Raw genomic sequence first — 72,089 nt, 5'->3', positions numbered from 1 at the left:
ATAAAATGCTGTATAGTAGACAATCAAAACCATATGGTGCACCGGCAACATATGGTTTTGTTTAAGTGAACGTGTTAAAACTAAGAAATATATAGTGAATGTGTTTCAGATATTATATAAGGAATTCGGTTGAAGAGAATTAACATTTCAACTGAACTGTCGGCTTGCCTTTGTCAATTAGTAGTGCGATCTTTTGTTAATACCGCACCAATCATATAGACGTCTTCATAGCTGCTTTATCTCTACTGGCCTACCATTGCTGTCTGTTTCGAGTTCTGCTTTCACTAGCCATTGGTTGAAGGACTGTTCGTTAAATACGGTAATTTTTTTTAGCTTTCAAATTCTTAAGTATGGATCACTGGTTAAAGACTGGATTTTTAAAATGCACAAAAGAGAGGAACATAGTAGATACAAGTAGCTGTCAGCAACAAATGTTGATATTGTATCTGGATCAAGTGAAATTGATAAGTGTGTGTCGTCTGACATCTCTAAAGAACCAACTAGGAAGAAGATGAGAAAACTTCGTAAGTACGATATAAATTACTTGAAATGTGGATTTTCATGGACGGGAAATGAAGAGGAACCTATTCCATTATGTGTAATTTGCGATGAAACTTTAAAAAATGAAACCATGTAATTTAAATCGCCATTTTGAATCGAAACATAATGAATGCAAGGACAAACCTGTCGATTTTTTTTCAAAATAAACTTAAAAAATTAAAAGAATCCCAAAAAGTGATGTCGATCGTGTCAGGAGGTGAAAACATGAAGGCTTTAGAAGCTTCATATCGTGTGTCGCTATTAATAGCAAAAAGTGGTGCAGCGGAAACAATTGGTGAAACTTTGGTCAAGCCTGCAGCAAAAATAATAGCGGAAATTATGATCGGAGATACTGCAAAAAGATCTTTTGATCGGATTTGCCTTTCAAATAGTATACCGTTCATCGAAGAATCACTGAAATGGCCGAAAATATAAAACATTATTATCCGATGTACGTAAGAGTCGTTATTATGCGTTGCAGGTAGATGAATCCACCGACATTACAAATTTTGCAAATCTTCTAGTGTTCGTTAGGTACGAAAAAAAATCAAAAAATTCATGACGACCTTTTATATTTCTAACCCTTGCCAGAACATACAACAGGAGAAGACATATTCAACAGTATAAATACTTTTATGCATCAAAACAAGCTTGATTGGAAAAGTTGTTGGAATAAGCACGGACGGAGCGAAATCCATGGTCGGATCTAAAAAAGGGCTTGTTTCAAGGATTCAAGCTGTTGCACCAAATGCAAAGTCGACACACTGCTGCATACACAGGGAGGCTTTGGCTACACATATGATGTCTAGACCTAAGAAAAATTCTTGATGAAGCTGTAAAAATCATAAATTATATTAAAGGCCGTCCTCTAAACTCTAGACTTTTCTCTCAACTTTGCAAAGAAATGGGAAGCCTCTCAACTTTGCAAAGAAATGGGAAGCAACTATACACAACTTCTTTCCATACCGATGTTCGTTGGCTTTCTCGTGGAAAAGTTCTTACTCGTTTATTTGAACTTCGGAATGAACTAAAAGTTTTTCTTGATGAAAAGTTTGAATTGAAAAAGCATTTACATAATTGGAAATGGCTCAGTCAATCAGCATACCTGGCTGATATATTTAGTGTATTAAATAGTCTTAATTTACCTTTACAAGGTAAGGAAATTTCTGTATTTCATGTCCAAGATAAAGTGAACGCCACGTTGGCAAAAATGAAGTTATGGCAAAAGCGGGTTGGTAATGGAGCATTTGACACGTTTCCATCGCTTCATGAATTGCTCGCAAGTTCAAATGAACAAATTGATGATGTGAAAATTACTATCATGCAGCATTTAAAAAGCTTACAAATGAATCTAGAAAAGTATTTCCCTGAATTGGACATTAATATTGAGTGGATAAGATACCCTTTCAATAAAAACAAATTTATGCCAAAGGGTCTATCGTCAATAGAAGAACAACTTTTAGAACTAGCTTCTGATGGTTTCCTAAAAAATGAATACAGCGAGAATACGTTATCATCATTTTGGCTACAAATACAGAATGAATTTCCTGAATTAACAGATAAAGCTCTAAGGTTCATTTTTCTATTTCCAAGTTCATATCTGTGCGAAGTTGGATTTTCGGCCCTTGTAGATATTAAGACGAAGAAGAGGAATCGCATTATAGATGTCGAACCGCATCTGAGATTGAAATTAACAACTATAGAGCCAAATTTTGCTGAAATTTTATCTCACCATAAGCAATTTCACTCCTCTCATTGATGATAAATTAATTCAAGTACGTAAAACTTTATAGTATCTTTATAAAGTTTGTTCTATTAAAAATAAATCGTAGTTTTTGTTTACATGAACATAAAAATTCAAATAAAATAGATATTTAATATTTTAAATTAATTTATTCGTTTTAATTAAATAATTTATTTTTTAATTAATTAGGAGGTACTTGGTAATAATGAAAATTTAAGAAGGGGTCCACGGATATCTGAAGTTTCAGAAACACTGGTTTAGACAGTGGGTGAACCCCTGATCACAGACTTCTGGAGCTTCGAATGGCACAGTAATCTTCAATTTACTTCTTGGCCTATTCGTTGTTTTTGTTGACTTTAAAATATTCAAAGAACTTGCTTGAGCCCAGTGACAAATTTTCTGAATGGTATCTCACAAGAGAATCTCCCTATTTACTGGTTCCTACTAATATTTTTAGTTTTTCTCATTTACATTCTTTTTTTTTTTGTATACCGTCAGGCATACATTGCATCTCTTTTGGACGTTGTAACTGGATTCCTTAATACACTATTGAATTTTTAAGCATGATAGATTTGTGAATGACTATACCAGCATTGCAACAGTACTTCATAAGAGTTTTCTTAAAGTGTTTCAATTTTGAAAGAATTCAACATTGAATTAAGTCCTTCAAGCTTCCATTAAGAAGACTGACAGTTTCGTGCCAGGAGTGATGAGCGTTGGTTGGAGAATAATGACGCGTCCCTTCAGCCAACTAGGTTGGCAGGGCGTCCTTATGTCCAAATCTGTAACTTGTAACGTGTCTTTGCCCATTTTACTGTCAAAATAACAGCAGCGGTCTCTGAAAGAAGACAAGTTGGGACTAATTCATTTTATACATTCGAAGACTGCAAGAATTTATGAAAACAGTAGCTTAAGCAGAATCAATCACAAAACTTCGGATTAAGTCTCAACATTAAAAGCAAATTCTTACACTGTATAGAGCTTGAGAAGAAAATGTAATGCACTGCATTACAAACACAGAGATAATTCGTAAATAATAAAAACATTTATGGGAATGGTTTGGTTATTTAATTGCTACATATTTCAAGTTTGTTCAATGAGTTCGCTAAAAGTTCTGAGGCATCTGCGCAGCCTCGAAGTATCAGCAGCAAACATGAACAGATGTTGGCACCATCAGCTCAAAGTTATCACGAATTCTTGTAATTGGTAATCGCTCAATTACATCACTTGTCGGTGGGCGTTTGCTCTTAACACATTCTCAGATTTCCAATACTTTTTTCTACAAATCTAAACATTAAAATTTTCGAAGCCTTGATTACTATGGTATCTAATTCCTTTTCGTATCTACAAGATACAAAAGAAATTACTGTGCTAAATGTTTCCCAATAGGGTCGGTTCAAATTCTCAGTGTAATACATCGTTCTAGAGAATTCAAATCTGCGTCTGGATAATTTTTTTGAGTAATATCTTAACACATAAATACTTAGTGCTTATTGGTGTGTCTCTGCACTTATCAGCCTGCAACACACCGGTAAATTGTTTGCGTATTTAAATTCCATATCAGCTAATTACCTCAAGGAAGGAAGAGAGTAAAGGTAGGATTTCGGACCTCAATTTCACGCTCTTCTAAGACATCTCTTCCTCGCAGTTATCCCGTGGCATCAACCCCTAGCGATGCTGGAGATCTACAACAACAGCGGGCAAGGTCTCCATTCCTTAGCTGTTATTCTTTTCCTAATCGCGACAACGTTAATTGAGGTCACGTGTCTCGGATATTTCTTTCCTTCGTTTGCTGTAATTGTGCCGGCATAACGCATGCGTGAAGTTATCATGAAAGCCTTACTTGGCTAACTAGAAAACCATTAGCTTCCCACAGATGCCTAAAATGAGATACACGGTTTCAACATTTGCGGATTCGTAACAAAAATCGCACACCGGGATTTAGCAGAACGTAGTTTCATAGAGAAATGTGTGCACCTGAGGTGCCCTCCGCTAAGGAATTAAATAGATGCCTTTGTAGGTCGCATTGTTTAAGCAGGTTGAATACAACAAGTTGGGGGTTCTAATATTTCTTGAAGCTTGTTCTAGTAGAAATGGAATCAACTGTTAACGTTATATCTGTATTTAGTTCTAGTAGGTTGTACGTTGGTGATAATATACAAGTGCTTGCTACTGATTTTTTCCTACTAGCACTGAGTTAGTAAGTCAAGCTGGTTTTAATTTGAACGCTCCGGTTTTTTTCCTTCAAAAATACACCAGCATACAATACTTTAGTAGCTTTACGTCAGTAGTATCATGCTCTATACTATTACTGCTGCTAATTTTCATGTGAATTCCACTCACAACGAGTTACAAACCTATTGTTTGCAATGTCTCCCCGCTTTAGAGACCCAACATGGGACTTTTTCTAGCTGCAGTTAACCGTTGTGGCCTCGGTGGACAATGAAGTTCGTCTATCGTAGTCACTCAGCATCCGTACCAACAGCGAGAATGTAATCAACTTACTACTAGATGGAGGGTGGATTGTTGATGTGGTTAATGTCTACATTTCTAACAAGAACACGACTTGAAAAATCTTGTTTTAATCCACAAAAACAGCTACATGGTAGGAGAACACTCGCTTAACTAGTATTAATATTAGCCTCAGAGGTTAGTTGTTTTCGTGTTATCTTTTTAGTTGATCTAAGTTCATACAGCTTCCCTTCAAGCTTCCGAGGTTGCGTTTCTGTACACGAAGTTGCACTTTGCGACCTCACTTATAAATTCGTCAATTAGCAGTGTCAAACCACGAGGGGGAAAAAAAAGTAAGTATAATCTCTATACATCTGCACTTTACATATCTTAGGGGGACAGTGAGAATTTATTAAAAGAAATCCACGGCTTATGATTGACGGCTGAAGGGCTATTTTCTGAAGTATTTAAAAAAAAAGTGTATTCATATAATCTCCTCGCGATTTGTTAATTTATTCGGGATCACTTTTAATCTACTGGAATTCAACGTTCATTAGCCTGAAATTACTTTTAATCTGATCGTTAGCGCTTTTCCAAAAATTAAATTTCTAATCTCATTAATTACGAGATGAGTTGACATCGCCAGGAATTGACGACACGGAACGATAGTGTCCGCACTCTCTTTCAAAGACGCTAATTACCTTCCACGCACCAAAATGAAGAGTCCAAGAAGACAATTTCGTCGTGTCCAAAACACACACACACACGCGCGAAGGTTTACGAACAAGTATCGTCTTTTCCGAGCGACCGTACCGTAGAAGTTGCGCGATGACAACTTTATCTCTCCTAACCCTGGCCTCTGCCAGTCACTTTTGTCGTGTACTGGGGAAAAGCTACGGAAACCACTTTTCTCAGCAGCACTGTGACCTCCGGGACGTCCGCGACACGCTGCCGATTTGTGACACCGTCAAGCACACAAAAGCTGACAAGTGAGTACGTCGGTTGTCGGACAAAGAGAAACGAGCCTCTCGACAGCACCACTGTCTGCATTTCGGAAGATAATCTCGCTGCGGGCAAACTTTCGGGCGGCAAGTGGTGCATGATCGCCCGACATGCGAATGTGCTACGTTTTTATCTGATATGATTCAGTTGTTATGCACGCGTGAATAGCGAGTGAGTTGGCCGAATGAACGTAAAGTCTAAGGGTGGTCATTGGCAAATGTAGCACCGTTGCGAGCAATCCTGTGGAGTGTAACATCCCTCTTTACCATTCCCCCCCCCTTCCGCTAACTCGATCAACTTTCTTGTTTTTTTCCCCTTTTATTTAATCCATATTTTAACAATTGTGGTTTTCTTTAATAGAATGATTAGTGAATTTTATTTTTGAGTTTGTGATTGTTCGTTCCTTTTTTTACTTTCAAAAATCGAAAATTATTTTCAACCCACTCTTTTCAGGTGTACAAGATTTACTTCCCATTATAGACCTGTTTTTGGTATTGGCTATCGATGAAAGAAAAGCCGGAAATGACGTCATTGAAAGGAAATGAAGTCAAGCAGATAATTGTAATAAATTTGTTTGTTTTACTGAAAAGAACGCTCAGCGTGACAGTGATCACACCGGGCGATAAAATTCATCATTTAAAGACGATCACAAAGAGGCTTCGAATTCATATGCGAGTACAGTCTTACGTTAAGAATTTAGACGTCATAGAGAAAAATCCTTTCCATTTTTTTTGCTCAACATATTCGAACCTTTTCGTTTAGGTCAGCATTGTGTATATTCACTTGAAGAAACTGCATCCCACAAATCCACGATGTTTAACATTCCCTTTCGATATGGCTCAATTGGTAACGGCAATATCGTTTAGTTTGGAGAGACGAAGCTTCGAACTGAAGGCGAATTAGTCGATCTCATACGGAGGTGAAAGGACTTTCCTCTGCCCAAATAGGTAGATTTGAGCAGAGGTAAATCGGCCAGAACAAACCACCCAATTTGTAGACACCGCACTCATAATTCGCTTCTGCTGTAATTCAACCATCCCAGGCGGTTGTGTAATATTCAAGATGTTCGCAACATCTGCATTTACTATTCTCTTATCAAATATACAATAAGCAAAATCTTACATCCATCATCTCCCCCCCCCGCTTAATAAAGAAAAAATCCTGAAAATGTTCTTTTGATTCCAGAAGCTTTTACCAGTCATTTTCTTGAGTTAGAGAAATAAATAGTTTTTCAGGAAATATTTCAATACAGAAACTAGTAGACTTGCGATACATCGGTTAGAGAATTTTTTTTTGGTTAGTTATTATTATCATCATTACTATTATTACATCGCACCTCCAGGGAATCCAAAGACTCATCGAAGGAGGGCATCCACTCTACAACTCTTCGTCTCGCTACTCCACCAACCTTGATCATAGAACACCAACGCCATCTACCGTTGACTACCACCACTAGTACTTTCATAGGCAATCGCCAACATCCATGTCCACGGTGGGATTCGAACCCGCAGCCTTTTGGCTAGAGAGCGGATACGCTAACCACTCGGCCAACCAAGCCGGCTTTTAATTTTTTAGTTTTACTAAAAAATTAGAAGCGAAATAAAAATAATGATAAAAGCAATCTTAAAACGGAATCAAAACAAACCGAATTACTTCCTAAATTAAATTTAGCTGTTGAGAATCCTGCATGGACTATTTCATGACCGTGTAGGAATCCCACACGATAGTCGACGCGGATGAGTACAATTGTTAAATTACTACCGCCTGACTTATACAAACGTAGCCTTCTCCTTTGCAATTTTAAGGACAGTTTGTGACTCGCACCCGCGGAATGTTGTTAACCTATAATAACTGGTACTGCGAGTGGATGAAAGCCTTTCCCCTTTTAATAATTTTAACATAATCGGTAAACCGTGCTGTAGAAGCCAAACGAACTTTTTCGAGCACTTCCGGTAAGCTGAAGATGAAATTTGTATATCTTCCACAGTGGGATTCAACCCGCAGCCTGTTGATTGGAGAGCAAATAGGCTATCCACTCGGCCAATCAGACTGGTGATATGAATAATGCTTAAATATAACAATCTTATATTATTAATCCTTCGAATTGAGATACTTCATCCAGAAATGAGTTTTCCTAAACTGTCATTAAGTACGTTATGTTGAGAGGAGGATTTTTGGTTTGCTTCGTATTTCTGTCACATAAAAACAACTACCCAATCAATCGATCTAAATATCGAGATATAAGCGGACGGCATAAGGATGCAACTATTCCCATGTGTCATTTCCGTTTATATCTCGTGAACATTGGCTCTTTATATTTTAAGTAACTTAATGGGTGCACCTGTTTGTCAACTCGTATAGCAGAGTATATAAGTTCTCTTCGCTATACCCTTTGATATTAATTTGGTCCAGCTACTCACTGATGAAGCCTCAAAAAAAGGCTGAAACCGGTCTGGGTAGTGACCTCCTGCCATAACGTAATAACAGCATACATTTCCTAGGAAATGTGTTTTTGCATTATGGAAAATACCAAGAATAGCGATCAGAACTTTACCACCTTTGCTGCGAGCTGCCCGGTACTGTACTAGGATCACATACAGTCAGGAATACTTAAGACAATCCCTCCAGCCAAAGGTCTGAACCGTCAGTTATGCCGGTCCCGAGCCCGGCTAAAAATAGGGGGGGGGGATTTAGGTGGTGCCGTACCTCCCCGTACGAAATGAATGAAATAATGATAATAAATACATTCATGTTTTTATCGGACTGCCTCAACAAAAAATTAAGGCCAGTACAATGTCAGTTTTCAAGCTTGTAATTCCTATGGATGTTTTGCAAAGTTTGAATGCTGAAAAAAAAAAACAGTTTTCGCAAAGGGCAAACCTTCCACTTCAGTAAACGGCTTCCGGTGGAAAAGCCCATATAAAATTCCTCACGTCCTTTACGAGTTCAAACCCAAATATTTCCAAACGGTAGCAAAAAATATTTTATGTTTGCGACCATACGGGGCTCTTTTTGTAAGGTAAAAACAAGTTACTAATAAGATTTCTGCTTTGGGACAATAGTCTTTTAAAAATAAGGGATTAAGTAAAAATATCGCTCGAGTATTTACTAAAATAAAGAGCCAAAAGGCTTCATTTCGGCGATGCAAAATTATACAAATGAAGTGGATATTAAATCCAGCATTATTTCAAAGCTGAATGCAGAAACTATGAAAGTTTCGTACGAAATTTGACCAGACAATTTACAGGAATACGCTCGCTGGCACTTACGAGTTGTCCTAACGCTGACCTTATAGAGAACACGATCGCTTGCCCAAGCGTCCATATATTCGCCTTCTATCGGTCCATTTTGATAAGGGTTCACCGGCCTGACGACACTTCGAGTTCTTTAGTACTGAACGAGAGTTTTTGCTCTTTAAGGTTTCTGCCTGGCCTCCGAGGAGAACCAACCAGTTCGAAACAGCTGTCAGGACAGTGAAACCTTATCAAATTGGACTAAAAGGAGAATATATGGAGAATTTATATAATATCGCTAGGAATAGAGTTTTTGTGAGAGTAAACCTGATCTTATTATGATAGGACACTTTGTGAAAGAAGGGAAAAATGTCAGAAACCCCAGAACGAAGTGGGTGGGATGCGAAGGAGCAAACCTTTATGGGCGCATACCTGACAATGGCTGCTTACGAAATTCATTGAATCTTCTGCATTCACAAGAGCAAAAGATTAGGAAAGTGGAAGTTGCAAACTGGGAAAGTTCTGACATTCCAGCCTTCTGATGGTTATTGGAGCGAAGGTTAAAGCAGGGTTAGAGGCTAAAGAGCAACCGAACAACATCGCCTAGTAGCACTTGGTAGAAACGATATTTACAAGTTGTACGCAGCAAGCGTCCCCACCTGCCCCAACGGTGGAAATGGCATATTTATTATATCCACCTCGTTCTCTTAGGAGCAACTAGGTGCGCGTGCCGGGGACGTGATTAGCCACGCTTCTTCCTTAATAACTGCACACCGGGAGGCCTGCTCGTGTCAGGTGCTCAATAAAGACATTAGAGACGATCGGCTAACCCCGCCTGTCTGCGGCGTCTGTCCTGTACTCGCACACACACATACACTACAGCCGTCGACTGATTCTTCTATTTCATTTGCTGCGGTCTGTCGCAGCGAGAGGCCGACATTTCGCTCATCGTCCCGGAAAATGCTCACTACGTCAACTAGCACAGAAGACGGCTAATTAGAACGGCAGGGAAGCATGTCCGATTTCTGGCGAACACGCAATCGGACCTCTCTTATTCCTCCCCCTTCTGAAAGGGTCAATTTTAAGGGAACGACCAAAAGTTTTTTTTTTTTTTTTTTAGAGATTTCTCAAAATATAAGTCAGTTTTTGTGTGTCCGTACGCACTATCCTCAATTCTAGCTAATGTATCTTATTGGTATTTGAAATTCGTACCTAACGAATCATATTGAGTTCAAGAGTTCAAATCCGTGTACAAACTTGTTGAGCCAACTTTTGGTTTGTTTTATTCGGACTATTTGCTCGTACAAAATATTTCGAAATTATGCGAAGAAATAATTCCATTTAGCTGGATGGAATTTCTAATCTAGTTTGGTATTTAATCTCATTTCGATCCATTTCAATTCGAACCGTTTTTTCCTAGTACTAAAGTTAGTTCAAACAAAAATCATTTCGTAGATGTTTGTTCTCGAAAATATCAATACGAAATCTTAATATTGAGATCGTTTCTGGATGAGCACAAATAAAATAGCGTGGATAAATAAAACAGGATACGAAGTACACAATAGTAGCAACTTCTACCGATTGCGATGTTGAATTGAATTTTATTGTTTAGAATGAATAAAGTCAATCGGTTAATTTAGCCTGAATAAAAAATGCCTTGAACTTAGTCGCTGTTGAAAGCCGCTCAGAAGCGTGGTCTGACAGACTGACTGAATTTTCTCTTTCAGTCGTTTCCGATCGTAGGTGACTTTGTAACCATTGCCCCCAAAGTATTCCTGGTGAGGTTTTTACAGGGTAGTTCACTTGCTTTCCCTAATCACCCTCCCTAATTTTATCCGGGCTCGGGACCGGCGTATGGCTGGGACGTATTCATGACTGTAATCCATGTGTGTTCACGGAGCCGGCTTTAGTCGAAAGAGACCAGGTAAAGGGTCCTCACGTCATCGACGGGAATCGAATCCAGGTCTTTCCGACCAAAGAGCTTCGTCTATACCGACTGAGCTACGCAGGCTCGTAGCTCAGTCAGTACAGACGTGGTCAAGAAAGTAGAATTAATTTCAAGACAGTGTGATTTTATTAATTTCGTAAATACTAAGTTATGATTTCTTTGTTTCTATTTAATTGACGATCATATTTAAACAGACCGAAACAACGACATTGTATTCTAATTAAATAGTTTAAAATCGTGGATAAAAAAAAGCAGGATACGAAGCAGACATCAGTGTCATCTTCTACCGTTTTCGATACTCAGAATTAAATTTCATTGCTTAGCAGTAAGAAGGGTTCCTCACTACATTTAAGTGACCTTTGACGATTCATTAAAACTGGATTCATTCGAAGATGTATTTTCTTCCTCTTCGAAATCCAGCACTCCGTACACATTTCGTGCAAACCCACTTTGATGGTCTTGTGCCTCTCTCTTTATTACCCTTTTAATTCTTACTCGAGCAAAAACCATCAAATGCCGTTGGTGGAGTTGGGAGATTTATTAAATAATTATCTTTCTGGTCTAAAAATGTATCCTTTTAACAGCTCCGATCCATTCTACTCTTCAACCCCCCCCCCGTATTCTTCAGTGCTTCCGACGAAAAATTGCACTAGTTTTTACGACACATCTAGGCGACAATTACACACCCTCCGCTCTTTCTCCGGTTCAGGCCTTGTAAGGTCGACGTAATGACGGGGGTCGTTTAAAAATTTCTCATTAATAACTTGAAGGCAGCGTTGTTTCTGAAGACAGGTCGTCAAGGCAAGAAAAAAAAAATTCTCTTTCTTCCAAATTGAAGTTAACAATAGTAATTATCTCTATGACAACCAGCAATTCCAGATTTACAGAAAGCTTAAGGTCTTCGTCATCGTTTCTTTTGAGGGGTCGTTAAATAGGATATACGGGGGGAGATCGATGCTACTTTACCAACTCCAAAGAACGCGGTGTGTTCTGAAAACTTCAATTTTTCGTTTGAAGATTGCAATTTAATTCGAGAAAACGACGCCCATCTGAACGCTACAGTCGTTCTTCAACCCCCCCCCATCCCAATTCCTCCCCTCCTTTTGTTCTCATTCCTCCCCCACAGTCGCTCGCTGAAGTGCATTTGAGCGGAATAAAGTACGAAATAACAGGATTCCTAACAGGATCTTCCCTACACTAGCACTGCCATATATCGACACTGCAGTTACAAGATAAATATTTAGTTTTTTTCTTTCTTTTTTTTTTTTTTTTTTTACTTTCCCTTTTTTTTTGCGTGCGTGCCTTGTGATGCTTACGTACTCTGCTACAAATACCATTGGCTTGATGCATGCGAAAAAAAAAAAAAAAGCAACAGTATTGGAAAGATCAACCCCAATGAAACACCAAATAGAGTTGGCATTTGTTAGATGGTAGCGTGTTGATTTTAAACAATGGAGTGTACCGGACATTAACAGGTCTCTGCAAAGTTTTAGCTTCGAAGTATCAGATAGGATCGAGATTTCCACAAGACAACGATTTCAAGGGGATCAAAATGATTTGGAATCTACCCATAGACTGTAGAATAAAAGAACGTATAAGTTTAAGGAAGTTGCAAACATTTCCATAGAAAAGTCTTCGAAATAGCCTTAATGTAATCCTTTATTTACATAAACTGTACTGTTTGTGTATCTCACGAAAATAAATTTTTTTCTCGCGAAGCTTGCTAATTCAGAACTGAGCAAAAAGGGCCCTTGACAAGCAAAAGATACCATAAACCCAAGTTGGAAGATATTCTCGGGACTTATCCATTTTCTTAAGAAAATGGATTTATTTGAATTCAATGATTATCGTGGTCAAATTAGTTTCATATTGTTTGTAAGCTTGCCGTCGCTTAATTGTCTTCGTGTGTTCTATGGCCGGTTTGTCTTCTGGAAATTCGAACAATTCCCAATTTGTGGGAGAGAATGTCTTGCACATCCGTATGAGTCCGTCTTTGATATCCTTGTAAAGTTTTTTTGCGATTTCCAAAAGAAAGTAAGATCTTCTTCATAAATAGTTATTGATACAAGTTTAATATCGAGAACAGTTTATAAAAGTTAGGCAGAACAAGTTTCTTTAGATATTTAATTTGTGAAGTCTTAACGGTAGCTTCAGCTCTTGTGGTGGCCACACTGTCTTTGTAGACATCGCTGGAAATAGAAGCTTCGTCTCGCAGCATTTTCCGACACATAATTTTCATGCGGGTATTATAAGTAACTAATGGGGATGTTCTTTTTTCCCATGCTTCTGTTATAACAGTATTTTACTTGATCAATACTTTGCTTGTTATAGTTTCTATCGTTTTCTATCCCTATAATGCCGAAACGTAAGTACAGTATTAATGATAATATTAGAAGATAATTTCCTTTCATTAAAGGTGTACATGAAAATGTGGAATGTGCTTTATGGAACTGTAAATTTTGCATTTCGCATGGTGGTCGGTCAGACGAAGTCAACCCCGTGAAAACGAAAAAAGCTGCTGTTCGAAGTAAGGCTTCCAACTGCAGTAGAAGTAATTTTTTAATTGTGAAAACCAAGAGCGAAAGGGAAAAAGAGTTATCACTGGCAGCGCAGGAAGCAACGTGGATTTAATGTTAATCTATGTTTATAGCAATATTTAATTTAAAGTGCAGCATATATCATAGTTTTATTTTTGGTTTTCTTAATTTTTAACATGTCCCGTTTTTTTACAAAATGTCCTGGTTTTTAAGTAAAAATTTCAGAATGTCCCAGATTTTAGAAAAACATTACGGGAACCCTATTAACTAGCCTTAAGTTTGAAAAAAGCCTAAGTATAAGATGAAGTAGCAACTGAAGTATTTATTTAAAACTGTTTTACATGGAATATACGTGGTGTTTGTTTTATATAAATATTTACTAATTATATGGAAATCCACGTATGCTTACAAACTTGCATTACCTGCTTGATTTTTATTGGCGAAATAAATTGATAAACCAAGCCAGAAACGTAAAGGGTATTCGATCAACTATATGCGCATTTGAATGCTTTTCGGCCGTTTCGAACTAGTTGGCGCTCATCAGCGCCAACTAGTTGGAAACAATTTTTTTTTTTTTTAATTTAATTACGATTTCTATACTGATCGAGAGCTCATTTATGCAACTATATAACATTCAAGCATAAACAACATTGTATTCCACAGATTTTTTTGTCTGGGGTCCGATGAGGACCAGTGAATCGAAACCAGTGATAAAAAGCGAACCTAGTGGTTCGAAGTCCATAAGTAGTGCCATACCAGGCGACGTCATGCCGAAATTTGCGAAAGTGATCGCGTTCTTATTATCGTAAGGCCTCGATCGCTTTCGAAACTTAATATTTGTGTGTTCTGTGATAGACTGGATAATATAATAAGAATCCAAGTTCATCCAAACTGCAATCCATTGAGATAATTACAATGATAAGTTCATAGCAGAAATGTCGACGATATGTTGACGTCATTAAAGACTCGTACTATTCGGCTTCCAGAATTTAAATTTAAATACCCAGGAACTACTTTTTTGGCACTTTCTCTCAATGTTGCATGCATCACTTCCTAACAATCTCGAGGCTTCCACTGCGTGTTTAGTTTATGAAATTTACAAGCAAGAACAAGTGGAACTACTCAACTTGCCACCAGTCTTGAATATAATGTTGCTGGAGGCTGATGGCGACCTTTCCTTTATAGTGTAGCTTTATATCCAATATTGTTATGTTGCTATTCAAAATTTGATGGAGAGAAGAAAAAAAAATTGTCTTAAAACGTCATCACAGCATCCATTCTAAGGAGTTGAGCAAAGTCCTTGAGGAACTTTGCCCTTCCGCAAAGCGAAAGGCCATCGTATTAAAAATCACCTTTTCTTGTTCTCCCCAATGATGAAAGAACCCACCGTACGAAACTATCCTCCGTAATTATATGCGATGAAAACAGATCGGCTTCTTTTCATTTTTCAATTCTTCCTTCAATCCATTATTAGTCCAGCGAACGGCGATTTTATTAATTTTTTCCTCCACCCCCAAAACTCTTGTAGCATCTTCTTCGTTGCTCTTCACATAATTGCTCTTTTTGTTTCCTCGTCCATTTCACGCTCCACACACCACGTGCAGCTGTTACATTTTCTTTCTGCAGGTCACGTGTGTACTGACAGAAGCTGCTAAGAGAAAAATGGCGCTGGCATTGTCGACGTGGTGGGTGCCGGCTAAGACAGATGACTGTTATTTCTACGCTATTTTTCCGGCCCGACACGCTCCACTTTGTGTAGAATAGCACTTAGAAAGTTTTTTAAGCCGTAATTTGGCCCCAGTAAGAGAAGACGCCGTAGTGGGGGGGGGGAAGGTTTTTATATATTCGTGGCAAGAAATCAATCATGAAGATTTTCGTCCGGACTTTGCATTTGAATTACTGTCAAGAAAGAAAATTTCCGACCGGAATGATAAACCAGTGGGGTGAGGGATGCGGGGGGGGTGTAGGGGTAATAATAGATCTCAGTTTGCATAGTATACACGGGGATGTTTTCTCTATCCTCCACTTTTCGAATGTCAGTTTTGCCCAGCCAGTCTCATTTGCATCTACACTCCGTTTCTCTCTCTCTTGTCGGCATTTTTCTCTCCTCCGCTCAGCTCCTCCGTAAAGTACGATAATCCTTGCTGAAGCTGTCAGGAGGATCCGAATGATGAATTGCTCTGACAGGAGAAAAACTTCAAGAAAGTTGTAAATGTTAGAATTCTCTTTCTGCTTTATAAGGTGGCGGTGGGAGAACGTGTGATTCTTATTTTTTTCCTTAAAGATAAATAAAAAAGTTTGATTATTCTTAAGTATGTTGTTCTTTATGCATGAAGGTTATTCAACCCTCTGTGGTTTCGTAAAGCTGAATTTTTTTTTTTTTTTTTTTTAAGTCACAGGAATTCTGCCTATGAATAAACTTAACTGTTTCATCAAGCCCATCTAGTATTTTTTTTTAATATTAGAATGTGAATATAGAGTTGAGAGATGACTATTAGGTACGAAATCTATGCAGATGAATCTGAAATCATTACCACTCAATAGCAGACGAAACCAGCTATTACGCGTTACAACAATGAATGCCAAATATTGTCAATTGCATTCATACGCATTGTTGAGTGATGTCATATTTCGATTGTTGCTTCTTTCAGAAATAGTATAATGATCATTAGGAAGTAAGTATTGATTGCAAAAAAAAAAAAAAAAAAAAAAAAAAAAAAACAGCGAAATAAAAAGCATATCAGCTACAAAATCCTTGGAACTTCCATAACTATCACAACTTTGCAGGCTTTTCCTTTATTATAAAATAGAATTGCGAAATTAAGATGCTTCTTTCGCAAGCTCTTAATATGGGGCGTCTCCCGTATTGCAATCATAAAAACGATACCTTCCAATAGATGAGAAAGACCCACATTTCAATACCTGAGGTGAACTATTTTAGAGGACATTTTCTAATGGAAGCTCGTCTTATTCGGCTTTCCTCCCCGAAAACAGGCAAACCGGTCGAAGAACATACGCAGTTAAGTCATAAATCTTTCTCATTAAAAGAAAGACTGGTTAGTGTCTTCCTGATCCGCTTTAGCTCAATTGGTGGGCCCTTTTGGTTGGAAAGACCTGGACTTGAATCCAGTCCATGAATCTATAACCTTTTAGTTAACTCAACTTTCAATCAAAAGATGAGTTAGCTGGTCTCATGCGGGAGTGGAGGGTTATCGCTCTCGAAAATTCGCGTATTAAGACATAGAATACTGTTGAACGAGGAAGACAACAGGAACCCGCCTTGTTCTGTACTTCCCTAGGAATGTAGCATTGGTACTCCACCAACCATTGGGTTGAGAGAAAACACGATCTCTTTCTAGAATTTATTGTTTTGCAAGCTACAATCGAAAAATCAAATGATTGTTATTTTTTATGTGAATCAAATCAAGATTTTATGCGAATCCTATCACTGCACTAGATGTGTCGCAGGTTTACGACCATCTAACGGTTTCTGTAATCCTGTCGTAGTCTAATATGGTAGTTTTTCAAGCCACTTCAGATCTTTAATAAGCAGGTCAAATGTTTTCCATACCAAGCAACAAATATCGTCTCCCAAGTAAGCCATTAAAAAGGAAAAATCCGAAGAGGAACTTCAACCTCAGAACGTTTAGTTAGGACAAGCTTCCTCTCTGCCAACAGATCTGTTCGAGTGATTGACCATTCTCATTCCTTGACTCCTTTTCCCCCTTCGTTCTATCAAAATGGCCGACAACCTTTTTATACCTCGCGTCCCTTCTGAACCTAGAGAGAATGGAACAGACGTCATCCCAAATTCTATTCCAAGTGATTTTTTTTCGCAGTTGGTCTTAGAACTCTTCAGTAATCATTCCATACCATTTGGAGTAATTGCTATTAAAAGGATAATCATTACTCCGAACAATTTGACACAAATTTTGGCCCCCTTGGATAGAGAAGGGGTAGAATAACCCAAACAACTTTTTTCTGAAGAGCGGTGTACATATTTCAGGACCCCTCCCATTGGTATTGATTCCATTACCGACATTGTTCTACGAACGTAACTAGAGGGACGCACTTAAAGTGACTACGAGGGGTGGCGATGGAGAGAGAAGTAATGTGGGATGCTGCACACAAATCGGAGGCGACATGCTCACCGCACCATCGCCACTGATAACTACTCCAACTTTAATCTCGACTCCAAGGTCTCTTTTGTCGTACGTCCGTGACTACTTATCGCCGCCGAGGCCGTCTACGGAACGGCCGCTGTAATCTCCGTCCATTATTATTTTTAGCTCCTCTTTGTTCTACGCGTCGCCCTCCCCCCCCCCTCTTTTCCTATCCTGCCGCTGCCGCCGCGTTGCACCGATCTTTCCGCTACGACGACTTGCTATCGCTTTCTCTTGTGCTCCGTTGACGATGAAATCCGTGGCTAGGGACACGTCCTGTTAAGTTGGACATTCGAAATGGCCGCTGTGTCATGTGCAGATTTTGTTGGGCTGACCTTTTTGACCTATAGCCGTAACTGAGACACGAACTCTTGAATGGGTTGGGCATACATCGGATCTATACGCCAGTAGCGTTTGTCACCTGTAACAGTTTTAATAGATCATGCGCTAACGTTAATTGCACTCAAAGATTGCTATGGACAGCGTGTGACGTCATGGATTGGACGATCCATTAAGAATGCAAGATTCTTAGCACTGCGGTCGGTAGGAGAATGAAGAAGTCCGAACTCATTCACACTAAGAGAAAATATCTGAAAGATTGGAACAATTTCTATCAGTCCAGGTCAATAACAAACAGACATCGAACATATGGAAAATTTCGAGAATTAATTTTAATGAGATTCATATCGGATTGACCATTCCGAAATTTCAAAAAAAAAATAAAATTCCCAATCTAATGAAGGGTTCAAATCCCGTATTGGAAGGGAAGTACTTAAAAAAAAAATGAAATAAAATTTAGCTCCGCATAAGAGTAGCTAATTTGCTTTCAACTGAAGGCATATTAGCTAGTCTCATGCGGAGGTGTAGGGTTTTTCATCCCCCAAAACTAGCTAACCGGTCAGAACACACAATTAACATTCATAATTTACTGACCTCAGAGCCTTAGCTGCTTCAGCTATAATTGTAAATAACTCGATCCTCCTGCATTATAGGCGCACTTAGTAAAATTCACAATTTCAACTACCAACTTCCAAGAAGATTTTGAATTAAATTGATAACTCATCAAACAAAAAAAGCCATCAGAACTTCTGGTTAGTTTTTAAGTTAAGGACGATGAAACTGTAAGAACATTTGGATCTACGACAAGCTCAGATAAAAATATATGGGTATATATTAATCTCACCATTTTTATTCTTTCTTCTTACTTCGAGTAGCTGAAAAATTAGCGAAGAAAGTACGTAAGGATTGTTGTCAGTGTGCACAAACACAGCTGCCTGTCCCAGTGCTGATGGTGTGTGAGCATGCGCACAATTAATCGCGCCAAGAATTTGTTACTTAGCTGGAATTTCAGTCGGAATCTGTGAGAGGGTAAGGTAATGCGGGAAGTGCGTGCAAGACCAAAGTGACACAGAACTGCAGTAGTAATAGGGGTCATGGTGAAGCCAAGGTTTGGAGGAGATTTCACTGGAAATGGTAGCCAATCTAGCTAGACCAGTTAGTGGATCAACAGAATTCCTCACGCATATATTTATCGGAACTTAAGTTATTAGAGGGCGTATGTTTACGACAGAAAAGACAAATTTTTTTTGTCGGACAAAGTTGAAGAAACAAACGAATAATTTCTAATCCTATACCGTTCTCTCAATCCCATCAGAGGAGTAGAAAATTTCTGAAATATCGATCTCTAATATCATTAATTTTGGTTAATTCTCGCCAGATGTCATCAGCTGTCTCATCTCTTGTAACCCGTGAACTTCTTGTGACAAATTATTTTGTTAATTACGTCAACAGATGCCTTCTTATCAAGTGAATTTGTCGAATTTTGCAGCTGGTCATTAATCAAACTTGCTTATTGATTACTGGCTAATGTTTCTGCAACTCTGGATTTTTTTATTTTATTTTTTCCTTTTTACTGTACGCATCCATTAACACTACAACTCCAGTAGTCTTCCTCTTTTACAGAAGGATAGAGAATATGTGGGGTGGGTGGGGAGAAAACAGAACTAGTGAGAAAAGATAGTGGAAGCAAAGAAGAGAAAAATGGAGAACGAAAGAGTGATAAAATTATAAAGGAAAATGAAGGTTCGGTAGGGATAGCAAACGTAGAGTAAGGATGCTGTTGTTAGCATCTGATATTATGAGAAGGAAAACCCAGAACATAAAGTCAGTGTAAGGTCTGTAGATCGTGTGTTTTTCTGACAAGTGTGTAGAATGAAACGCCCATCACTTCCATATGACACAGGTGAATTTTAAACTTACCTTCAATTAAAAAAAAACTAAATTTCATCACTTCACAGATGGGATTTGAACCAGGTTTGTCCAATCGAAGAGCATCTCCGATATCAACTGAGATAGGAAGGCTCCAATGGGGGATACGTAATGAAGAGAAAAGACTCTGAAGATGAGTAATGAAGAGAAAAGACTGAAGATGAGTAATGAAGAGAAAAGACTGAAGATGAGTAATGAAGAGAAAAGACTCTGAAGATGAGTAATGAAGAGAAAAGACTCTGAAGATGAGTGATGAAGAGAAAAGACTCTGAAGATGAGTGATGAAGAGGGAGAAAAGACTCTGAAGATGAGTGATGAAGAGGGAGAAAAGACTCTGAAGATGAGTGATGAAGAGGGAGAAAAGACTCTGAAGATGAGTGATGAAGAGGGAGAAAAGACTCTGAAGATGGGTGATGAAGAGGGGGAAAAGACTGAAGATGGGTGATGAAGAGGGGGAAAAGACTGAAGATGGGTGATGAAGAGGGGGAAAAGACTCTGAAGATGGGTGATAATGAAGAATATGAAGATACATTAGCAAACTGTACTGTACTCTACTCTACATCTGTGCATTTATTATTAAAACACAATAAATTGCTACCTGAAAAAATTTCAGTCAATGTGAGGGTAAAAACTACAGAGGGATTCATAGAGCACGTATAAAACAGAATGCTACAATCTAACTGAGAAAGCATCTCTTAGAAAACAAGGTTAGAGTGCATGCGAATTCCCCCTAGTAGGTATTCGCATGAATTTTGTCTGTTTACTTAGGCTAGTAGCTAATTGCGCTTAGAACGGACGACGGTCGTGTAATTCCACTCTGAGAAGGCAATTACACAATAATGCAATATCCCGGTAACGCTGTTAAACACTAGATTAATAGAAATAGTCAACGTACCGCCACCATTTAATATTCTAAGATTCCAGATCATCTCTCCGCCGGTCCTTTTCCATAAATTGAAATACCTCCCACAGTAGGCGCAGTGGCCAGGGTAGTATTGAGTCTCGCGCGGTGTCACCTCTGCCCGCTAGTTCTGCTCTCTGCTGCATTTCTGCTTCACTAATTAGCAGAGAGGGTTTAATGCCGCGCCCTGCAGCCAACAACAAACTATGATAACTATGCTGTACATTACATCGCATGCACATGCCACTAGCAGAGCCGGTGGCTGGCGCTTTCCACGAAGCAACTTTAAATTGTTTAGGATGCCATATTGCCACCTGTGCAATGGGAAAAGCTAGTCTGTCCACTTCTGCATTTGTACCGATTGTAACAAGAGGCAATTTCAAGCCTCAACTCTTAGCAATAACTTCGGATTTTAAGGCGAATTCTCTCTGGAATCGTTCCGAATGGGGTTACTATGAAATATTCAAGGCTTTCAGTATCGGTTATTGTCACCTTCAGTTTCGTAGATGTATTGCTAATGGTGCTATGCACCGAAATTGAGATTCCTCTTTTCGGTGTCGCTAGTAACGGCTGGCCAGTCTGTCTCTGCACAGACAAACCAGCTCACCAGGTGGAGAGTAGCCGGAAGGAACAAATTAGCAGAGAAAGGCAAAGGTCTTTTCGTTCTCGGAGAGACAGAGAGAATAATTTCTTCGTGTTGAATGCATAGCGAAATTATTCAAATGTATGATCGGAGTGGTAATTTAATTAATGAACTATTTCTCGACCATAGAAGTTTCTGAAATGGACTGTTGGTTCATAGTCCTTCCAAACTTAGATTGAATCCCAAACAGAGCGCTCTTCAAAATTCTAAATATTTAATTAACTCTGATTCGGGATTAAAGGAAATTAGGTTCGCCATTCCAACTCCTAGTGTCCGCGCGGTTAGCCTAGTGGCTTTGCGCTTCGCAACCATATGCCTGGGGAAGGAGTGTCCTAGGTTCGATTCCCGTCGGAGACGTGAGGAGCTGAAGGATCTTCCTCAGTCATAGCCAAGTTAGCCGGTCTTGGGCGCGGGCAGTAGGGTTTTTTCCGCCAGTTTATCTGGTGTTTTTCATCCCGCAAGCAGGCAAACCGGCCCCTTGAACACACAGGGATACAGTCAAGAATACCTTGAGGCATAGGAGTGACCATTCTATCCTCGTATTTCGGTTACGAAATCCAAGCATGCTTGGAAGGTTGTGGGCCTTAAAGGCCTGTTAAAGCCATTGAGATAGATAGATAGATTCCAACTCCTCCTTCATCACGAGATAAACTGGAATCCATGTTTTGAAATCAAAAGTTTTACTTCTTCCGGAAACGCACCGATTCTGAAAAAAAAATGTGTCGGAAATAAAATCAAATGTGGATTCTTGTAAGATTATGAAGGTGCATGATGATCAAGGACACGAAGAAACATTAACAAATTGTACCCTACTTCGGTGCGTTTATTTTTAAAACACAATTTTGTGTTCAGCAGACTAGCTTCTGTAGTTTTCACTCTATTCCATGATCTCTGTTTGCTTAAATATTTAAAACAAATCTTAACTTAGGCGCTATTTCCAGAACGATGACGCTAGGATTAGGTAGAGATGCTTTAACGCAACAGACCACTGAAAACCAGGGGTGGCTCGTGCATAGGCACTGTGGAACTGCAGTACCTCCAATTTTTCTCGATATATAAATATATCTATTAATATTTGTTTGTAATATTTAATTTTATCATCAACCCTATACAATTATCTTACTTTGTATGAAAAATAATAAAAATCCATCCTAGCACTTAGGAGGGCGAAGGACGCTAGCAGCACCGTGTTTACCACAGTGTCATATTGCTACGCGTGCAAGCATATGCACGTCATAGTGAGATGCGAGCTATTAGCGTAATACGGCACTGTCCTTGAGTTGAAAATGATTTTAATTAGGACTTGACGGGACTTGAGTGCAGGTCTTTGTAATCAAAGGCCAGTTATTCTTCCAACTGAAGTTCTTTAATTAATACTTCTCTTAATAAATCCAAGATTTTTTCCTATTATTTTTTGGCTTCTTTACGAGACAGACTTTATATTCTTACTCTTTAACAATCGTTGTATAAGAACTTGCTAACGAAAGATGAACAATCTTATTCTACTTGAAACTTTTTACATGCAATCTACTAGCGCCATTCACGCTGGTATATCACATTGCCTCTCTTTATTCAAAAGACACGTGACCACAGTGAAATAATTGAAATGAACTATACCTATTTTGAGTATCTCAGACATCAATGCATAAAATATGAAAGAGAAATTAAATTTTAAATTCAATGCCTGTGTAGCTCAGTGGAAGTGACGCTTGCGTCCTCTGCGCTTGGTCGCTCGAAGTTTAACTTAAGTTCGAGTCTAGTCGCCGACTGGAGGAACTTTTTCTAAGCCTTTCTTCGATCGGTTCCCGAGTTAGTCGATCTCTGGCGCGGGCAAGCGGGTTTTTCGTCCCGTAAACTCAAGAAAATCGACCGTAGTACCCATATTATTTCAGACAGTAACATATCTTGTTAGGGTTAGGTACCAAGAGATGGCAGCACTTGTTTGCCAACCGCTTCATCGGTGGTTGCTATAATTAGTGATAGACATGGGCCAGCTATCTGATTTACTACCGGTGGAGATTGAACTGCCCACTCAGTCTCCAAAAAAGTTAGTCCCTACTCCTTATAAGGAAATAAAAGGCGTTAGCTGATTTATATATTTATTATTTTTAATTTTAAATTCTTTTCGAAATGATTCAGGTTAGCAAATATAGTGTAAACAGAGATGTGATTATTCCATATTTTGGTGAAGAGCCAGTGTCGAAAAAATGGGTTTGTGGTTGACTGATTTGGAGAGGAATTTTTCTTAGATATCTAGAAAGAATGATGCACCCTTTTTAATTTTCTTTTCAAGAGTAAATTTGATCCTACGATGCGGACGATCAACATCCTCATCCTAGGATCAAATTTTCCCGAATTTCTCATTTGTTCTCTTAGTTCATGCACTGACGATATTTGTTTAGATACTCCAAACGAAATACATTTAATTTTCAATTAATAAAATCTATTATTTTCACTATGGTCATGTTTCTTTTCATTATGGATGTCATACAGGGCTTTTTTTTGCAAAGAATCCCCCCCTCAAATGAATGTTCTGCTTCCGAATTGGCTTTTTCTACCGACTTTGCGCAATGGTAGTGTGCTACTGTTAGCTATCACTGTTAATAGGCTACTGTTTGCAAAATAAAAGTTTAATTGGGTATGTTTTGATTGTAAACTACTACTGCCTATAAAATTCTTATCTTCCTTTAATATTTGTACTCTTTCATTTCTCTGCTCATAACCTGTGTTCCTTAGCCTAAGATTGAACGACAAACCATCTTCCTCAGACGCTGATATTCTATTCGTTAATCGGATTTTTCTTGGCTATTGTCATATAAGTCAATATTTAAGTTATAAAAAGCACCGTCATGAAACTAAGTTTAGAATAAGTTTTTAAAATAATATCCAGATGAAATGCTGTTGTCTTCAGGATGGGTATAAACATTGTGTATAGTATGCGATTATATTCTAGTGTAATGAGGAATAATATAGTTTGCAACGAGAGATTCGTATTGCGCATGGTCATATTGGTTCATAGACCAGCCAGTGGCTGTTGTCTGTCCTGATGCTGCTCAGTATTCTGGCCAATTCATCTATAATTGCTTCATTCGCAATTTCGTTCGTAAATTTAGTCGATGTTATACGCAAAGTAACTTTTTTTTTTTTTTCTCATATCGACAATGACGTCTCAGCCTACGCAATATTTTCCTTACTTGGTGTTCAATCAAATATTTTTCAGATACTCCATGCCTGTAAATGGCATGTGAGAAATTCTTGAATTAAAAGGAAACACACAGTCCAGTATATTGCTCACTGTACGCAGAGCATCTTTAGGATTCTTGAAAGAAAACAGAACATCGGAAAACAAAACTTATGTTCCCTGTGGACAGTTCTCAGACGCAAGCTCAGTTCCTTTCCTGTAGCCTTTCACTCTCTCTTAAATGTTGTAAAGCAATTTAATTGCTCGTTTGCTTTCTCTGCAAGCGAATGGAACTTGTACGAATTTGCCAAATATCACTGATAAATGCGAACAAGTCCAATAGAAACTTAGCTGAAGAACTAACACTACATAAGTCTCCTAAACATTAATCCACTTTCGAATATTTAAACTAGGTCTCTTACTGAATTTAATGTTCCTTTTGTATTAAATATTTTAATGAAAACCATTTTTACGCCAACATTTGTATGGTAAAACTACAAAGATGGAAATACCCGTAGAGTCTGATCTGTTTGCTAGGACTGCATGAGCTTTGCCCGTTAAGGCACACTCACTATGCCAGCTTGCTTCAGGTCCGCATGTATCTTCAGCGAAATCTCGACCTTATATCATGATATACATTATGTTGACAAAAGTATCTGGACACCTCGTCGCGGTCAAAAAATGCCTTTAATTACATTTGTAGTACTAGGGGAGTATCTTTGGCCTGAATGAAACAACTATCATTCGGACCATGTTTCAACTAATTTCTGATGCGTCTTAACAGGAATATTCCTCCCATCCTTGCGTAGAGTTCCCCCCCCCCCGCTAACGACGGCTGCTGTCTTCTGGAGCGAATTCGGCGTTCTAATTTGTCCTTAAAGGTGTTCGATGGATTGTGGACTTTGAGCCGGCCAGTCCAACCCCTCAACGTTGTTTTTTTTTTTTGTAGAAATCTCTCTCGGACACGCTGTGCAACATGGCATGGAACATCATCGTGCTGAAACATTTAAGGTTCACTGCCGAAGTACTTCCACAGCGTCGGGAGCATTAAGTTGTCCAGGTAGCCATCAGACGTCATGGTGTTGGGCACGTCCACCAACGGACCAATTCCCATCTAACTAAAACACCCCATACCATGACTGAGCCCCCTCCACCAAACTTGACGGTGGGAATGATGCAATCCTGCCGGAACCGTTCCCCAGGTATCGCCAGATCTAAATACGACCATCAGAATGAACACACTTGGAAGCATTTATGGTCCAGGAATCGTGTGAAGGGCACCAGTCACCTGTTCTAGTTCTGACTGCAAGGTCCGCCACTGATAACGCGCAGGATGCTCGGACATTCAAAGACAGAGCCGTCACTGGTGGCCTCCCAGGGCATTTTCTTGCTGTGGTAGACCATCAACTTTCCATCTACGGATGATATAAGCAAAAGTGGATTTTGGCATGAGACAGCAGTGTCACGGACAGAAAGACCACTGCTGTGACATCCAACTATCATCCTACGTTAGAAGTCTGTCAGTTCAGTTGAACGTGACATTCTGACATCAAGTACAGTGCAAAACATGCAGCACATCCCACCTTTATTATCAGACTTACGCAAACACTGCCTGAATATTTGCATGGCACGTAAGGTGTCCAAATACATTTTGTCAACATAATGTATAACCTCGACCGAACTGATCGGTACCTGAAATCAAATGCGTGCATTGACTTCTCTCTCTTCTTTCCTAATTTGTGGTCAGTTTTCACAGAATGAATCGCAAATACAAATGAAAAGGATATCAGAGGATCCAGTTGTTATCCTTCTAAGAAAACAGCGAAGTCCATCGAGCTATTTAACTATTTCTAGTCCATCATTTCTGGGTGAGAAAACCCTGTCTCCTCCGTATGATCGTCTCAGTTTGGATGGTCACTTCCATTAACCCCATTCTCTCTATATTGAGAGGGTGCTGGCATTTGTAACACGAATGAAAGTTAAAAATTGTAGTTGTAACGCTCCCAGAGAAGAGTAATGTTTTCTCCTACCTCATGTCTTGTTTATAATTGAAACTATTCCAACTAGAAAGAAATAGGTGTTCAGCGAAATTTAGAAACTCGTTAAATCCTTCAATTCGTTTCATTTTTTGATATTTGTGTGGCTCAATTATGATTCAATAGTCAATCAAGAAGTGTAAAAGAAGTCTAAAAAGTACAGAAATTTTTCAAGTAATTTTCTATGAAGGAAATAAAAATCTTTCTTTAGGTTTGGAGCCGATAAGATGACATCCGCATTATGGCTGAACTCATCCCTCGGCATTTCTCTTGCTTGTGATAAATGGACGGAGGATCAGAAAGCAAAGAAATTATCGCAGACCATCAACAGATTCAACAATAGCATTATCATGAATCTAGGAGTGTTTTTGGCATTTGTATTGCTCACGTAACTGGTTCTCAATTCCGATTTGAATCCAAAATTGAAACAGCGTCAGCATTGCCTAATAAACTCGTGAATTATATTGACAGAAAGATTAAAGTCCGTCAGATATTCTTTCTAAATTATTTGGATCAAAGCGGTTGAAGTTTCCGTTAAACTACAAAGAAAATTAATCCCACTAAACATGTTTGTATTATTTACAAATCTTGGTGCAGTCGGAAAAATAAATCCGTTCTCTTTGACAAGACTAACTTTTTAGTTCTGACCCAAGTTTAGGTCAGAACCAAAAATAGAAAAACATTCCTCCCGCTTTTCATTAGTTTTGTTTTTTGAATTAATCATTAATGGGATAAATTATTGTGGGAAGTATTACCACATCTCTTCCGACAAAAATAGTCGTCTCGTTCACATTTCAAATATTGTTCGATGTTCTGACAGTGAAACGAGTCGAATTATTAAATAAAGGAATATTCACTCGATACAATGAGAACAGTGCATCATACTTGTCGGTGTTTGTGTTTCTTGACCCCTTTAGAAGGGTCATTTTTTCCCCCTTAGTTGGAACAAAATATGTTAATAATTTTCTTCTAAATCAGTGTTAATATGAAAAAAAAAGGGCTTTTTCTGACAATTAATCGTGAAAATTACTTTTCTACACATCGTTTGGTAAGAGTTACTCCTCCATTTCTTGAATTTAGTTTCAGGCAGAAAATACATGAAACTTATCACTTACAACTCCAGCTTTCATTTGCAACACTTTGAATGGACGAATTTTATTGCAATTCGATATTTAGAATCCTTATTAAAATTGAGTCACTTTCATCATGGTTTCAATCGGCTTATTTTGATGACCTGCAAAATAAAATTTTCTCTAGTGCACTCTGTCGAAAATAGTTTCAACCTCGCAAATTCTGCGGGCGACACTACCGTCATACATTTAGGGTTCAAAGGTTGACATAAGATTAAGTTTTGAATGCTGTTTTATTGCATTAACAAATTAACATTTTTAATAAAATAAAATCTTAACAGTGATGTGTTCTTATAAGGGGGGGGGGGAGCCAGTGCTTCTGTTAACAAATGATTTTTCTGTAAGTTCACTCCGGTAGGGGAGGCATTTCGATGCGTATGATTCAACTTTGACTAATATGCTCCACAACTAAAAGCATCCGAAGTATGGTCGAGAGTGACAACGTCCCGCGATTAGGAAAACTCCAGCTAGAATGTAGCGTAGGATGCGACGATAGTGGTCATTTAACCGGTCTCATGCGAACATGGTACAGCTTTCTGAGGTTTTGTTACTACAGAATAGACAAACCAACTATAGATCACATGCAACCACACACGAGGCAATTAAAATGACTAACTTCCTATTATTACCGAAATTAAGTTCGTTAGGTCCGATACACGAAGAACGATTGGGATGAATTCCGCGAATGAGAGGCTGCAGGTTATCTAATAATTTATTACTGTAGGGGAGGAGATGACAGATTGAGAAGACAAAAGATGCTGCTGGTCGTAGTCGGTGGGAACACTCTAGACAGCAAAGGTCACATTCCAAGTTTTTTGAAGTTAAATCAGTTTTGCGTTTTTCCAGGTTTAAAAAAAAGCACAGAAAAGGTAGGTGGATGTCTACTCAGGTCATTGATTACTACGTGGACTCTTGTGGTAGCGTCAAGAATATTTAGGAAAATTTTGATATAACTTTCTAATAAAGCAACAGTATTCTAAAGAGGGTTGGGTTTGGGATGTATATAAAAATTAGCAGTGTACGAGGCTTCTTTTGCAAGAGAAATGGGTGAGGAAGCTATAGAGGTAATCTACTTACGAAAATAAAGATAAATAGATGCTAAAAGAAAAGTTTTTGCTCGAGTCCAGATGATAACTAACACTTCAAATATGAGGATGGCTCTGATTGCTTCCATTTGGGCACATTTTTTTGATAACATCCGGATTTTGTGTTGTCCTACGTTTTGATGTCTCAAAGGCATCTTTGAATATCACGGGAGATACTCGATTTCTTTCGCCTTCATACATTGAGATTTTCGTAAACAGTTACCTGCGAAGACAGACTTCCAGAGGAAGGCATAGAAAATAATTTGAGAAAAGAAATGCCTTGAAAACCTAAAAGATATTAGTGCGTTGATGGATTAAAGATAAAGGCCATCATCCTTTGAATTTAACGCTTATTGGCAGCGATCTGTATGAAAAATGCAGATGGTGTTTGAAAAATCAAAAGTGAAATTGACGATTTGGTTATCAATCAGGACTAAGAATAGTTAATTATGGTTATCAGGCAAAAGTATCTAGACAAGAGCTTTACTTGCTGGCAGACATGTTTGTTTAGCGTTTTTAAACAAGGTTAATTTTATGCTAGCAATTGCAAGTGGACCATTGCGCCTTTTGCATTTAAAAATCTAACGCTGAAAAAAAAAGTGATTTTTTATTTAGGAAAACATACTGCATTTATTTTCTGTGAATTAAGTATTTTTATTTAATTATCCACCTTCAAAACAGTAAAAATATTATATTTTTAATGTAAGGATATAGCTCAGTAGCAATTTCTATTAGTCTTAAATAAAATATCCTAACACCTTGCCATTTGTGTTCTCCCATACTGCAGATAGTGATCATCAAAGAGCATCTGTTAATTAGTTTTGGTGATAACCTCAAAAAAACAGGAATTTTATTATAGGTGGTGTTCCAATCGTCAGTATGTATAATAATAAAAAACAACACTGAGAAAAAAAAAGCTTCTTTTTTATTTCCCTTTAGCTGAATACACCGACACGCACATGTTTAGATACATTTTACACACCATCCGGGATCGCCTAAGAAAAATCGAAGCATGGCTCAAGCTGCAGGTTGTGAAGAAATAACACTAGGTGGCGCTAGATTGCTGTTCACCATCTGTAGCCAAGATGGTTACAATGTCAAACTGAAACAAACTTAAATCTCTTAGGTTAATGATAATAATTAACAACAGAGGTTTAAAAACAGCGCAAGCGAAGATCATGGACAATTCGGTGTTATAATGATCCACAAAGGGGAATAATCAATAGGGTATTCCTCAGGAATGCAGGATATTAATTTAAATTGAATTAATGTCCAGTATGAGTTCAGGTGTGGCACGTTATAGCGCAGACCTTCTTGGCAAAGAAGGTCTGCGCTATAAGAGAGAACGGGTAGAGAAAATGTGAATTTGGAGCAAGTGTGTGGATCGCTTCTCTGTTTAGCGTCGATTTATTTTATTAGAGAGAACTGACTAAATGGATTCACCACGCGGTTTTTGATTTCACAGTTCAAAACCTTATGTAAACTTTGTTACTTGAAATTTATGGTTTTGTCTTTAAATAGCAAACAATAGTTATTGTGCGATATTGAGACTACCTAAATGGTTTTTGGTTGAATTATAAATTTTGTAATTGTTAATAATAAATCCAATTTTTTCGTTTGTTTTTCATTTTTTTTTCAGTTAAATAATTCATTTATTCATAACTTTATTAATTTAATTATTACACTCAAATACGTTATCTCAATTGCTATAAGACATTGTATTATTGTTCCTCCCCTCCCAGGTGCGATACTGGAACAGCCATGCACTTGTCAAAAAGAAGATGGAAGTGAATATCAGCTGGACACCCATCTCAAAAAGATCCCTTTTTTTAATGGAGTTCTTAGATACATATTCCGGTAAGGAAGAACTACTTAATAATTTAAAGAATAAACCATTACACCGAAATAACTACTACACCTTTGTTTTAACGAAGGTGCCCCTTAGACTATAATATTCATATTTAAATTTTTTTTTTTTACGTGGACAATAATTCAAATTAAATTGTGATACCCAGAAACAAATTCTTTAAATATATATAATATTAAAAAAAAATAAACCAATGAGGGAATGTTCAATTTTTTTAAAGGCAGAGGAACCCATGCAATATGGAACAAACGAATTCTCCTTATACCTTTTCAGAAGAACATGAATATTTGGTTAAATACCTTTTTTTTTTAAATAGTCAACCAATTTTAATTATACTTTCGTTAGCTCATGGGTTGCTCAACAAGAAAAGCAGGATTTGTTTGTGGCTTGTCATCACTCACGTATTCAGCTAGCTATACGAGTATTTTATATAACATACTCTTATACCTCTGGAATTTTTTTTAAATCATTATTGACAAAAATATACTAAAGATGTGAGGTTTACAATATCGCAGGAAATCGGAAGACTTCCAACATAATTTAACCATAAAAAAAAAAAAACGCTTTGTGATATAAAGGTGCCTTCGTAATTGTGATTTGTCAAGAGCTTGAGAGTCCAATACATTTTGACTTTGTTTTAGCTAATTAATTTTAAGACTTTTCAAAACCATTAAGTCTTATGTATTTTTTTTTTTTTTTAATCCAATGAAAAGCCGACAAAACAAGTCACAAGCAATCTCTTTACCTTTCTGAAAATTTTAAATTAAATATTAATTGAAAAGCGCGTTCATCTGCCTGAATAGTTTTGGTATCGTTTTCTTACCAACAACCTTCATTATGTGTTCATTACACTAACAAATATTAAGATCAAACTTAAAAGGGTGCTGTAACAAATACAAATGTTTCAATGGACCGAAAGAAAACAAGTTGGCATCCTTACAAACACAAACTAATATCGAGCTCATTCTGTAAGAAGACAATCGAGTATTTGCAGCTTTGTTTCGATGACGTTTTCATGGTCGACTTAACCAAAATCCTTCCAAACGAACCATCTGCAGAAAGAAGCACTAACTATGACGTCACACAGGCTACATACTATAGCTGTTCACTAGGTACATTGTTACGTCATCTGCTACTCACATACAATTGAAGCTTGTGCGAAGAAAAGTGTTATCTCGTTGGCATCAAATGGCAGTATCACAGATAATAGTTGCTTACTGAGTTCTGGGACAAGACATTTAATTTTTGGCATTTAGGGCATCTCCATAGAATTATTTGGAAGCTGCCTATTGACACGTCACACAACGGAAGACTAGTATAATAATGCATTTGTTTTAAATTGTCGTTGGCACTGCTAGAATTAAAATTCTTGACGTTAAGACTACAGTCTGCCAAGCCAATCTTTGGTTTCGATGTTTGAAAAATTAGCTGTTTCCAGACTCTGCTAAGTATGTATATTATATATATATTTATATATTATATATTGCATTAAATGAATAAATATTTGTCCTTAAGTCAGATGCCTAGCACACTGTTTTTGCATCTTTAATATATCGTTGTCATCCGACTGGCTAAGTCATTAGTTTGTAATGATAAAAACGAAATTCCAGCACATCCTAAAATGAGTCTATGGAGATTCACAAGAAGGGTCGTAGAGCTTTGTGGTCGCTGTACACGTTCCGAAGATTTCTTGACAGTCACTGCAGTCTAGGCCAATAGTTCGAAGTCATATTCAAATCACTGTGTTGGCCTGGCACCTGAACCGGAACAGATACACCAGGAGATATCAAACCTGAAATAGAAAGGGTATAAAATTAATTTAAAAATTCAGTAATTTTCATTTCAGAATTTTTAAAAACAAACAAACTCAAGGTTGAGTTCTCCATGCTCGTATCCAAAAATTTAAGTGAAAGGGTTAAATACATCCTTCTAATCCCTGCTCAGCGCATGCGTCTACAAGTGGCGTTCATTTAAAGGCCGTTACCAAGTCGATACGAACTGTTCTGCATGCAGCTTAATGGAAATTTCGGGAGCGACTAAGGTCACGAGAGCAGTGCATTATGCGTAGTTGGTAGTTTTGCTACAAAAACAGGTTTAGAAGAGAAAGAACCCCGCCACTTCCGGTTGGGGAAAAAAAAACTGCTACCGCACCTTCTACTGAACAAGCCGTTGTAAAAGGTTTTTACATTTCGACGAATTCAAATCCAGATCTTCCAACTGAAGACATCGTCATCGCACGAAGAATAACAAACATAATTAACACTAACCCATTTCCTATGTAAGGATAGGGAAGTCATTTTGCTTCGATATGACCTCACTTGGGTCCAGGTTGGTTTTCGTGGTCATGTTGAGAGAGTGTAAAAATGATATCAGGATTGTGGAATACTGATTATGAAGACGGATTGGGAACTTTTCAACTGCACACACTAGCAAAAGAAGAAAGATGCGAGACATAAACTTCTGAAAGGGTCATACAGGATTTCAGTAGATAGAATTTTTCAATTTATGGAGGGTAGGGAAAGGACGAGAGGGCATCCTTGGAAACCGAGAATGAATGCCACTAAGAAGGGGGTGAGGGCTAGATTTTCTCTCAGAGTGGTGCATGATTGGATGTTGTATGTGCACGAAGTGTGAATGAATTCAAGAGCAAGTATGATAGTTGGTGTATGTAGCCTCCTCAAAGTCTGACTCCCTGGGGGTCTCTCTTAATAATATTTAAACATTAAATTCTATCTTAAGAGTTGAACGCCTGTCATCCACCGTGGAGTTTTTCTTTCTCCTGCATGTGTATTGTGTACGATGTACTTATGGTTATTTTTAAATTTAATGGATTTGACGATGATTTAAATATTATAGTTCTTTTCTGGACACAATCCACCATTCTGTGGAAGGTTTTTGGTAGACCACCCCGGATGTGAGAGAACTATTCTAAGATTGGTCAGATTTAGTGTTTTTGAACGAAAAGGAATTCCAGCAGCTTCTTCGAAGCTGAGAGACGATGCATGTGATGTGCTTATGCCAGGATTGTCTAGATGCAAAAGACCGCCCAAGAAGAGAAAAACAGATGAGCGGAATGTTAGCAAAAGTGAGTGAGGGAAGTATGTTTTAGAAATTAAAATTCACAGATTATCTTCAACACACTTGAGAATAGCAAGAAGATCGGTTTTTAAGGTATTAACCATAGAAAATTTTGACTATTGAGTCACCTGAGTAACTCAAGTAAAGTAAGTCGATGTACTGTTCATCAACATTCATGAATAAGACTGAATGTTAATAAGAGAAGATTTTGTATAGGAAGAAGACCGAAGATGAAAGTACTGAGCCTTGGAGTACTCCGATATTGGTGGAAAAAACGAAACATCGACCACGACGCACAATGAAAGACCAGAGGGGAAGGTAGCTACACAATTAAAGGGTGGAACGTAGACCAAAGGATGATTACTTTAACTACGAAGGCCGAGATGCTAGATTGGATCAAATTATTACTGATATCCTTACTATATTTACGTAATTACCAATAAATGTAATGAATCCCTAATTTCGTATTAACAGGAGGATGCCTCGGGACTATGCAGTGGACCAGAAAGAAGATACTGTTTCTCGTTGTAGGAGTGCATGTGGTCCTTTAGCCCCACTGAATGGCCTTATTCATGAAAGACAACATGAAATTTGCTGGTAAAAACATTTCTCTCAAAAAACAGCAACACTCAACAACAAACCAAATAATAATCACAAACAGCAAACTCTATGTAACAAAATATGGACTTTACCACTGTTCGTGATCTCAACACACAAGTTTATATATTTGATCTATTCTTAACAACCTTACTTAACATCCCAAATGTCTAATTCACACTTCGGCTTTTCTAACCACACTCAATGCTTCCTTCCATTGCCAGTTGCCTTTACAGCGGATCCCTCTACACTACCCCAAAATTCAGACCACTATCCAAACCTTTGTTTCTAAATAAGTGTGGCAAAACGGTTCAAGAAAATAATTCTACAAATCGCAAGTGACTCAAAACCCGAACTCATACTACTAGGCAGGCAGCAAGCAATAGCTACAAAAGGTCGTTAACTAATTCATATCTGACATGGAAGGACCACTTCTGCAAGTCTCGTTTCCTTGACGAGGGAGAAGTACACCCCCTGCATTACTATAATTGCTCACTGCATGCCTTCTTTACTCTCTCATCAAAAGACAGTACAAGAATACCGAAGAGTTTCCACGAACAAGACCTCATACTATCCTCCTCCCCAATGTGCCATCTTTACAATCTCTCATCCTCATCTGGCACCTACTCTTCAGCATGAAAATAAGTCTGTATTCAAGCGATCCCCAAAGAAAGAAGTAAACGCAAGCCATCTAAACTACCATCACACTCGACGTACCTCACAGTTTATCAAAAATAATGGAGAAAGTCATCAACAATGAATCCCGTCACCCAGAGGTCAACCAATTAATCAGTGACCACCAATGCAGATTCTGTCACTCTTGATCCACAGCATATCTTGGCAAGATCACTCGCATAGAACCAAGCTTTGAGAAGGATTGATGAAACCCACGTGGTTGCTCTAGATATTTCCAAGGCTTTTGAATGGGTCTGGTACCAAGGCTTATTTGTCAATTGCCATCATATGGAACATGCACTGTATGTCATGATGAACAGCTTCCTTTCTTCAGATGTCCCCAGTTTTTTTTGCATCCGCTCGCGTTATTTCTTATCTTCTTAAATGACCTATCACAAACTCAAATCTTATCCACAGTTTTGGTGAGGATTGTGCACTATTCGTCTTTTCCTTGCGATACCCACATTGCTTCAAAGCGAGACAATCATAATCAATCGAACGAGGACATCATTGCATAAGCACATCGTAAACCTAGCCTCCTCTGCATCTAAAACATTTGTGCTTTTCCATCGAGATATTCCTCATCTATGTAACTTCTAAAACAATAAAAACTGTTAGATGCTGTTTAGATTCTGTTCACTGGCGACACTTCTCTTCAAGCTTCATTCTCAGCAACACACAAGCAGTTGCTGGCCAACTGCAAACATACCGAAGCAACTACTTATTTAAGAACCTCTACTGCTATTTCTGGAACAGTCTTGGACACACAGTTCCCCTAAAGACATGTAGTTGTTCGTAAACTGTATGAACAGCCTCTTTCTTTCTTCTTGACCATTTGCCCCCACCCCTACCTCGCACACATGCCACTGTACGTCTTTTACAGGTCTCCCAACCTATCACGTGCGAGATTGATGTAAAAAAATATTTTAATTCAATGGCTCGTGAATGTCGAAACTCCTATAAACCTTTGAAGTAACTCCAAATGAAAATACCTACTGGCATCAAATCAGATCTACGCTATTCGTGGTATTCGAATTATGAAGACAGCCTGAGAGTTTTCAGACTCCAAACAGGAGAAAGAGGGGGTGATATGATTGAGACTTACAAACTTCAGAAATGGTCATACAGGATCTTAGTTAATGGAATTTTTCAATTTATAGAGGGTGGGGAAAGGACGAGAGGGCATCCTTGGAAGCTGAGAATGAATGCCACTAAGAAGGGGGTGAGGGCTAGATTTTTCTCTCATAGAGTGTGTGATTGGAAACGATTACTGTTGGATGTTGTGTGCGCAAGTAGCGTGAATGAATGCAAGAACAGATATGACAGCGGGTGCGAATAGTATGGCCTCCATCGACGAGTCCCTGACTCCCTAGAGGTTTCTCTTCATAACAGTTTTCTGCTGTTTCTGTTTAAAAATACAAATGCGATATTGCGGTTGTAAATTTACAACAGTTAGGATTCCAATGATAGCTTTTTTTTTATGCTAACACATAATACAAAAATAGGAATTTGCACATCATGTACTGCCGTGAACTACGTAAGAAAGCCTGTTCAAGAAAAGAGAACGAGAAGTAATTCAGCGCGTTTGAAGTGGGAATGGGAACGAAGGATGACCACCAGCAGCCTTGTGTTTTTTTTATAAGCCCAGTGGGGTTTTTTCCAATCCAGTCTATGAACGAACTTTTCAGCTAAAAGTGAGGTATCTCGTACAAAGGTCGATATTTTTTTCGTCCCATAAAAGAGCCAAGTGAACATGTACACTAAGTTAGCTTTGCGTTAGGAACAACCCCCCCGATTTACATATTCGGCACGATAACGAAGGACCACGTGATACCAACGTCACCTGCTGCTATTATAAATGGCACAACCTGCCCTCTATAACAGCGCTTCCCAAACTGGGCCGTAAGTTTTGTTGAGGGGGGGGGGGGGCGTGAAATAATGAAAAGAAATTTAAAATGTTTTAAGACCTAAGTAGATTTTTTTTTTTAATCTGAAAAGAAATTTAATTTTTATTATTTCTTTTTTATATTTTAATGGAAAAATCACACATTGTTTCTTGCGTATTTCGCCAATTAATGAATATTAGTAAATATATGCTTGTTGTCCGTGCGGTTAGTCTAGTGACTTTGCGCTTCGCAACCATATGCCTGGGGAAGGAGTGTCCTAGGTTCGATTCCCGTCGGAGACGTGAGGAGCTGAAGGATCTTCCTCAGCCATAGCCAAGTTAGCCGGTCTTGGGCGCGGACAGTAGGGTTTTTTCCGCCAGTTTATCTGGTGTTTTTCATCCCGCGAGCAGGCAAACCGGACCCTTGAACACACAGGGATACAGTCAAGAATACCTTGAGGCATAGGAGTGACCATTCTATCCTCGTATTTCGGTTACGAAATCCAAGCATGCTTGGAAGGTTGTGGGCCTTAAAGGTCCGTTAAAGCCATTGGGATAGATAGATAGAACCATATGCCTGGGGAAAGGAGTGTCTCAGGTTCGATTCCCATCGAAGACATGAGGAACTTTAGGATCTTCCTCAGGCATAGTCGGTTTATCTGGCATTTTTCATCCCGCAAACCGGCCCCTTGAACATACGCTTCTACAGCCAAAAATATATTCCCCCCCCCCCCCAGCGGCAGACTAGGCGACAGGTCGGTTGGGAGTGGTACTAACAAGTAGTCGCATCTAAGTAACACGCGGACCCTGCATAGGAAGCGGAATAAGCGTAGTGAAAGAAGTAAAGATGTGCTTATTCCTATAAATTTCATTTCAAAGGTATTGATAAGAAACACACACAAAAAAAAGATTACAAACGCAAAATCTTGAATATAAATACAATAAATAATATGTCTGTATTACGATTTTTTTTTTTTTTAATGGGGGCCGTGCAATATTTTAATTTTTCCAAAGGGGGCCTTGGTATCTATAAGTTTGGGAAGCACTGCTCTATAGTAATCAGTAAACGTTTGGAAGAAACGTGGCAACCAATTTGGGCAAATAGTGAGTTGGAGTCAGGAGAGAGGGTGCCAGTATTTCTGAAACAGCCATACTTGTTTGTTGCCCGTACTCCTGTATCAAGGGTGTACCAGTACTGGATCAACCATGAACAGACATCCAGCAGAAGGGCTCACATTGGTCAACTATGCGGGGTTGATCCTAAAGGTGAACGTCGGGTATCACGACTGGTATCTCAACAGCAACGTGCAACAGTCACACAGCTCACCCACCAGTAACAACGGTGGGGAAGTTCGACCCATTTCCACATGCATCGTATCTTGCTTCGCCTGAGGTTCCACAGCCGGAGATCAAAAAAAGGTACCTGTGATGACGGCCAAGCATAGCAACAACGGAAAGTCAGTAATGAACCCTCGCCAGATGGAAGAAGGTCATCTGGCATAAACAGCATGAAGCCCTACCTCTCTGGTTGCACAGTTGGAGTTCAACAGGCCGCTGAGCTTTTTTCGGACATCCTAAGTCTGTCGGTTATCATCCCACAAACACTGAATGCTAGAAGGACCATCTCCATCCATATCTGCAGGAGGTCTTCCCCGACCACAGTGCGGGCTTTCAACAGGACAACGCACTTTGTCATCAGGCTCGTACAACTGAGTGGTTGGAGGAACACGAGAACGAATTCGGCACATTGCCTTGGCCACACGACTGCAACCCAATTGAACGTGTGGGATATGCTAGAATGGGATGTGAGAACTGCTGATCCTCCTCCACAGAATGAGCGTGAACTGACGGAGTTGCTGCTGCGGCCATGGGTCCAGTTACGCATGGAGGGTGTTCGACACCTTGTGGAATCTGTTCCTAGGCGTCTATGAGCCGTGATTGCACAGAGAGGTGGACCTAATGCAAAGCTAAATCTGTGGATATCTACGAACATAAAATACTCACCCCCACCTGGGGAGGATGCGCCTGCGTAGCTCAGTCAGTATAGACGAAGCTCTTTGGTCGGAAAGACCTGGGTTCGATTCCTGTCAGTTTCTGTGATTTCTTTCGAAGAAAGGAGGGTTAGCCGGTCTCATACGGAGGTAGGGATTTTTCCTCCCTCAGAACATACAAACCGACCCTTGAACACACCTGGAGGTATAGAGCTAACCACCTTATCCTCGAAGCGGCCGCGGTTTCAAATCGTATTAGGCCATGCTTAATACGAACGGAACGAGCCACTTGGCATAATATACGTGTGAGGAGGGAGGGTGGATGCAGCAGATGAATGGCAGGCCGGTTGCATTAATTGCATATAGCACCTAATCAGGGAACTGAACCCGTTTTGGAACGGGAGAGAATTGGATGAAGAGCAAAGCAAAGGAACAACGGAAGACCATTCCTGTGGAACAGGAAAAAAAAACAAAAAACAAAAAACAGTTTGTGAGAAAGTGACCGCAATGCGTCAGAGAGAGAAAGGGGGGGAGGTCGTCTATTCTACGACTAGTTTTGAAATTTGTTCGTTTTTATAACGGGGAAGGTTTGCTTTGCATGCGAGACAACGACAAAGTAGAAACCGGATGTATGCAATTAATGAGTATTAAAGAAATACAAACAGTTCACGTTTTTTGAAGCCAAAGTATCGTTAGGTCCTTTGTGCTTATGAGGTGTATGCGAATTTCTTCAGCCCAATAGTCGGTGGGGTAGGTAGTAATGCTACTTTACTAAGGAAGTATTTTCCAATAGTTTTCCATGTCCGTATGTGTGTTCACGGAGCAGGGTTGCCTGTTTCTCAGAGCCGAAAATTGGAGTTTTCCGGCGGAAAACTCCAGCTTATATCTGAGACCGACTAACTCATCTTGGATTTGAAAAGCTTTTAAGGTTCTTTCCGTCAGAGGGATTCGAAACCCACTGAGCTACTACGACTTCTCCTGTCTGCATAGCAGCATTATAATATCCATCATCGAGTCGTATTTAGGAGTAAACCGTTAAAAGTGTTTTATCCGATGGCAGGGTTTTCTCCCTACTGGAAACATGGAATTTTTCATCCCCTCAAATCGAGGGGACGAAAAATTCCATGGAAATTTAATCTGCAAACAGAGGAAGGTTTATATAAAAAAAAAAATCCTTTTTTTCATTGAAAAAAGTCATTTACTTTTCCCAATGGGGGAAAAACCCCTCGAAATCATCGTCACCGATGAGATACTGAAGTAGATTTCCATACAAGAAGCCGAAGTGGGTGTGTAATAAGGGACGAATTACTATTACTGCACCGAGAAAGTAAATGTTTAATTATGGAGTCTGGTGGGAGTGAGTTATCCGTGCCCAATATCTCCATTAGCGTCGGATAGAACATTGAACTAACTCTCGCCAGTGATTAATTCTCTAATTAATGACCCGGATCATAGCAGGAGACAGTGAACGCACCAACATGACTGGACTGTCACGAACTGTTAGCAATTACTCAATCAGTGTTGCCTTTGAGTTCTCGAAAACGTCACGCTGTATGCGATCAATGTCCCAAGCAAGACATACGAGGGTTGACGATGGAATCATTATGGTACGGCTGTTGTATTCACTTGACCATAGCGGTAGCAATTAAGTACATCACGTGATCGTAATTTCGACCAAAAATAAGATGGTCGCAATAAATACGTTGAGTATTCTAAATTGATCCTTCTAATTTTGTACAATATTGCACAGTTTCACAATTAAAAGCAACATCCACCACCTAACTTTATCAATATTTAGCAGAAAGATACAGGAATGGCTCCGTGGTGCGACATTTGTCCTTCATAAACGAGCGAAATATTTATAAGGGCTTTTCAAATGAAGTAACAGTTTTGTCTCCAAGAAACTCAGTGTTTGGGTGGTACTTTTTTGCGCAGTACTGAGCTAGTATGTCAGTATATATTTTTTTACCCTCCATTGTACGTGCGAAATTTGTCCACCTTTATTCAACACATTTGACCACCACGTTCTTTATACTGCAGGTGTTCTCTCCAAAATTGATAAAAATGCATCGCGTAACAAAACTTAAAATATTTTCTCATTTATTTTAAACCCATCTTTTGCTGGTAAATAAATGATCCCTCTCCCCATTGCATCAAAGATCCTATTTTGCGGCATTCAAAAGGGAGAAACAAGCTCTGAGAAACATTACAACAAATCAAAAACGCGAATCTAGGACAAATTGCTTAGATAGAAATGCGGATAAGATGTAAGAAGAAACCATTAGTCCTAGTAAATGATAAAGTAATAGATTGTATGGTGCATAATGAATACAGATTTCGTAATATGTAGGTCGACTGTTGGCACACAAACAAATACAATGTAATGTCTAGAAGCCAAAAAAGAAACGATAAGAATTATTTATCGAAATAATCCTATAAAGATTATATCTAGTCCACTTTTCGTAATACAATGTTAAAATACAGTTAAGATGACAAATTTCTATTTATTTTTTCAAGGTAATGCCGAAGTTGGCGACATCAAGTCGTATGCATTGTGGTGAAGCTTTTATTGCTTATTTTTTCTTTCAGTGATTGTCCACAATATCGTTTCAAATTACAGGGACTTTTTCCGAAAACGTAATTTCAAACACATCTACTTTTAAAGGTCAGTGTTTTAATGGTCGATACTCGGTTATTGTTTCTGAGGCGTCGTTCACAAATCGCAGATTGTTCTAATAAATCCCACACACTATAATCCGTGGTCAAATCTCAACGGACATTTGGGAAGACGATACTATGCGAACGTTGAAATAAAGATTAAAAGTACGCAAGTTATTTTTTTCCTCTTACCTGTTGATGCAGCCGCTCCATTGTTCACGGTGGGGAATTGCCCGCTTATCGGTTGCATTACGTGAGGTTGACTGGAAGGACATGGTGGGCGACTGTAATTGCCCAACGCCAATGGGTCGTAGGTACGGGCCCCTCCTGATGGTAGCATGCAGGAGTAAGAGGTTGCCTGTTGTTGAAGACACGAACTAGGTGCCATGTTATTGGCCATCGAATAGTTTGACATTGAAGGGATGGTGCTGTTAAAAGAAATAAACAATTACTGACATACCGATGAGATTTCGACATTTGAAAGAAATCAATTAAGAATCATTGTTTAATGAACTTTAAAGTCAAGCCAACTTACGTGTAAGTGTCCGCCATGCTACCAATTGGTTGGCCGATGGCAGGATACAAGGAGTTAGGAAAACCAGGGTTGATGGCAATGCGACCTGTGGTGGGGTTTGTGGGTACGCTGGTCTGTTCTACCACTCGCCTTTGGTTGCGAAGCTTTTCTTCTCTTCTCCATTTCGCCCTCCTGTTAGAAAACCACACCTGCAACGAAGAAGTTAGGAAGTTCAAGAAACATAATTAAAATAATTGTGTAATTATATGTAACATCGTTTACCAAAAATCAGCATAATGTTAGGACAATATAATTCTAGTATGTTTCCAAATTTTCTTCGGCACTGAGATTTTTTAACTTCATCTCCCTCAACATACAAAGATGGGTTCCTTTCCAAATCTCGCGATCTTTGTTCCATTGCTGTAAAGGCATTTTAACTGGAATATCGTTTATTGTTTTAAGCGAGTCGTACATTCGTGTTGTCACTAGCACGTGTGAGTTGGTGGATTACACGCAAACAACAGTTGACTTCGTCCATATTGGATGGGAATTTAATAGCTGGCAAAAAAAAAAAAAAAAGGCTTGAAATGAACACACTGAATTCAAAACATTCCTTAAGTGAAATATTGACGCAATTCATGTTTTGTTTTTTTTATAAATAATGTTGTAATTCCAGATAATTTTTTTTTTTCCCTACAGGTAGGAATACATTAGCTGGTTAGTTCGATCAATACAGTCCAGACCAATTGAAGTTACGAAGACAACGGAGGGGGGGGGGGGCGTCATAAGGCCAGCACAGAGGCGTCACTTTGAACTTTTTTTTTTTTTTTTTAACTTTTGCAGTTAATTCTAAACTACAGTCTCTCGAGAACTCAGATCGTAATCCTACTGCGAATTTTCCTCACAATTGCTGTAAGTGTTGCTAGTTGAGAGAGGAGTTTTTTCTAAATAAAATTTGATTAAGAATTACCGACATTATGAAATAGACTTCGCCAATGTCATCGACGATTTTGCTAACAGAAAAGCAAGAAAAATAACATTTTAGAATGTTGATATTAAAGGTTTACTTCAAAAATAAACAGCATTTTAAAATTTATTTTCCTATACGTCGTTTCGACTTTTTGTAGTACTTTTGGTATGGATTGAAAGGGGCGGTAAAAGCTGTAGCTACACCACTGCGCCAGCGTGTTGCGTCTGTTAACTGTATGTATTCTGTGGAGTCTCTGAGACAGGTTAACTCACTTTTTCTATGTGAGATAAGATGTTTAATGGGATTCGAATTCGGGTTTTTCCAATAAAAGTCGAATTTCACGTTATCCTTAACCTGCGTTACGGAGGGCGAATTTAGATAAGCCGTGGAAGTGGTAAACATGAGCTACACGATAATTGACGTGTAGCTCATGCATTGCTGAAATGTTTTTCATGATGAACTGCGAGTTCCATTTCGAACTCGGAACTAGAAGCTCATTCCTAGTTTTTAATGATTTTTAAATCTTCTATTCCGAGAATTCCGTAATATTCGATCGATTCATTAACTCCCGGCCGTCCACAGATGGCCTGTTGTCAACGGCAAACCGCATGGTTTCGCTGTCCATGCACATTGACCATCAGTTAACTAAAAATTCATTAAAAGCCACTGCTGTTCAGCTATTATAATTTCCTTAAGACTTCCATCTCAAGAATGAAGGGTGGTCTTCGATTTTTAATATGTCCGCTTAATGGTGTTCACTGAAAACAATGATTTTTATCGGTTGGTATTCATGCCGTCTACGAAGTCGGCCAAGGGTGGAAAAGAAAAGTGGAGATATGATTGAGACTTGCTGATGGAATTTTATACATAAGATGCAGGGAAGATATTCCCATACATGATAAGACAAGCTGATTTTTTTTTTAGTGACGAAAGGAATAGGAGAATCTTATTTAAAGAGAAGTGTGGACTGCGGTGGCCTTCTAGAATTTCATGGAAGGAAATTATTATAATAGCATGAAATTCATTTTCAAGAATTTCATGCTATTATAATAATTGCAACATCAATGTATATGCTCATATATGCTGCGTCAGTAAATCTTCTCGATGGTGCTTATTGTTACGTGGTTGTAAAAACATTGTTAACACAAAAGTTTATTGTTCTCTCTATATATGAGAACCTGACTTCGTTTGTTTGCTGAGAATGATGTGACGTATTGTTTCCATGGCAACAAAAGTCATTATTACGTCTACAAGAATGAAATAGAAAACTACCACGTGATTGAGTGGCAATACCTTCGAACATGGAGTACTTAAAATCTTTATTTTAATTGATATTTGGATATACCTGATCAAGTTTCGGTTAGCCATGAACTTTTGAGGAAATAAGGCTAGAATAGATACATTAATCAATGTTAATCAGGCTGCTGCTGATGCTGTCAGTTTAAAATGCTACGAAGCAGTCGAAGATTTCGTTCTTTTGCACGTAAAAATTTAGATTGGTATAGAACATTCACGGTTGGCATTATTCAATTACAGATCGGTCATTTGTCAATAACCGTGAGAAAGATTTTCGGACAATCGTTTTCATTGCCGAATGCAGAGCCATCAGAGGATGAAACACGGGCCAAGGGCGCCACTGGATCGACGAGAACCGAAGGATCGACTTTTTGTCTTCAATTACTTACGACGTACAACAGGAAGTGATAACGCATTCCTTGAAGCAGAATTTAATTTGTAAAGCAGACATCTTTTGGAAGGCGATGGTGTTAGTAATAATAATAAAAAAGGATTATGGAATTTGGCACTTGAGACATGTGCTGTGTTCTTATTCCACTGTTAAGAATTAAAGAAAAAAAAAAGTCTTACCTGTATCCTTGCTTCTGGCAGGTCGATCTTGGCCGCTAACCGCTCCCTCGCAAATACATCGGGGTAGTGGGTTCTCTCGAATTCTAAAAACGGGCAAAAAAAAAAAAAAAAAGTCAGGAGTAATGAATAATACTGAGATGTTATTCTAAAGAAATTTTCGATATTCTTATAGAAATTAAAGTGCTCTCTGATCAGTGGCGGCTCGCGGCTTGAAATCGTGGGGGTGCTGCAACTTTCGAAATATACATCCACACTGTAAGTACAGTGTATACGTGTTTGCATAAAATATCAAAATTCTGATAAAAATTAAAATAATACAGTTTAGTATAATTCAAAATTACTTAAAAATAAAATCCATCATCATAACCCCAATCATGTTCTAAAATAAAAACTATAAGAAATGTTATGTCTTTAATTGTACTGTCCAAATATTTAAAGAGACGGAGTAAACACGATAAGCACTACGAACACTACTTCTGGCGCAAACTGCATATAAACAACAGTGGAACTGCGCGACGGACAGTGCCGCATTACGCTAATAGCTCGCATCTCACTATGATGTGCATATGCTTGCGCGCGTAGCAATATGACACTGCGGTAAACACAGTGCTGCTAGCGTCCTCCTAAGTGCTACAAGATGGATTTTTATTATTTTTTATATAAAATAAGAGAATTGTATAGGTTTGTTGAAGATAAAATTAAATATTACAAGCAAATATTAATAAATATATTTATGTATCGAGAAAAATTGGGGGTGCTGCAGGTCTGGAGTGCCTATGCACGAGCCGCCCCTGTCTCTGATCAAGTGTGTGTGTGACTACCTAAATCTTACTCTGTTGTATGCTTCTGCAATCTTTATCTTTTCAATTTACCGGTTAAGTACCTCAAATGTGTTTCTCTCTTCCCCTCATTTTCCTTTTATATATCAACAGTTTCGTTCTGTAAGCAAAAAAACTCGATTCAAAATGAATTTGCTGGAGTGACACTCTTCAGGATTGTTTAATTATTATTATTGGCACAAAAACACTATGCATATTTATTACTCGTATCAAGGAGTCTTAAACACCAACCCTCACACTTATTCATTGCAGGAGACAATATATACACAAGAAGAATGAGGATCACTGATAAAATGAAATTATAATCCATCAAATACTGTATTTTACACCTAAACTGAACTGCTCATCATAATAATTAAAAACAAACAGTTGAATGCAAAAGACAGAACATTACAACAATGGATATACAACAATCATAACAACAGCCGCGAGCTACAAGGATAACATTCGACTAGTTAAAAGCCGAAATGCGATATTTTTAAAGTTGTTAAGAATTTAAATGTCCCCAACTTTCGGTAAGGAGGGACAATCATTACGGTTTAAATTGGAGGTCGATGGAATAAGGTAAAGCTTGCGTCAGACAAAGGCCCATGTTATGCGTCGACTTCGTGCTGAGCGAAATAGGGCTTATGTGGCTTGAAAAAAAAAAACGTACGAATGAGATGTTCGTGTCAAGAGAGATCGGACTGCAACGAATGAATAATATGTTATCTTATTAATTGCATGACAGATTTAAATGGCGCACAGTTCCTATTTCAGATTAAAAAAAATAATTTCTCAGATTTAAAAAGAATAATTTTTTTTTGTTTGTTTTTCCAGGAACGAAACAGCAATTCATGTTGAGGCCTGCCCGCTATGATCCAAGATCCAAAGCCGAAAGGTCAAGGAAGGATATCTCTTTGTATTTTCAGCTCAGATAACTGCATTATATTTGGATGTAGATTAGTTTGGAAAGCGTCATCTGTAATTAATTTAATTAATAAATAATAATGTAATTAATTTCAGTTGAAACATTTGGTCTATTTTATTAATCGTTTGCCGATTGTATTAAAGACGTTTCATAGTTCGACGTAGAAACATTGAGTATTCTTCGTGTTCTGTTATGTAACGAGGAACCAAACTACTAACAAAAAATGAAGTAAATCCAAAAAAAAAAAAAAAAAAATCGATGAAACTGTTAAACATTTCACTCATTGGCTAGTGGGGAGTGTCTAGATCGGATTGGAGATTTGAATCTTCCTTCTATTAGTTTTTCCACTTTCCAATCGTGCGTGTGAGTCAAGAATTACAATTTTCTCACCTTTTTCTAGTGCTTCTATCTGCTCGTGCGTGAAGGACGTCCTGTTCCTTTGAAGTTTTCTTTTTAATCGTAGCCTTGCCGTACTGTCTTCGTCCCCACTTGGACTCTGATCGCTTCTCGTCGATCCGTCAGAGACACTGCCGCTGTCTGGAAACAAGAGATTAGAAAATAAGCTAAGAGCATAGGATGGGTAGGTAAGGTAGGGTTAGGATTTTTTTTTTTGTAAATATCTAATGATAAAGGCTAACATACTGAAATTTTTCAAAATGTTTCAACATTAAAAAAAGCAAAACTTTTCTATTGAGAAAAAAAAAAAAAGGACCAAAAACTTCATAGAATCTCAATTAAATTCTAACTTAGGTGTTTTCAATCAATCTTCTGATGGGCTGGTTGCTCTTTTACTGAAAAGACGCGTTGGAATCATATTTGAGGCGAGAGTAACAGCGATATGGGATTTTCAATTAAAGTTCATTTAGCAATTTACATATGCAGATTCTCCCCTCAGAGAAATTAGAGATTTTCGTCTCTCAGAGACCGATAAACTGGACAGAGAATACATGCTTTTTATAGACAATAAACGCTTCTTTTTTTTTTTTTTCCAATCATTGTTGCGATTATAAACAATGGGGCTGTTTGTAACAATCAAGACAGCCAATGTCCAACAATGTGGCATATTACGCAGGTCTTTGGGGTAAAATGAAGAGATAACAGCTGGTGGATCAAGGATTTTTTGTTTAAAAAATAAAACACAGTACTTTCGCTAGAAATAGGTGAAGAAAGTAGACAACAGCGGAGCAAATAAATAAAAAAAACATCCTCCCCCACCTCAAGCTTCCGTGGAGTAAAAACTGGAATTGATTTCGCCTACCCGAAATAGCAGTGCGTTCTACGACTGTAATTACGGGCTCGCACCACCGATTTTAGGCCCAAACTATGGACCGAGTCCTGTAAGACCTCACCTACTCCCGAATTAGAGGATGCAACGTTATCAGCAACTTGCGCTCCACTGGGTGGTAACCGCGTTAGAGGAAACGCCCTCTAGGCGTTCGCTATCTCCCGTTGGCTGTTAGTTCGGCTCGACCAGCTGTAAGAATCACGTGATGAAAGCAATGGAAGCAAAATCTCGTGCAGTCTGATAAATACCTAGCTGTTCGTTCACTACGTTCTTCGGATAAGGGAGGTGGGGGGGGGGGAAGGATTGCCGGAATGGACGATAACGTCAACTACTATTTTTGCTGCGTTGTAGTCATCGGGTTGATTTTTCGGAGCGCGAATAAGTTTTCAGATTGCGGTGACGGAATACGAAAAACTAGAAAATTCGCTACGTCATACGTGAACAAACTTCTTCGGCTGTGTTTAGAGATAACTGAGGGAAGACTGCAAGTTGGGATGAAAATAAATAAATAAAAAAAAAAAAAGAAACGGAGGATAAAAGAAGCATTGGATGTGTCGAAATAATGTATACGATAGAATTAGCCACAATTCTTGACTAGAATTGTGGCCAATTCTAGTCAAGTCCTTTTACACTTCCATGTACACGAGCACAGAATCATTGTGCTGTGCAATGCCTTGTACGTATATTACTGATCGAGGATGATAATGTAAGGGCAGTGGACTCGACTTTTATATAAGAGCATCCATAGAGTAATAATGGCGTCCTATCGTTACAACGACTTGTATTCGAATCCCTTGTATAACCTTTATAAGGGATTGTTGGTTTTGAATTCGATAGAACAGACAAACCAGCTGGCGAACCCACAGCAATTAACTAACATAAAGAAAAAGAGGTCATGGAACGTGGAAACAATCTAGCATCATCCTTAAAATGCTCCACTTTATTTCAACACTCGAATATCTTCCTTTAACGCCCATCGTTGGCCTCAAAACTTCTGACTTGCGAATCTTCATAAAAGAAAAAAAAAAAAAACTGATTTTACAAAACAGCTTCATTTCTATTTTTGATGTATAGGCACGCAGACAGATTACTAATCTAAGGCTCTGAAAATTAAGTCGCGGATGACAAAGAGAATAAATTATTGTAGCATTTATTCAAATGAGATTTGAAGTAGAGATGTACTAATGTTCCATATAATTGTTGGAGCAGAACAGTTATACGGAACATTGTTGTAATACACACCACAAATAGTTTTTAATCACTTTGCTACTAATGATTCTTTGGCACAGCTACGTAATGGCGTCCCCATCTGCACTCATCTACGCTATCATCTTGACATTAAAGCGACCGTATTGCGTCACGCTGCTGGTGGTATTTTCACAATAGGCGTTTTCTGAACAGTGTTAAAGGGATGGGAAAAGAGAAGGGGGGGGAAGAGAGAACGAAGGACACCGGGATGACACAGCAGTATACGACACCACAACAGCTTCAGAGGACACGAATCTAACCCACAGATAACAGTACCTTCCTGTTCACTCTATCGGAGTTTCCAGCCGATTACCCCCGCTGCAGAGCACCTTGTCGCAGATACAGGGTCCCGTGTAACTAACCCGTGCCACGAGGACACAAGCGAAACCGTCGGAGATAAACGCCGTTATCTCTCGAATGCAAGCTTTTACAGCGAGTTACCAGATAATGAGCAACTTTCAAACATTCCTCTGTCACGGAAACTAACACTGGAGCGTTGTAAGTGGATGGCGTCGTACGACACTCTATTAAGGGTGAACAGCGGCGAAATTAGAGGCGACTTTAGTTAAACAAGTGGGTATACAAATTAAAGTCACGACCAGCTACTTAAAACTACCGCTAAAGACGCCTCACACACGAAGAAATAAGACTAAGATGGAAATGATTTGATCTCCAATATTTCCACTAGGGGTTCGTTCTTCCCGTTGAATTAACTGTCCCGGAAATCCGCATTTTAACGGGAAATCAACGTAGATTTCAAGTGTCTCACCTTTTTTCTGCATTTGTCCATTCTCTGCGGGAATGCTCACGGAGTTAACGGATGGCAAACAGTTTGCAGCAATCCCTCCTAGCGTTGCTCCACCGTGATACCATGGATTGGGCCTCGGCCAGCCTTGTCCATTGAACATTCGGAGTTTATCATATACGGCATCTTGAGCTTGGACTTGGGACTGTTGCTCTTTCTGTGACACTAAGTTTCTTAGCACCCGATTAATAGAAGAAACCTGAAATGAAATAACGATAATTTATTAATTACCAATGCATCGAATAGAGAAGGCAGAAATAAGTTAATTATTCTTGGGCCATAATTAATTATCTATAGTATAAATTGCCCTTAATTTTTTTTACAAGCGTATACATTTTTGCGCAAATAAAATAATATATTAATGCATTTTAGAGACATTGTTAAAGCAGACGACTATTGCAATCATCAATATTGTTAACTTTTATTCATTGTTTGAGTACCATTGTTGTTAATTCACCATCTCCAACAATACTTGCCTAAATAGCAGACGATGCACTCATCAATAGATTTATTAGTGTTTGTATTTGCGCATCTTGTTAACGATGCGCAAATAATTACAAGAGCGCATTTTAATATTGATTGTTCTGAGCATGTTACGTACAATAGAAACAATCTCGTTACCAGGCAACAACTATGTAGAAAATGACGTAATATAATTTCTTCCATTTTCATTCTCGTGGAAATGAAGAAGAGAGTTCCTTCTTCCGCTGTGCGACATCATTGCCCTTTCCGGCATGACTCAATTAATCATCCCAAGAAACATTTCTGACTAGCTTCGGGATGCGTGAGTGTGTGTTGACATCTGATTTGAGGCAATTGTACTAAATACCGCCACTGTTAATTCCCGTAAGTCTTGTGCGTCTCCCTGCGTGCATAAACAAATTGTTTTTACTTGAGTGGGTTACATATTTAAGGAAGATGCCGCTTAACCCTTGCTACTGTACACGATAAATAACCGTCTGGATTGCTCTTCTTGTCAACATAAATGTCCATCGGCATTTTCTATGTCTCTTGTTGCTGTACTAATTGCAAGAGTGGTTGTGATCATTTAATATTGCCTTCAACTGCTGGAAAACGAAAGGGATTCTGGGAAGACGCGAATTTGCTAAAAGTAAAAGAAGAAAACCAAATCAAAGAAAACTTTTTTTTTTAAATGATCTACGTACGAAAGATGGGGAACCTATAGAATATTAGTCTCGCGGGGATTTAGACCTAAAACATACTAAAAATCCTTGAGGACAAGGAAATAAATTATTTGTAATTTGAATACATTTAGCATCTTGGGGGGGGGGTTAATTTATCAAGGAGATTGTATAACTAACGTCTTCATTCTGATGTTTGTTCAAACCGTACGTGAAAAGAACTAGTAAACATCCATTAGTTATTTTCATGTAAGGCGGGGTTAACTAGTCTTAGACTAAGGCTTTATTTTTTCCTGCAGGCAAGCAAACTGGACAGTGCACACAATTATCAGAAAAAAAAAAGCTTTTGGCGGGCGGTAGATGGCATTATTGGTAGTTAATGCCATTGCTTATATAGTTGGATGATAAATAGTGTAAACGGTGGTTATTGTGGAGCGCCCTCTAGCGATGAGTCCTCCGACTCGTTGAAATAATATATGAGAGTGAAAAGTGTATAAGAAGTCTTCCATTACGTTTATTTCTATAGCAAACAATCATTCACATCCATAGTAAACATTTATTTTATTTTATTATTTTTTTTATAAAGAATCATAATTACTTTATTCTCTTTGAATTATTTTAATTATTTTTTTTTTTTTTTTTTTCAAGTGATGGAATTTGCTATTTAAAGATGCACACATATCGTTAAAACGCAAGACTATTTCTAAGACAGTTCCGTAATCATAATAGAGAATATTAGCACATTAGTCATCTGTGATTACAGCTGAGAATTTTTATATCCATTTATTTTTTTCCTTCTGCGACTGCTGGCAAAACAGCTGATGAATTCATTTTATTGTTAAAACGTCCGAGTCGATTAACAATCAGCAGCCTCGAACCAGTCGATTGTTGTGGTTATCGTTTCGAAATGAAAGATTTTTGTTTGTTGTTTCCAGGTTAACCTAACGCTGCTGACTCAGCAATAATGACACACACTTAATTGACAAAAAAAAAAAAAAAAAAAACGCAGATTTTCTGCGTCGCGTCTATCCTCAGCATTTTTTTTTTTTTTTAAACGAACAGATTACCATTTAAATGCAAAGCGTTTGTAGATACACACACATTTGTATAGAGCGGGGACGTCTCCTTAAAGTTGCAATGTCGTCAGACGCTACGCCCGATACTATCACCGTGTCATCATGCTCGCAAATTACTTTTTAGCGTCCTAAATCGATTCGAACCTCTGCAAAACCAGATCAATTGAAACCTTTGCTATTTGCCTTATGTTGGCAGTCAGCGCAGACGTACCGCGTTGTACATTACAGAAATTCCAACGCGAACTCTGCTTGCTAGCATGCGCGAGCTGGGCAGTTGAAAGACGGGGGGGGGGGGGGGTTGAAACAGAGTCGATTTCACCGGTTGTGTGTGTGCTGTCTAAATTGAAGATGAACAAATACACCGAACACACACACACACAGACGAGACCAGTGTGCATGGGGAGAGTGTATTACATAGCCGCACGTGCTTACGACTAGGTCTTTATTGATAGTTGAAAGGGCAAGTCAGAAAGCACCGTGGGGTTGGGGCAAGTTGGTCAAAAAGGGAGGGGCTGAATCTACCGAATATCTAAATTGACACAGTTCACACTGCCAAAAGAAAAAAAAAAAAAAAAATTTGCAATTCAAATTTCGGCCACAGGGAGGCGCTTCGTTAATAGGAATCGTGGCGGACTACAGCGTTAAAATCCAATTCCAACATCAGCATAACAATAGCAGCATTAAGTGGGACCCGCAATAATACCGTCACTTCTTTCTACTACCAATGCCCGCCCTCTTTCCGACGCGGAGTATCGGGCATGCGACACCCCTCCGAGCTCTCTCTCTCTCTCCTAGGCGCTGTTTGGAGAGAATGTCCGGGGATGTTGACTCCGTCCAGACTACCGTATGTCAACACGGGGAAGCACACCAGACGGTAGGACCTAAAACAGCTTAGTAATACTGAAAGAGCGCAAGTCTATTCGCGTACGCACACACACACAAGCGGACATGGAATGTAAGTTAGGTTCTGGAGAACAAACAGAGATGATTGCACTGCATGGTCCGGTCCATTGCCCAGGCAGGACAGAGAGGGGGGGGGAGGGAATGGCATTCCTGGCAAATCTCCCTAATATGGACAGGGAGGTGTTGGGTCCATGGAGGTGAAAGAAATGGCTTACAGTCCATTCTTTCACCTGTGCGGACGACAGTACTCTTTGAAAAGAAAGTAGACTCCGGCTGAGAGTGTTGGTGTTTTTATTTATTTTTTTAAGACCGTAATACTTAAAATATAATAACAATAAATTGCAGATATGACGTCAATCTAGTAAATTATTTTTGAACAATTGTAATCCTATATTGAACACGCGCCAAATGAAACAAACAAGTATGTAAAATACAACAATGTAATATATGCCTATACCAGATTCTTTCGATCGCAGCAAAAACTTATCAACGTTTGGTTGCAATATGCTTCTTTGACGTCACACTCGGTCTGTTTTCTGATCTAAACAATAAATATTCATTGTCTTCCAGTAGTGCGTGAAGAAGAGGACAACAATGCAGTTTTGAATCTCCTATTTTTATATTATTAAAAGACTATTCTTTTGCTGTGCAACAAAACTGTAGTGATGATCAGACAAATTAAGGGTTGTTCAGCGCAGTATGTTAACAGACGATATGCGCATTTGTATGTTATACTTAAGATGTTTGTGCAATCGAGGGACTGTGGATTCGAGATACCAGGCTTCTATGACGTCGAATCTCTCATAGCAATCACCGAAGGTTTAAACTATTGTGTGGATAATTGCAATTCTAAATTTAGCGCCGGCAGTAAACAACTAAACAATAAGTAACGCTGTCAAGAACTACAGTAGGCATCGGTGATGGAAGACAACAGCATTCCATTGCAAATGGAATACTGCTCTTGACATCATTGCCGTATTAGCACGCCGGAAGGTGTAATTTAATTGGGAACCTTTGCCTAGTCAAATGCTAAAAATAAATGAACTAGAAGTTCATTGCGAATATTAAAAAACTGGAATTAATTTGACAATGAAATTTTCTGTGCGATCTTTTACTGATGGTGTCTCTCACAAGCAGCATGGAACGATAAAACAATGAAATTATAGGAAGAACTTTGCTAAAATATTATTCTTTTTGCTACGTCACTAGGCTGAAGTTCGTATACGCTTCCTAGTCCCGTCGATTTTGCGCGTTCTCCCTCTAACCGCTTCGAGTTTCGTCTTTGACGAATTTCTTTGGTAAGCACCCGAGGTTAAACACCAATCGCTTGCAGGAAGTTGACAAAAAGAGGACAAGAGGACTTCTATTCATCTGCAGACAGGCTATCCTGATAGGCTACGATACGGCACTTGAAGTAATCTGGCTTCCTAATGGACGGAAGACGGCAACGACAACACTCGCCACAGCTGTCGAAGCATGTGATGAATGATGTGGGTCTTCTCTCGCTGCCATTTTTTCCCCTTCTTTTCCTTTTTTATTTCTTTATTTTTATTGATTCCATGTAGCGGTCATCTTTGGAAACTAAAATCCAGCCATCACGAAATAATAAAAACAAAGATTTTAATAAAAACCACACAGGAAAATTATCAGGAACTATCTTCGCTGTTATGAGGTCATTTCCGCTTAGCCACTGAATAAACTGAGTCAGCGATTCACTTGGACATTGTAAAAAAAACTATGCTAGATACAACTTCAACATCCCAACTTTTAAGCGTGTGTCATTTGTCAAATGGATATGTTTGGCATGCGCAGAATACCAATTTCTTCGACAAATAAAATACAATAATGAAAAAACTGCATTCATTGTTACAAATTTTCAACAATTATGAATGAGTAAGTAGTCATAAGAATTATTTCATACATGGGATGATGTCATTTCTCAGGGTGATAACATAGAAAGTTTTTTTTTTTCCCCTTTCACACAAAACAGAAACCGACTAAAAATTAGAAATTGATAACAGATTGAGCAATCCTCCTTATCCTTATAGTCCTTATAAGGACTGGCTTAAAGGGGCGAATAAAGAATGCTTTTCATCTTCCCCGTTACCTGTACAGGACAATGTAGGGATAAGGTGTTATCGAGCAATTAAAGCTCTGATCATGGCTAGAGGGTAACAGCAATAGCTGAACCTCAGTTAGAACTTCATTGGCTATAGCACTGCCATCCATTACCCTCCAAGGGTAAGCGGGATGAGACCATTGAGCAAGCCTCGCGGTTGCTCAAGCTATTATAAAGAAAGATATGTCATCATTTTAAAGGTGTACTTATAATTTCACATTTTACGAAAAATTTTCCGCTAATCATTTTTTTAAATTGATCTTTTCATTCTTTAAATTAACTTTCTTTTTTTATTGTATACGAAATTTTGTGAATACTTCAAAAACCAATACAATGAGAAAATTTTCAAAAATATTAATATTTGGTGTACTGATTTGAGCAAAGTATCCATCCTACTTAGGAGTAAAAGGAAGTATTTCAGCTGGATGCTTTATAACCGATTAGTTCAAACGAACCATTCTCTTAATAGTTTTAAATTCAAACTGGATTCAATTCCGATGAGGTACAGGATCGCCGATCAATCGTTTGAGTTGATTTTTTTTTCCCATAAGTAATTCAATTATACGCGGATGTTTTCTTGCGTTCTACTGACCCATTTGGAAATTCAGCTCACTGATATAATCACCTACTTTATAACCAGTGTATCGGTTTGAATCCAGTGAAGTATATTCATTGTTTGATAGCCACTGGAAGATAGTTGTTTCAGTCTAAACTCTAGCCAGTGAGCTTCAGCCAGCCTTTACAAGTGCGCGTGTTGCTTGGGAAAATTAAGTTACAACCAACTTTTTATAACGATGTTATTGACCAGTTCATAAAGAAGAACCGTAGGGTAGAATTTGTATTCAAGTAGCTAAATTGAAAAAGATAGAATATCATTTGTAAAATAAATGTTGTATTTGTATGATTAAATGTACATACATTTCTAAATATATAGTTTTAAATGGTCAGTAATTCGCTAATCAGACTTCAATCGCACCTCTCATTCCCTGAATGATAACAAGAGCAAGCGCGAATTTCAAGACCAGCATTCGCCCCTGATTCCCATCTACAAATCATAGACAACTATAGTACGAGGGAAGGGATGGGTATAGACATCCTTGGATTCCAAACTCTCTTCGTTCATCATTGAATACTAATATCAACGGCGTATTCAACAATATTACACCCCTGAACAATTTCATCACACAGAGCAAAAGACAGAATAAATAAAAGATAACTAGAAGCAGGTGTTGTGCGCCAAGTCAAACAATGTACAGGGTGGAATGTTCACGAGAATCTCCAATCGGGTGTAGCGTGAGAAGGTGGTGGAATTACCAACCAAATTAAACACAAAAGCCTTCCTTCCCATGGATACAGATCGGAATGCACATCATGCCCTATTCCCTTACGGTGCCTGCGGACCCTCGTAGGGCCTGAGAATCATCCGCAGTGAAAAGAAAGATCCCGTCGCACACTACAAAACAGTTACCAAGCTGTACATCTGTTATCCGACACAACTCCCACCCTCGGGCAAGGGATTCTAGCAAAAGGAGAAAAGAAAGGCAGGGTAAATGTCCCTGTATAGTGCCAGAACCACAAAAGAAAACACAGGGCTTTCAGAACGCGCGTGCCCTACACCAGCTATTACTGAAAGCCCTCTCTCTTCTGTGGAAGAAGCACACGGACATTGTTGCTGCCTGCAGACACACACAGATTAGATAAGTGGGACTGTCTTCTTCTTTTTGGACCAATAAACATCGGTCTTGCTATTAACAAGTAGCCTGTCCTATTCTTGAGCTTGCGTTACTTTCAAGTCTCCCTTCTTTTATGAATGTTTCAGTCATCTTTTCAAAGTGAGGAGGGGTCGAGTTTAAGGGGAAAAGAAGTGCTTGTTTACTACACTCAGGTGATGAGAAATCCAAGACAATGATTGGTTCTCTTTCCGATGATCACATTTTTTTTTATTCCAGTATACACGTGGCAAACTTGTTGCAACGTATATTTCATTACGTCACAGTTTTCATTGTTGTTCAAATATCATTCTTGTACCGTCGCTATAGAAACCATTAGCTCATATAGCCGGCTACTGTACTGGCTCTTTCTTGTAGAGCCGAGCACTGCAATGCGAATCTAAGTTTTCTTATCTTTAATACTTATCAGGAATTGGCTCGGCCTAATTCCTCCTTATCACAGTGTAGCATCTTCTAGCAGAGGATTATTCAAGCCTCGTGACAACGTAAGAAAAAAAGGAAAGTAAGAATGAAAAGTTTTCGGCTCTTTTGAGACTCTCCAGGTGGCTTGGGGGAGTATCAGATAGTAGAAAGCCCTCAAGTATCGCTAAAGAGGGTATTTTTGGAGCTCTGGAAAACCAGAGAATAAACGGACAGTGGAGTCAATAGCTTGTAAAGGATCTTTAGAAGGTAATCCTCCCTTGTCGCTAGGAGCCACCACCTGTGGTTGGCAGTGTACGCATTGTCAAGCGATGCTGTCTCTTCGTTGCTCTTGTGTCTAGTAAGATGGTCTATTCAGAGAGAGTCAAAGGACATTTATTAACGTCGCTTACGAATATAATTTATTAGTTATTTTGATCGTTATATTGAATTGTTGATTAGTACCGTAGATTGATAGATAATAGTAGAAACAGTCATTAAAAGTTTTACGTCATAAAAATCAGATCCCATAGATCACCATTAAAAAAATTCTGCGCATGTGCATCCCCCCCCCTCTGTTTATTCATTGTAAACATTAAACAACTAATTCGAGATGTTGGTCCAGAACTCGGTTGGTTCAAAGATGACAGCTGTGATCTTACACAAGCCCTTATTGGATTAAAGATAGCATCGCTTATCTCCCGCCAGCATTTTTTGTTTGATTGTTAATGAGGTTTAAAATCCCTTGCTTGATGAGGGGAAAGACATCCCTTATTTACAAGTAAAATTTAAACAACCCTCCACCGTTTGAAACGAATTTGCTCTCTTTTTTTTTCTTTTCTTGCAGCCCTCGACATAATTGTAAACAAAACAAGGACATGCATCACAACACCCAACCATCCGTTGCAAAGATGCTGATACTTCATACCACTACCTCTAAACTCTGTTCTTTATTAGCAAAAGAAAGTCTTGTTGACAAATGGTTTCTTTAAACCACGGAAGGCACCGTTGGCAGCGACCGACAGGGAACAAATAATAGAGAGAGAGGGAAAAAAAAAAACCGTTTGCCTTGGAATCAGATAGCAATGATGAATGACTACATATTGCCATCGCTTACTTCACAAAAATCTTAAAAAAAAAAAAAAAAGCTCCGTCCTTCTTAATATCGACCTTCTTCATTTTACAATAAAAATAAAGAAAATATGTAAAAAAAAAAAAAAAAAAAAAGCTGGTACGAGACAAACATCCAACACTCTTTTACCGTTACATCCACTGCGCAGGCGCACTAAAATTCAATTATCTCCGAACGATTTATGATGCTTCTCGGGCCGTACTCCCCCATAGTCATTTATTCCAGGTATTATCCCACAAACCTCCCACCGTTCCAGACTAAATCTTTTCATTAAATTCTAATTCAAGCTGCCTTTAAGGCCGTATTATTATGAAAGCGCTTTGTGCTCCGTCACCACACTACGATACCATAACCTGCTTCTGGGCAAAGCCAAAACGCGAGCATAGGTTAATAGCACGTGAGACGCGTGCTCATGCCTGGCGCGTGAAATTAATAAAAGTAGCCCGAAGCCCCCGTAAACCTTGCATACCATTCATTAAATTGCTCTTCGCGTTAAGTTCGACAACGGCCAACTGTTCGCTACAGCGTGCAAAAGAAAGATACCGTCTGGGATGGGATGGGGATGGTGCGCGAGCCGGATAGAATCTGGTTAACAAAAGTCGGTACAGAGAAGGAGGGGAGATGCTTATGGTGGATGCTTTACACGATTGTAGTTGGCTGGGGTTTTTTTGCTTTTTTTTTTTTAATGAAAGACAAAAAAAGTCCCCGGATGTCATGCATTCTCTTGTCATTTGTCTCGCATTGTGACCATCTTGGAGGTTGTTCCTTTGCGTAGTTGGAAACCTCCCATTGAACGTATGTGGAATGCAGGAGTCGTGTGTTCTTTACATCATACATAAAGGACTACATTAATCAATAATTTTTTTTTTTTTTTTTTTTTTTTTTTTTTTTTTTTTTTTTATGTCTGACTCATTATGTTTTTCCCCATTGTCACTGAGCTGATTTTCCCTGTAATTGCGTCACTTTTCGAAAAAAAAATCTGTCAAGGCCACTGCGCTTAGCAGGGTATTCGTAATGAACATTTGTTTTCAGATCCATGCAGTACAAGGGTTTCTATAATCGTATCTGAAACAATGAGGATCATGAGTTTTTTTTTTTTTTTTTTTTGGTGCTAACGAAATAATGAAAAGTAATTACTGGATACCACTTTACAAGTTACAAAATATAAACTCATCTAATACTAGTCCTTATAAGAACTGGCTTCAAGGGGCGAAACAAGAATGATTTGCATCTTCCCCGTTATCTGTAGAGGACAGTATAGGATTGAGCTATTAAAGTTCTGATCATGGCAGGGGAGTAACAGCAATAGCCGAGCCTCAGTTAGAACTTCATTGGCTACAGCATTGCCATCCATTACTCTACAAGGGTATTAATCACCACATCTCACAGTCGATCAAAAATTTTTCAAACTCCATCTAATACTTATCCTTATAAGGACTGGCTTAAAGGGGCGAAGCAAGAATGCTTTTCATCTTCCCCGTTATCTGTAGAGGATAGAGGACAGTGTAGGGATAAGGTGTTAATGAGCTATGAAAGCTCTGATCATGGCAGGAGGGTAACAGCAATAGCCAAGCCTCAGTTAAAACTTCATTGGCTACAGCATTGCCATCCATTACCCTCCAAGGGTATTGGATTGAATGAATCAATCACCGCATATCACGGTCGATTGACCCCTCAATCACCTTCCTCCTATCTCCATCTATCTATCTAATACTCGAGAGAAAAAAAATATAAGGACTGGCTTAAAGGGGCGAAGCAAGAATGCTTTTCATCTTCCCCGTTATCTGTAGAGGATAGAGGACAGTGTAGGGATAAGGTGTTAATGAGCTATGAAAGCTCTGATCATGGCAGGAGGGTAACAGCAATAGCCAAGCCTCAGTTAAAACTTCATTGGCTACAGCATTGCCATCCATTACCCTCCAAGGGTATTGGATTGAATGAATCAATCACCGCATATCACGGTCGATTGACCCCTCAATCACCTTCCTCCTATCTCCATCTATCTATCTAATACTCGAGAGAAAAAAAAATTACTTTAAAAGAAAATATTGAATTCAAAAATTGGTGTATTAACATTTCTTATTTAAAATTCTTTATTAAATAAAATAATCTAAATTTTAAAATATTATTGTTAATTTAATTTTAATTTATTAATTATTTATTAAGAAAAATAAGAAATAAGTAAACCTTTATTTTAAATTTAATATCCATAAAAATGCTTTTAGTTATCAACAGTTCGACTTTTACTGCTCAACATGGTATTTTTCAAAGGGGATTAGACTATAAAATATTTATTAGTCCTGATGTTTCACATGACAATAAATTCCTCAGTTCTCTAGCAAGCGTCGAATAGTATTTTAACATTGTTGTACAGTGACAGGAATTTTAGCGTTGGTACATTGTGATACATGGAAGAGTGGCATCATCAATTTTGTCATCATTCATAACAATTTTTGAGTCATAAAATAAACGGTGTAAGCAGATACTCGACTCTGTTATTATTATTTTCTGTTATCTCTGTACATACAAAAAGTAGGCATAACTAAGATTGGAATGTTTATAATCTTTTCGTTATCCACACCATAAAATTTCGCACATATAGACCTATAAGAACCATAAACCTCTATGGGCTAGGCAAAGGAAGAAAAGTGAAGAGTGGATGAATCAATCAACCGTGAGAAGCGGTGATTGATTCATTCAATCCAATACCCTTGGAGGGTAATGGATGGCAATGCTGATGTCAATGAAGTTCTAATTGAGGCTCGGCTATTGCTGTTACCCTCTTGCCATGATCAGAGCTTTAATAGCTCAATAACACCTTATCCCTACATTGTCCTCTACAGATAACGGTGAAGATGAAAAGCATTCTTGATTCGCCCCTTTAAGCCAGTCCTTATAAGGGTAAGGAGGCTTGCTCAATCTGTTATCAATTTCTAATTTTTAGTCGGTTTCTGTTTTGTGTGAAAGGAAAAAAAACAGTCCTTATAAGGACAATAAGGAAAAAAAAACAGGAAATGAAACAATTGGACAATTAAAAGACGTCTCTCACACTTTAAACCAGAACACATGCATGCTAATCCGTTACCATGGTAGCACGTGTGATCCCAAATATTTTCCACCACCGCCCGTCTCTTGGTAGTATTGTTAAGCCAATTTGTGGCGTGTGACCGGAGTCACTAACTCCCTTCAGTTTCTCTCGTCAACAGAGGTGGACAAAACTAATTTTTGTAACATTTAACAAGCTTAGTGTGTTTGTCTGAGCCACCTTGCAGAGAATACGCCATTGATTGCGGAGGAAACCAAAGCAGGCCTATAGATGTGTACCCACGTGTTAGGACAGCTGATGGTGAAATTTAAGTGAAGTAAATTGGTTAAAATTTGCTTTTTCATTGTAAAAACAAAATGAATGTAACATTAAAGTCAGATTTGAACAAAAAAAAAATTGGTTTAAATTATAAGAAAATTGTCGTATTTGCCTACGAAATTGGAGACATCTTTTAAATGTTATGATTAGTAGTAGCAACGTAGCATATTGTAAAAGATGTTTGTTTGCATGGCAAGAATAATCCCTGATGATCAATATGATCGTACATTGTCGAGACGTGGTAAAAAATAGGTCGATTTCTATACCTTTTATGTCTACGTATCCTCTATAAATATGAAGTTAATTGCGATGCTATTATGCAGAGCGATCCATGGAGATGTAATAAAAATAAATTAAAAAAATATATATTCAGATCTGGCCCGAAGAGGATAAAGCTTTCTAAACATCACATCACTAACAATGTTTTTCTAACAAGACAGGAAAAAAAAATAAATAGAAATATGGATTTTCCTACTTCGTTCGCGGGCAGTACAAAGGGAGGGAGGGAAAAAAAAGTAGAAAGACATCTTCAAAGACTATAACTTAAGGATCTGTGTAAAAATGTTTACTTGAAGATTACTTTGAATAAAAATATCGACTGCCGTTTAAATAATAGCTTCATTTCTGGTATAGTCTCCAAGGAATGCGATAAGCAAAAGAAATGATATGGGCCTCTAAAAAGAAGAGAGAAAATATACAATGATTGTTAGCAGTAGCACGGTCTCTGGAGTGCTCAAAAATAAACGCAACGATCTATGACAGAAGAATACAAAACGTAGGCCGCAGGCAAGCCATGTATGCTCAAGAGCCTTTCATCACAAAGCTGTCTATTATAAAACTATACTCGTTACTCATACGTAACGAGGTAATACAGAGAAGCCATATTTGAAGGGGATAGTCATAGAAACCTGATTGTAGATCGCTTTTCAGGATATTTCTACTTAAAGTCTTAAGATTTCTAATTAAAAATCTCAACTTACACTAGGCACGTTTTCGTTAGTACACACCCCTTCGGACAGTAGCCGATCCCTTATCTCCCACGCAAATATGGAAGGACATTCTCTCTTATAGTGGGCAATCTTCGAAACAACGTCAGGAGTGGCCACACGGGGTTTACTTCCTCCGATAGCCCGCGGTCGGATGGACCCCGTTTCGTAGTAGCGGCCTAGAATTTTGGAGACGCAGCCGTTAGACACCTGCAGGATGCGAGAGATGTCGCACGGTCGGGCACCGCTGTGAGCTAACTCGACGATCTTCTGTCGGGTAGAGTCCGGGAGAGGACGACCGTTCACATAGATACCACCAAGCTGGTTGATACCGCTGTGACCTGCCAAAAGAGAAAGTTCAAAGGTCATAAGGTTGCGTTTTGCTAGAATAATATTACGAAATTTATTAAATTAAGCCACTATCTATGTACAGAACTCAAAGAAACAAAAGTATTGTAATCTGTTGACCAATTATTTCATTTTTTTCTTCTTTTCTGTGACATACAACTCGCTATGTATTGTTGATGGAGCACTGAATGTAGAATGGCCATAAGTTGTTCAAGTTAAAAGAAAATGTTACCAAAACATTTTGTCTTAGCCGAAATTTCTACCACAATTTGCAATGCAAGTTATGATTTTTTTTAATGTGAATCTCGTTCACTAGGTTTGCAAACATTAATGCCTCGGGCGGGAGAATCATTGGATAATTCTGAAACCGAGTTCTGTAGACCAAGTATCGAGCATTTCCAAGCCATTTCAGGTCTCCAGTATGCAGGACGGTGGCCTTACACCGGGCGATAAATGAAATTCGTCTCCGACCTAAAGACGTTTACAAACATCCATGATCACGACGGAATTCGAATCCGCGGTGTGTTGGTCGCAGAGCGAATACGCTAACTACACAGCCAACGAAGTAGAACAATGTCCAGGAGGAATGAAAAAAAAAATGTCCTCTCGTAGTATTACTAGACTTATAAGAGACCGCCAAATCAGTTAGCTTTGAGCTGGACCTAAACAGTGAAGCAGATTATACTAAATAAAATACGATCTAAAGTTAGAGCTACGGTTATATCAAAACTGTTTCTCTCATTGAAATTATTTACTTTAGTCACTAAACAATGATCTTGAAACAAACAGATGCAAATGATTAACGGAAATCACTTATCTGAATACCGACACTTGCTATGGATGTACAAATCTCTTCAGCACTGAATGAAGATCTTGTCAATAATAAAGGAATCTTAAATTGGTTTCTAAGTCTTGAGACAGTCACTTTCCAACTCCTTAGAGACGTCTAGAGGAACAATAAAATACCCCGTGAATGTATTCATCCGATCCTTAACTTCCAACGTTCTCTAAGGCATTTAAGCCTAACCTGGCTTCCACACACATACACTGGCGGCTGTTGTCTGCGATCCACTGGGGTTATCGACTAGTGGCAGCCGGAGAAATTTGTTGCTCCCTGATGTATAATTCATGGTATTTCATCCCACTACTTCATCTCATTGCTTTTGTCATTTTTCTTTTGCACTTGGGGAGGGGGGGGTGAAAATGGTAGACTTCGACGATCGCTCGTGAGACTTCTCCCATACTTAACCATCCTACAAGGGGGAGGCGATGGCATTAAGGCACAAAGAAAAGTGATTAGACACGGACAAAACCACGCATTCGACGCATCTATTTGCAACACCCTTTCCTTAATCAAGTACTGCAGACGTCAGGTTTCCGAGTAAATTTAATTAAGCAAGTGCGCAGAATCCCTTCTCTCTCTCTCTCTCTCTCTCTCTCCTTCTTTTTGGAAGAGCATCCTTTCTTACTTATACGCAGATATCTTTATTTAAGTATGCTTCGCTTTTCTTTGAATAGGAATCCTTAGGAAAAAAGGCAACACAAAACACTAATTTCCACAAAGAAAGCGAACTTGGAGAGAATTTGAACTAATATCTGACTCATAAGACGGAACTCATCGTATCTTAGAGCTCTCAAGGATCTTTGAAATGAAAGATTTAAGAAAGCTAAATGCTTGCTTTCGCTCTTTTCCATTGTCTGGATTTTGCTTTAATCTATTAAAGAAATTGTCATTTCTTATGTTTTTATCGGCGATCAGAAAAGAGGAATTTCTATAGGAGATACTTAAAAGCAGACAGTCCAGATACCGCTGCTCCAGTTTAAAATGGACCAATGTTTGGTCACAGCTCTGATGGTAGGCTTTATGGCCATCAGTCAGAAAAACTACATGGCGAATTATATCTACGATCGAAGATATAGAATAAAATTAGATTGCCGTTTTTATCAAGTAAAACTGGTGGGCCCAGTGGTTAGTGTACCCGCTCTCCGCCCAACAGTTCGCTGGTTCGAATCCCGCTTTGGTACAGATATTTGTGGAAAAAGAAAATCAATTTTCCAAAACTTTGTTTACTAATTCTGCAACAGTTGTTACTCATTCTACGTTTGATTTACATTCAAGAATGGAAATAATCATTAAAAAAAAAAAATTGTATTTTGTGATGTCATTATTGCATTGTGACGTCACCATCGCAACAATTTGAAATCTAAAGTGGTTTTTAAAAGTTGGTATTTTTACGAAATTGTTCTTCAGACATCTCAATTTTGGTTTCAATACATTCATTTTTGGGCATCAAACGTTAAAAACTTGTGTATTTTGAAAATATAACGTTTTGAGTACTGACACAGCAGATAAAGAAATTATTGTACACAATCAAAATAGTGCTTTTAGTAATGTTTAGCGACATTACTGAATATATTGTTAAACTATTTGGTCACTTAACATATCGCCATCCCTAATGCCGGCTCAGTTTCAACAACTGAGCCGGCATTAGGGAATAGAAATTACCTAGAAATTCGAAAAAAAAAAACAAAAACATAGATGATGTTAACAACAACAGAACAGACACTTCAGAATTAGCCCATCATTTCTCACCACTCCATCGATTGGGATAACAGCTCCATGTATATAGAAGATTTTAGATGTAGAAACTTCAAAGAAGCTGCAGTGGTACTTCGGACAGGAGATAATCTAAACAGAAATCAAGGGGTGATACTGAAAGACATCTGGAAAAGCCTAATAAATTCACTCAGCTTACCAGAATTTCATTTCGCGAAAAACTATACAACACGCTCAATGACTGAGACTCCACGCTCATGATGTTACGCGTCAGTTTTAATTTTACTTGATTTGACTGTGCTACTCCATTCTTCTTTTTTACTAGTAAACGTTATTGTACCGACTTTCTTGTCCTGAAGAAGGCAGACAGAATAGCTGGTGAAACTTGTTGATAATTGTGTAGATCTTTTAATATTTATAGTCGACTAATAAACCAAAAGAAAATAACTCAATTACTGAATATAATAATTAAACCCTAGGAACCGCTTTTAGCATGTATGTTGTCGACAATTTTTTTTTGTTTAATTTTGCCACCAACAATGTTCTAAATACCACTTTAGATTTCAAATTGTTGCGATGATGACGTCACAAATGCAATAATGATTATTTCCAAGCTTGAATGTAAAACAAACGTAGAATGAGTTAACAGCAAAAGTAGTAAATAAAGTTTCTGAAAGATTTTTTTTTTTTTAAATGAACGATCTATCAAGTAATTACAATAGAGTATAATTAAGAGACATTAAAACATCTCTTAATTATCAATACATCACTCAAAGATCAGACAGACAGAGATTAGTTGCAAGAGAAATTACCTCCATGGTCGTGCATGTGTACGTAGATCATGGTCTGCTAAGAGCGGCATCATTGATCACAACACGGCCCTTTTCGGGTGCTATTTACGCTTTCCGTACTGTATCAACATTGGCACGTTCTGCAGCTTGAGGGCAGTGGCGCGTGGGATGCGATTTCATTCATTCCATTCGGGATAGAACGATCGCGTGTTTGTCATGTTCCAAATGTGTATGCGAGTACTGACCAATAGCAAAAGAGGGGTTCGGTACGAAAAGGGTGGTGAGCCTTAGGGGGAAGTGCTACGTACACCACACACTGTTTTCCCACGAACACCGAGAACGTGAATAAACGATAAAAGAAATTTTCTCTTTCTTTCTCTCGCAATAGTTTAAGTATCACACGAATGTTGTACTTCAACAATCCAATAATTTTAGCATAGTACTTTAACAACATTTTAGAATGTAAGTGGGAATGAGACATTCTTCAACTGCACAGCAAACTTTACAAATTGAACAATGCATTGAAATATTATGTACGTCTCAATAAGATAAAAATAATAATAGGAGAAACTATTGGTAAAACATTAATTTTTTAAATGATGCAATTATATGAGTTATATTCTGCGTTGGAGTCACGTGATTGTGGATATTGTTCAATCGAATCTACTGGGATGCATTTTGACTTTAAATTATGTCATACACATTGATTAAGCGACTTTTTTTTAATTTTAATTTGAATTGAAACCACTGCTTAGATAGCAATGTTTTTTTTAGCCATTTTTGTCTCCTTTCTTAAAAAAAAAAAATTCGTTGCATTTTTATTTAAAACGTGTTTCAAAATAAATATTTTTATTCAGAAATATTCTCAGCAACCTTTTAATAGTCATTTATTAGTAGAGGTGAAAGAGAAAAATTACACGAGAAACACGCACATTAACAGTAAACAAAAAAGCAAAAATAAAGAAGTGAAAAAAAGTGCACAAACTTGAGTTGCAAAGAACAAGATTAATGATAATATTAATGATTAGCGATAATAACAGCTGATTAATAAGAAATGCTTTTTTTTAAATTGCTAATGTGAGAATTAACCTGTTGGTCAAATCTTAATTTTAAGATCGGGTGTGTGTGTGTGTGTGTGAGAGAGAGTCAATGTCCAAGGTGGCTGAGTTGTTAGCATCAAATAGCATTATGGTTACCGATGTGGTTGATGTGTTGTAATTGCCAAATAGCTTTTCATATTAAATTTGGGCAATTGATTTTTTTTTTTTTTTCATGTGCTTACGTCTCTACGCGTTCTTGAATAAATTTAGTTTGTTTTTGCGAATTTCTTGAATACTTCTCCCTATTTTTATTAATACTGTATTTATATAATACGAAAACCCTGTTTTACAATACGAAAATATGGAACATTTTAGAGCCACTTCAGACCTCCAGTAAGCGGACTGCGAGATTCAATTCATCATCCACCCAAACACAATCACAAACATCCATTCTCCAAAGCGGGATTCGAAGTCGCAGAAGAGTCTGTTGGAGGGTGGATTCGCTGTCAATCTGGTTTTGATGCCGAATTCGTATAACTGTTATTTTGAGGAAAAAAAAACCGATATTCTGGTCCAAAATGTTTTCCCACCTCCACAGGAATTCACTGTTAAAGAAAAAAAAAAAGTTGCCCTTCTTTGAATGAGTGACTAAGAAAGTTTTCTAACTTAAGGAAGGAAACCCAAAGAAATCTGAGAGATTTGAAACTTTAAGTGATTCACGACAGGTGAGAAGTTGGTTCAGTATGTTTGAAACGGGACTGGGTGCGATATTAACCTTAAGTTCCTCTTTTACATTCTTAGTAGAATGGCGATGGCCACTTCGGAAGAATAGTCTATTAAGTAGATCATCGCCTTATGATAGCACTTCCAATTGTGAAAACAGTACTCTACAGTGATTTAAATAATTCCTATTTACCAACTGAAATGTTGCGTTGTTCATCTTGCATAACATGCAAACCAGCTTGCAAATAAGCAATCGTAATACTTCCTTACATTGTTCGCCATAATCTTAACAATCAACAACTTGAATCAAAAATGTCACTTAAAACCTACGAGGGTGGTCTTAAAAGTTCTCAGTCTAACAATGAAAACAAAAACGAATTTATACTTTCAAAATAATCTCCCTTAACACTAATACATTTATTCCAGTGATGCTCCAGCGCCAGTATCCCGTCCCGATTTTACTGAGAACCACCTGTAGTGGTTCTCAGTAAGATCTGCAAAAGACCCTCTACAGCTGCATAAACCCTTAGCGTAAACGGACCCTTGATTAACAACAAATTAATCAAGAATTCAGACATTGAATGAATGTCACGATCTATTATAGTGGCACGAGCGCAAACACCTACAACCCTCCCCCACACACGAGCACTTGTCTAGTATCTCTCCATTTTTCTTTATACAATTTGGAATGGCCCCTAATATTTTCTCGGGTGAACATTCAATTCCATGAACGGTGGGATGTACCTAATAAACCGGTCGTGACTGTATGTACAAGGGTGGTCTGAAAGTTCTCGGCCTAACAATGAAAAAGCGAATTTATAATTTCAAAATTATTTTCTTTTTGAACATAATCTCCCTTAAGACTAATACATTTATTCCAGCGATACTCCAGTACGATTATCCCGTCCCTGTAATAGTGGTTCTCAGTAAGATCTGCAAAATACCCCTCTACTGCAATCACCTCTTGATTCGAAGAAAAACGCTGACCAGCGAGGAAGAGTTTTAGTTTTGGGAAGAGATAGAAGTCAGAGGGAGCCAAATCTGGGGAATAGGGTGGATGTTCCAACAATTCATAGTGCAGATCCCTTAATTTTCCCATTGTCAAAACACCTTTGTGGGCAGGTGCATTGTCCTGATGAAAGATGATTTTTTTCTTCTGCAAACCGGGTCTTTTCACACAAATTTTTTCGTCTAGTCTGGTTAAAAGATCGGAATAATATTCCCCGGTTATTGTTTTACCCTTTTCATATAGTTAATTAATAAACAAAAATAATTAATAAACAAAATGCCTTTAGCATTCCAAAACACCGATGCCATGACCTTTCCTGTTGATGGAACCAACTTTGTCTTCTTTGGCGCTGAACAACCGGCTTCTGTCCACTGTTTTGATTGCTGTTTCGATTCTGATGTGTACTGGTGAATCCAAGTCTCCTCCATAGTAATACATGGATGCACAAAATCAGTTTTATTCTTGTTAAAACGCTCCAAGCACTGTTCAGAGATTTTCATGCGAGTGCGTTTTTTATCTGCTGTGAGAAAGAGCGGCACCCATCTTGCGCAAAGCTTTTTCATTTGAAATTTTTCATGCAAAATATATCCTACACGTTCTTTTGAAATGCCTATAGCCTCAGTAATTTCACGCACTTTGACTCGCCGGTCATCCAATACCATATCGTGCACTTGATCAATGATTTCTGGTGTTGTTACACTTTTTGGACGTTCTTCACGTGGATCATCTTCAAGTCTGGTACGCCCACGTTTAAACTCGGCAGCCCATTTCTTAATCGTCGAAAACGAAGGAGAAGAGTGCCCATAAACCTTTATGAACTTCGAATGAATTTCTTTTGGCGTAAATCTTCTTTTACAAAGAATTTTATAACAGCACGATACTCAATTTTATCCATTTCAAGGAATACGGACAACACTTTTGCTTCAGAACCACTTAATAGAATGACTTGCAATTTCACATGGATGCTTATGACAGATGTACTAACTTAGAAAAAAAAAATCTTGCCGATAGTGTTACCGTCTATGATCAAGGCCGAGAACTTTTCAGACCACCATTGTAAACAGAAACAGTCGTGCTGCAGTGGACTCGAACCTACATCTTTAAGATTGTAAGACCGAATGCCTATAGCCTCAGTAATTTCACGCACTTTGACGTGGATCATCTTCAAGTCTAGTACGCCCGTACACTTACAACTGAGCAAGCATTGGCATTTTACGTGCTTCATTGGGTACCAGGTGAATTTTCAAGCTTACACCAACAAACAAATCTATTTACGTGCTTCATTGTTGCCTCACTCTACTAAAAATCCGGCGACTGAACTAATACAGCAAGAAAGAGAGAAGGGGGGGAGTGATGGTGTTAGATGTAATAGCGGGAATAAAACATTAACGACCAGAGATAAACTTAAATTTGAAATTCCTATGAGGAAAGCTGTTGAACGCCATTATTGCATAGGAGAACATCATACATCAGAATCACAGCTCTCTTTGACGCTTGCCCATATGAAGCTTCTCTGCGTTGCATAGGAATTGAAGTTTTTTTTTTTTTTTTTTTTTTTTTTTTTCTACACCGTAAAAACGAGGTCCCAAAAAAAAAAAAAAAAAAAAATAGCTCGAAGCCGAGCAGCCCTTTAATATCACTAATCCGCCAAACTGACACCATCCAACACAGGAAATGCGACGAACTTGATGCTCTCTCTGGCTGTACTTTAGCTGGAGCCCGACTGTGGTGCAGCAATGGACAAGAAATGCTAGCAGCCGCGATTAGCATTGTAAATACGTCAGCCCGTTGCTCGTGACACGGCGATAACACGGATCAGGGCGTAGATTCATTTTCCTGTGTCTCTCGGCGACTGACCGAGCTCATGAAAAATGTAACTGGGTGTCGGCAGGGATGTCTGGTTGTGTCGGAACGCAATAAACCGACGCCCGATTGCGTGTCAGGAATACATAAGAGACATTGGAACATTAACATAATTCTATACTGGGAAAGACTTTTTTTTTTTCTTCTTCGTTTTCTTTATAGTAGTGGTTGTAAGTTAGCATTTCAACACAGATATTATTGGCAAGTTTTTGTGCTCTACCATAGCTAAGAACGGAGTAGATAAAAATTGCTAAACAAATATTTGATAAATCGCCAAGCTAAATTTGTCTTCACTCTCTTCATTCTATCTCGAAAACCTCCATAATACTAACAAAGGGAATATTCTAACTGCAATGTAATGAAGAGAAAGGGACTATATTTATTACCTCGTTTTAATCCTATTGTTGAAGTCAAAAATGTTGATTTCCAAAACTATTGATTTATTCAACAATGCGACCAGAGCTTAATTGTTTCATTTAAAGAATTAGCCAATCAAAAGACGTCTTGTTGAACTCCATTTCAAATTATAAAGTCATCGTATGCCAATATTACTTTGTTGACCGATTATGAAGTGCTTTAAAAAACTAAAATATTTCAAGGAAAAGTTTAAATTTCAAAACCAAGAAGTGTCTAAATCTGGAGAAGAAAACTACGAACTATATATCCTTGAGCCTATTTTAAACAGTCTATTCATTCACTACAGCGATCCTGAACTCCAATGGAAAGAGTTAGGTTTCATAGCCTTAGCAGGAATGATTAGCTATTGAATCCATCATTATGAATCCTCTGATTTTGAAAACATATTATAGGAAAGAAAATTTTTCCTATAAATCCGATTTCATAAGCCTGTTGATCTC

General features: G+C 38.3%; 1 protein-coding gene across 1 annotated transcript; it reads right to left on the bottom strand.

The window, feature by feature from the left end:
- Positions 1–32,426: 32,426 nt before the first annotated feature.
- On the bottom strand, positions 32,427–63,270 carry LOC150092770 (paired box protein Pax-6-like). The gene is made up of 7 exons (XM_090414577.1): positions 62,896–63,270; positions 50,015–50,249; positions 47,103–47,249; positions 44,964–45,046; positions 42,149–42,336; positions 41,806–42,041; positions 32,427–32,521 (listed from the first exon to the last, which is right to left on the bottom strand). The coding sequence occupies exons 1-7, from the start codon at positions 63,268–63,270 to the stop codon at positions 32,427–32,429; spliced, it is 1,359 nt and encodes a 452-aa protein (XP_090270703.1).
- Between the last annotated feature and the right edge of the window lie 8,819 nt (positions 63,271–72,089).

Source organism: Typopeltis vanoorti, chromosome 25, assembly GCF_054136105.1.
Source record: "Typopeltis vanoorti isolate ZY-2024b chromosome 25, IOZ_Tvanoo_1.0, whole genome shotgun sequence".
In the NCBI taxonomy this organism is placed as follows: Eukaryota; Metazoa; Arthropoda; class Arachnida; order Uropygi; family Thelyphonidae; genus Typopeltis; species Typopeltis vanoorti.
This window is presented reverse-complemented; position numbering and strand designations above follow the sequence as displayed.

Excerpts from the sequence above, each read along its gene's own strand:
- LOC150092770 (XM_090414577.1), bottom strand. The coding sequence starts at position 63,270 with ATGACCTTTGAACTTTCTCTTTTGGCAGGTCACAGCGGTATCAACCAG. Across the intron at positions 47,250-50,014 it reads TGGACAAATGCAGAAAAAAG|ACAGCGGCAGTGTCTCTGAC; the intron begins GTGAGACACTTG and ends TCTTGTTTCCAG. Across the intron at positions 45,047-47,102 it reads GATAGAAGCACTAGAAAAAG|AATTCGAGAGAACCCACTAC; the intron begins GTGAGAAAATTG and ends GCCCGTTTTTAG.